The 72,089-nt window shown below is 37.8% G+C and overlaps 2 protein-coding genes and 1 pseudogene across 3 annotated transcripts; 1 reads left to right on the top strand and 2 right to left on the bottom strand.

Moving 5' to 3' along the window:
- Positions 1-12,052: 12,052 nt before the first annotated feature.
- On the bottom strand, positions 12,053-12,855 carry LOC145160347 (calmodulin-like protein 30 pseudogene; annotated as a pseudogene).
- Positions 12,856-32,671: 19,816 nt separating this feature from the next.
- Positions 32,672-35,789, top strand: LOC145160346 (pentatricopeptide repeat-containing protein At5g39350-like). The gene has a single exon (XM_079079496.1). It carries the CDS (start codon positions 32,782-32,784, stop codon positions 35,626-35,628), a length of 2,847 nt encoding a protein of 948 aa, XP_078935622.1. The 5' UTR covers positions 32,672-32,781; the 3' UTR covers positions 35,629-35,789.
- A 442-nt stretch (positions 35,790-36,231) lies between these two features.
- LOC145160345 (uncharacterized) lies at positions 36,232-43,956 on the bottom strand. 2 transcript variants are annotated; one of them, XM_079079494.1, is made up of 8 exons: positions 43,801-43,956; positions 39,085-43,625; positions 38,826-38,986; positions 38,612-38,741; positions 38,316-38,547; positions 37,984-38,232; positions 37,237-37,919; positions 36,232-37,148 (listed from the first exon to the last, which is right to left on the bottom strand). In XM_079079494.1, exons 2-8 carry the CDS (start codon positions 43,444-43,446, stop codon positions 36,501-36,503), a joined length of 6,465 nt encoding a protein of 2,154 aa, XP_078935620.1. In that variant the 5' UTR covers positions 43,447-43,625; positions 43,801-43,956; the 3' UTR covers positions 36,232-36,500. The 2 variants fall into 2 exon arrangements, with proteins under 2 accessions (XP_078935620.1, XP_078935621.1); XM_079079495.1 differs by having other exon boundaries at positions 39,085-43,621.
- Between the last annotated feature and the right edge of the window lie 28,133 nt (positions 43,957-72,089).

The raw sequence follows: 72,089 nt of genomic DNA, 5'->3' as shown, positions 1-72,089 counted from the left end.
AAATAAATATCAAACATAAAGTGTAATCATATAAACTAAATTTTAACATTAAAATAATATCTTTACTTCTACTTATAAAGTTATATTTTTTAACTTTTAACATATTATACTTAATTTATTAGTTTTAGTATATTGTTGGATGTAAACCATTATCATTTGAAAGATACAATTTTGGAACAATTTGTATAATATACTTAAATTATTAATTTGAATATAACATTACAGGGTTAACTTAAATATAAATTTTAGTTTAACTTAAACAACCTAAATAATATTTTGTAAATAGTTAAAAGTGATTAATCGTAGTGTCTTTCTAATAATGATTATAAGTTGGTTAATAAGGTTAAATAAATATCAAACCTAAAGTGTAATCATAAATATACTAAATTTCAATTTTAAAAAAATATCTTTACTTCTACTTATAAAGTTATGCCTTTAACTTTTAACATATTAGATTTAATATGTTGTTGTATGTAAACCATTATCAGTTTAAAGCTACAATTTTTGAACAGTTTGGACAAAATTCTTAAATTGTTAATTTAAATATAACATTACAATGTCAACTTAAATATAAATTTCATTTTCACTTAAAAAACCAAAGATTATTTTGTAAATAGTTAAAAGTGATAAATTGTAGTGATAAATGTAAAAACTAAATTGTAATCTCAATTTAACTAAAATATTTCCTAAAGATATTTTTATAATCTTTAAAAGTTTTTAAATAAGTAGCTTAAAATAATTACAATAAAAATAGTTAAAAATAACTCTAAATAAATTATTATATTGTTACCTTTAAAATCAAAAAACAATGTTTGATGTTTTAAATAATTATAATAATAGAAATTAAAATATTAAGCAAATAAATTTTAAAAAAATAATTAACAATAACAACAACTATAAATAACATTAAACAATATATTATATTTAATTTTATTCATGTATAACTCGCGGGTAGAAATTATTCAAATGATTGAGATTATGCAGTTATAATATATTATATATCATCATATAATTCAAAATAATCAATATATTATATCAATTTAGTATACGAATTATTATATCAAATTTAACAACAACGTTATTGCTATATTTTAATATATATATATATATATATATATATATATATATATATATATATATTTGTAAAGACTTCAACTATATAGATGTTTCTGCGCAGCGCGCGAGCATTCGCCTAGTACACTTATAAAGGATGCATTTTTCCTTTCACCACATTCATTTGAAACTCTCATGCATTTTTCTTTCACCACATTCATTTGAAACTCTCATGACTTTTCAATTTCTTTCTAATAATGATTATAAGTTGGTTAATAAGGTTAAATAAATATCAAACCTAAAGTGTAATCATATATAAACTAAATTTCAATATTAAAATAATATCTTTACTTCTACTTATAAAGTTATGTTTTTTAACTTCTAACATATGATACTTAATTTATTAATTTTAATATATTGTTGGATGTAAACCATTATCATTTTAAAGATACAATTTTGGAACAATTTGTATAAAATACTTAAATTATTAATTTAAATATAACATTATAGTGTCAACTTAAATATAAATTTTAGTTTAACTTAAAAAACCCAAAAAATATTTTGTAAATAGTTAAAAGTGATAAATTGTAGTGTCTTTCTAATAATGATTATAAGTTGGTTAATAAGGTTAAATAAATATTAAACCTAAAGTGTAATCATCAATAAACTAAATTTCAATTTTAAAATAATATTTTTACTTCTACTTATAAAGTTATGTCTTTAACTTTTAACATATTATACTTAATTTATTAGATTTAATATGTTGTTGTATGTAAACCATTATCAGTTTAAAGCTACAACTTGTGAACAGTTTGGACAAAATACGTAAATTGTTAATTTAAATACATTACAGTGTCACCTTAAATATAAATTTCAGTTCCACTTAAAAAAACAAAGAATATTTTGTAAATAGTTAAAACTGATAAATTGTAGTGATAAATGCAAAAACTAAATTGTAATCTCAATGTAACTAAAATATTTCTTAAAGATATTTTTATAATGGTTAAAAGTTTTCAAATAAGTAGCTTAAAATAACTTACAATAACAGCAGTTAAAAATAACGCTATATAAATGATTATATTGTTACCTTTAAAATCAAAAAACAATATTTGATGTTTTAAATAATTATAATGATATAAATTAATTTATTAGTTTTAATATATTGTTGGATGTAAACCATTATCATTTTAGAGATATAATTTTGGAACAATTTGTATAAAATACTTAAATTATTAATTTAAATATAACATTACAGGGTCAACTTAAATATAAATTTTAGTTTAACTTAAACAACCCAAAAAAATATTTTGTAAATAGTTAAAAGTCATAAATTGTAGTGTCTTTCTAATAATGATTATAAGTTAGTTAATAAGGTTAAATAAATATCAAACCTAAAGTGTAATCATAAATAAACTAAATTTCAATTTTAAAATAATATCTTTACTTCTACTTATAAAGTTATGTCTTTAACTTTTAACATATTATAATTAATTTATTAGATTTAAAATATTGTTGTATGTAAACCATTATCAGTTTAAAGATACAACTTTTGAACAGTTTGGACATGAAACAACGTGAACTTCCAACACAAATTTTTTTTTCATCTTTAAAACATAATTTCATTCATAATAAATATCAAAATCCAATGTAACACATGTCCTCCAAATAAAACAATCCCAATATCTCAAATACATAAAACTCCATCAATGTGTACAGATCATGCCGGCGCCTTCCCGCGATCCTCGCTGGTACCTGAAACACATATCACATAAACGGTAAGCATAAATGCTTAGTGAGTTCCCCAAAATACCACGTACATACAACTAGCCACTCGAGGCTATATCTCTACGAGACCTTCTGGTCAATGTGTCTCAGGGGCCTTCCGGTCCCACCCTTTGAGTAGACCTTCCGGTCCTACTCTGTTGACCTTTCGGTCCATACACTGTTCACCTTCCGGTCCATACCATGCTACTCATAACATACATAACATATACATATCACATAGAAACATATATCACATACTCGTCATAACACATAAGACCTTCTGGTCACACATAATTACCACTCTAGGTAAGGTATGGTGAGAAGACTCACCTCGTCTGATGTCTAGTAATTCACGTGCTCGGTATCCCCGCACTTGGAACAATGACCTAGCCCCCGCCTAATCACATAAAGTAATTATCTTAAATCAATAACGGTTCCCAAGGCTAGACAAATCCCTTCCTATGTTCTCTCAGAAGGCTAAAAGATCATTTTACCCCTCTAATGGTCCAAAAGTCCACATGTTGACTAAACCCTAAAAGTCAACGAAAGCCAGCCCTTTGGAGTACGCGGCGCGTACCAGCTCTGTACGCTGGGCGTACTCGAAGGCTTCACAGAATCGGGGAGCTCGACCCCCTACGCTGCGCGTACTGGGATTACGCCCAGCGTAAGTCCCAGTTTCACTATTTCCTCACTTAAGGTCTTAATCAGTTAAGACTTTGGCTCAAAATACAGAGCTGGACCTCCTACAGCCTCCTAATCCATAAAGTCGAAGACTTTATGCCTTTGCATGGCTGTAATGGTCATCATCACCCAAAACACATCACTTCCTTCACTAAAGAGCTCATATCTCATGCATGGCTCACTTCTAACGTCCAATATTGGATTTTTATGACTCTATAACATGAAATACACTAACAAGGGGCAGATCTCGGATTCTTGGGGCTCATTAACTCAAAAAGTCATCAACTTTGGGGACAAAAACCCTAAAACACCCCATACAAATACAAAAGAAAAGAGTAGGAAAGCTTGAAGCTTTATACCTCCAAGTGAAGCTTCCCACACTGCTAAGCTCAGATCAAAGTGCTTGAGCTCTCACTCCTTCCTCTCCAAAGCTTCCTTTCCACTTCTAATGTTCAAGAACACACCAACAAGCTCTCAAAGGCACTCTCTAGATATAAGAACAAGGATTAGGGTTTTTGGTGGACAAGTCTCTCGAAATGGTGGCCAACAAGGAGGCCATAATGTTCCTTATATAGGGCTCACCCCCCACAATTAGGGTTTTAATCTGAACCTAGTACGCCCGGCGTATACTATGGTACGCCCAGCGTACTGGGTAGACTCTGCGTCAATAACACGCTCATGAGTACGCGCAGCGTACTCCTCCTTACGCCCAGCATACTCAAAAGCCAATCCTTTCTTTTAAGGGCTAATTTTGACAACTTGGGGAAAGAAAAGGGTCAAAGGAATATACCTGAATTTCGGGATGTTACAAGATAAAATACTTAAATTGTTAATTTAAATACATTACAGTGTCAACTTAAATATAAATTTCAGTTCCACTTAAAAAAACCAAAGAATATTTTATAAATAGTTAAAAGTGATAAATTGTAGTGATAAATGCAAAAACTAAATTGTAATCTCAATGTAACTAAAATATTTCTTAAATATATTTTTATAATGGTTAAAAGTTTTCAAATAAGTAGCTTAAAATAATTTACAATAACAATATTTAAAAATAACTTTATATAAATGATTATATTGTTACCTTTAAAATCGAAAAACAGTGTTTTATGTTTTAAATAATTATAATGATAGAAATTAAAATATTAAGCAAATAAATTTTAAAAAATTAATTAACAATAAAAACAACTATAAATAACATTAAACCATATATTATATTTAATTTTATTCATGTGTAACTCGCGGGTAGAAGTCATTCAAACGATTGAGATTATGCAGTTATAATAGATGTATATATTATCATATAATTCAAAATAATCAATATATTATATCAATTTAGTATACAAATTATTATATCAAATTTAACAACGTTATTGTCATATTTAATATATATATATATATATATATATATATATATATATATATATATATATTCAAAATAATCTGCGCAACGTGCAGGCATTCGCCTAGTTCGATAACTAAATCTAGTAGAAAATGTGGGCGTTACATTTTATGATGGATGAACAAAAGAACACAACTTAAATATGAGGGAAATTTAGAAATCTAACCACAATCTAATGTTTATCTGAAAAAATAACCTAAAAATTTTGTTTTTAGCATAAATAACCACTTGGCCCGGAATGGGTATTTCGGACCAAGAAAAAACATTTTTTTCCTGACAAAAAAAAATACATTTCGGGCTGTCATTCCGGAATCCAGACTGAAATTTAAAAAAGAAGTCTGAAATCCGATGAATAATTCCAGAATTTCGTAAAAAAAATTGTTTTTTAATTAAATCTAACAAAAAGTTCAAAAAAAATCATAGGAAATGTGAACTATATATGATATTAGTGTATAAAATCAGACATTTTATTGCAAAGCGATAATATTATACACTTCGGAATAGACATTTCGGACATAAGTGTGGATATTTCTTTCAAAATAATTTGGAAAAAAACCAAAAAAAATGCTCCGAAATTTGAAGATCTGTAACACCCATGTTCCAGACTGGTTTAGCTTTATATTTATCAGGGGCTAAAGATGGAGTTTTGGGGGGAAAACTGTGTGCCACAACGTGGCGCAAGGATGCCCATGGTGTGGCATTGAATAAAGGAACGCGTAATTTATTGAATCGTCACGGCATGGCAGCTGTTCTAGCCCAATCTCATGATTCTTTTAGGGTTTCTTCCATCTTTAAACCTCTCTACCTTGAACCTAGGGTTCCTTATGAGCCTCCATCACCCTCAAGCTTCAGAAACCCTAACCTTAATTCATCCTTGTGAGTTGTGAGTCCATTTTGGCAATTTTGGTTGCTTTTAAAGGAAGAAGAGGCATTGGAAAGGATTGTGGTGCTTGTTAGCTAGAGTGAAGATCTCTTTTAGACATCTTTGGACCCTTTTAAGTTTCCAAGCTCCTTGCTTTATGCTTTTATGATGATAGATCTTAAGGTTTTGTCCCATTTTCTTCATGTGTGACCTAGTTGGAATGGAAGGATTCCATAAAGTTGGAAACTTTATGGATCCTATAGGTCCCTTTGAGATCATATATTGTAGATCTGATGTTTCATAGTGTATATTATCGTAAGCATGAGTTTGAAGCCTCTTTAACACTCTTGTTGACCTAAAATGGAGGAGACATACATTGGACATGCATGTCCATAAAGCAGCCACCTTTATGGCTCTTGGGGTAAAGTAAACCCTTCTGGAAAGTTTGGGCTTGTGTCTTTTATGATTAAGGACTTAATGGTTGAGTTGTATTTCTTGATGACCCTTAGAACCTAGGTTTTGAGATCTTGTCTTAATGGATAAAGTTGGAAACTTTATCCATCAAGGCGTTGGGAAGGAGTAGATCTGGGTTTTTGAGCCCTTGAAAATGAGTTAAAAGCAGCTTAACTCGAATAAGCCATTCAGACTGGTCCCTACAGCGTGGGACTAGGCTGCCACGGCGTGGCGACTAGGGATCACTCGATTGTTTCATCGTTTTGTGCCCACGGCATGGCCAAAGGAAGGCCACAAAGTGGAGGGTTGCTGATGGCATTTTAACTTCTTTGAATTGGTTCCGGACCGGGTTTAGACCCATAGGCCATGACATGGTCAAGCAAGGCCAGGACCTGGAGGTCAATTGAAATTGACTTTGTCTTTGACCATTAACTTTTTTACTTGAGTTGAATTTTGGTCAACTCTTAGTTTTGGAAGGTGGAATAAGGGTTTACCTTGTATGACTGTCTAGGTGGGGTATAACACCTGTATTTCGACAGTGAGAGCAGTTGGTTATCGTATGAGAGGTGAGTCTCTTCACTATACTTATGGGTCGAAGGCCCCAATGTCAGCCCAATGGATTATGTATGTATGATGCTAGTTGTCTTTGTGACTCTTGCATGTGTTTGTATGTATGTCGGGTGAGGCCTATTATGTAATATCGGGCGACATCTGATGCATGGCGGTGCCTGATGAATACCTGACGGGGCTCGATATCGGGCGAGGACCGATGAATACTGGACGGGGCTCGATACCCGGTAAGGCCCGATGAAAGCCAAGCGGGACCCTATATATGTATGGTATGTGGTATTTCGGGGAACTCGCTAAGCTTTGTGTTTATATTTTATGTTTATGTTTCAGGTACTTTCGGTTCCACAGGGAAGAGCTCGACATGATTGCATCATATCCACCGGTGTTCTGCATTTGTTGACTTGTTTTGTACTCTGATAACTATTTGATACTTTTCTATACTTTGAGGAGCTTTTTGAATGAATCAATGGTTGTTTTGGTTGACTTAAAAACAAAATTTTTACTTAGTAATTTTGGGGCATTACAATATCAAACCTGGAATGGAGCATTCTTTAAAAAAGTTGAAAAGTAGTCTGGAATGTGAACGGTAGTCCGGAATGAGGCGTTCGGGAGAAAGTGATTATTTTTCAAAAAGTGAAAAAATGGCTATTTTTCACACAAAAAAAACCACTTATAATGGTTAATTTGCTTAATTTCCCTAAATATGAGCTCATCTCGAAGTTAACACTATAGCCCTTCATTTATCAGCTAGCTTCCACTACAACCCTTCATATATCGATGTAACATCCCCCTATGGCACGTATCACAATATTGTCCGCTTTGGGCCACTCGGCGCGAAAATTTCCCAGGGGGTCACCCATCCCTGGATTGCTCTCGCCCGAGCACGCTTAACTGCAGAGTTCTTATAGGATCTGCTGCCCTCACGGCTTTAAAACGCGTTGTGTCAAAGAAGGTATCCACACCCCTTTATAAGAAAGTGCTTCGACCTTATTCATTTTCTACCCATGATCAAGCCTAACTTTTCCATCCCCCTTTTGATACTTCTCTCACTTCTCCATAAATGATTATGATAGTGACTCAGTACGTTATGTATCATTAAGGTTAACGGGAGGGCTGTTAGCCCAACCGATCTGCTCCACCTCAGCCTTCTCCACCTCTACCTCGTTTGTCGAAGATGATGCCAAACAGACAGAATGGAAGAAAGAAGAAGAGAGAAGGAGAAGATATTTGGGTGAGAGAGGAGATAGACTCTCCAGAAACATGCCGAGTTAGAGCACCGAGCTCGACATGCCGAGCTGAGGGCACGGTGTTTGCTGAGCTGACTCAGTTCTGCTTATCCCCACTCTGCATAGCCTAATTCATATCATAAAATCCAAAGCCACCACTTTTTTATCATAACAATATTCAACATTATGCCGATCAAAATTTGGAGCATTTTACATTTTCATATTCAATTAACTTTGACAAAACATGTTTCTTAATAAAAGATTGGTGTGACCCATGAGATTGTCTTCATCAAATCGCTCCTTTGGCAACGCTTGCTCAATGGTCTTCCTCATATAGCTCATCCGCATCATCAAAAGACATTAATTAAGATCCAAGTCATTAGTTGTTTCTTTGGACGTGTTTGGTAGTTGTTAGCCAGAAACTAGAAGTTGTAGCTTTTATTTGTATTGAAATGTTCGAAAAACTACATTAAAACTTTTTATAAGTATAAAATCACATTAAAACTAAAAGTTAAAATAATGATACTTGAAGTAACTTTTGTATTATGAGTTTTTTGTTTAAAATAAAAGCTTAAAGCTAGTACTATTGAAAGAAACATTTTTCTTTAATTCAAACGTTTTCTTAAAAGCTAAAAAGATAATAATTATGATACAATTCACTAGTTGTTTTTTTGGCTGTGTTTTGTAAAACTAGCTAGTAGCCGGTATTCGGTAACTAGTTAACTTTTATTTGTGTATAAATGTTCGGCAAGCTGCCTAAAAGATTTTAAAATGTAAAATTACTTTAAGGGCGTGTTTGGCAAACTAGCTAGAAGCTGGTAGATGAACGTTGCTAGCTAGAAGCTTGAACTTTTATTTATGCATAAGTGTTTATAAAAAATAGTTGTTAGCTTTTTAATATGTAAAATTTAGTTAGAAACTAGAGGCTAAAAGTTTATAAAAGCTATTTGAAGTAGCTTTTAGATTCGGAGTTTTTTGTTTAAATAAAAGCTAAAAGCTTCTGCTGCCAAACGATGGTTTTTTTCTTCCGAACTTTTTCATGAAAGCTATGTGTCAAAGACAACGTTATAACTAAAAGTTAAAAACTCACAAAAGCTTTATGTCAAACATAATCTTAAAACTAAAAGTTAAAAGCTCTCATAAGTTGTGTGAACTCAAACGTTTTCTTAAATTAAAAACTAGTATTGCCGAACAAAATTTTTTCTTAAATTCAAGCGTTTTCTTAAAAGCTAAAAATTAAAACCTCCTGAAAACTCTCAAAAGCCCTTTGCCGAACACACACTTTATTTAGCTTCCACTTGCAACAATCACATCTTCAAATGTCCTCTTAGAATTTGGTGATTCCATCATCGAGGCTTACATTAAGTTTTATCAGTCGCTTCCAAAACCTTAGTTTTGTATCATCCCTACACCAAGATATTGGCACCTTCGCACGAATAGACACCTCTTTCTAACCTTTACTAATATATGTTGTTTCTTTTGTTGATGGTGATGATTTGGTGGAGTGTTGTTTCCGTTACTAATGTCGATAAGATTGTGGTGGTGAGTGTCATACTCTTATTGGTGGGAGATGGGTTGGTGTAATATATAAGTTATACAAAAGAAACCTCCAAATTTTATATAGCAACCAAATGTTTGAATGAGGGTTATTATGGTCTTTTTAGTTCACACAACATTAAGGCTCATTTTAAATTTTTGATGACCTTTGTGTAAATAAAAAACACCAATGATTAAGATGGAAAATATTTCTATGTTGATTGCTATTTAACAACAATAACCAGTAAAAGTTTAAACATTTATACATAACTTGTTACTTGTTATTAACATAAGTAATTTGGTAATGGGCTTTAGTTCAATGAATGGTTGGTATACAATCTAGTTTTTCGTATATTGGTATTGGGCTTTAGTTCATTGAATGGTATACAATCTAGTTTTCCATATTACTTACATTACATAATATAGTAATTAAACGGTCTCATGATAGACATTTGGCAATGCTTATGTTAAAAAAGAAGTTAGTTTGATAACCTGGGTGGAATTACACCAAATCTTTCAAATGGGAAGTTCAAAAAACTTTATGGGTGTTGACAAAGACTTTCTCAAATCCGAGTTTGCATTGGAGGAAATTAAAGAGGAGGTTGGGTCGTGTGCGTCTGACAAATCCTCCAGATCCGATGGCCTCACTTTTAAATTTTTTTAAAAGAGTTTTGGGGGATCATTCACAAAGATCTTGTTAATGTTGTTAAATAATTTAAAGCTACGGGTGAGATAAGCAGAGATTACAACGCCTCTTTCATCTCACTTATTCCTAAAGTTAAAGATCTTGCTACCCTAAAAGAATATAGACCAAATAGCCTCATTGGTTGTTTCGTTAAAGTTTTTTCAAAACATCTTGTGAATCATTTAAAAAGGGTGATTGACAAAATTGTGAGTGGTGAACAATTTCCTTATGTTCAGGGTCGAAGCATTCTCGATGGCCCATTCATCATTAATAAGGTTTGTGGTTGGGCTAAAAAAAGCTTAGGTCAGAATCGATGTTTTTCAAGGTTGATCTTGACAAAGCTTTTGACATGTTAAATTGGGAATTCTTAGATGAGATCTTAACTCAAATGAACTTTGGCAATCTGTGGAGAAAGTGGATTAAAGGGAGTCTCAACTCTGGTAGAGCCTTAGGCCCCGTTTGATACGCATCTTTCCAGGTCCAAACAGATCTTTCTGGCTGAATGGACCGGAAAGACTGTTTGATTTGCACAAAAGAAGGGGTCTTTCCCGGTAAGATAGGTCTTTCCCAGAAAGCCCCAAAATCATATATTTCTGACTGAATGGGCTGGAAAGACAATTATACACCAAACCCCACCTCTTTCTTTCTTTATTGGATTATTAATTTTTTTAAATAACTTTTTTTAAATTTATTTTTTATTGAATTATTACTTTTTTTCATCATTCAGCACAGTTAATCAGATGTACAATCAAACAGCATGGTTTCTTTTCCAGTCAGAAAACTTTCCCAGACAGCACTTTACCGGACAGCACTTTCCCAGACAGAAACTATCAAACGGGACCTTAGTGTTGATAAATGATGCTCCAACTAGAGAATTTGTTATGAAGAGGGGTGTAAGACAAGGTGATCCATATATAGGAATGAGATTGTAGTATAGGTACTCCTTGACCTCGTTATCATCTTTAGTAATGACTTTTTGATTGAAGTTGATGATCATATCTATTGAGGCTTGTGGTTACACATGCTGGAGTTTTAGGTTGTGTTTGGCATCCTAGCTAAAAAGTTAGTTTGTAGTTTATAAGTTAGTTTATCAATAAGTTATCTCAAGTAGTTTGTCTAAAAAATAAAAAAAAATAAAAAAACTTATAAGTTACAATAAACTACTTTTATGGTTTTATCAAACACTAAACGGCAACAAGCTCAAAATATAAGTTGGTTTATGCATGTCAAAGAAAGCCTTAGTTGTTGGCGGGTAACTTCCAAGTTGTTGACAACTATTAGTTTGTTAGGCAAAATATAGTGGTGGTATAAAGCTTAGCATCTTATGTGGCAATCCCATATGATACGACATACCTGGCTGAGACCTCGACATGCACCATTTTGGTGCCATGAACGACACATTATTGTTGTTTTTCTCTTCCTCTTTCCTTCTTTTATTCCCTCCCTTCCCCCCTCCTTATCTCTATCTCTCTATTCATGCCATCACAATCACTCCTTGTACAATGGTGCCAATGGTAAATCCTAGGTGGAGCAACGGCATGTGGATGTCTTCGACATCATTCCGTTCAGCCTTATAGATTAGTTCTGCTAGTACTATATATTTGTAACTTTGAGAAATAATATAAAAGTTAAGTTTTTGTCAAGTAGATCTAATACAAAAAATCTACTCCTAATCGGCTAATCAACCTCTTTTCTTGGATTTTGGTTAATCAGATTTCAATTCTAACACACCACTAGAATTGGATGTCGTTAAAACTGATATTGTATTTGGTAGCAATCACATAATGTAGCAATTATTGGTGTTAGTTTCAAGAATAATCTAAATAAAATCACATGAAATGTTTTAGAATAATTTGCCTAATTACATTTATTAGCAGCATATGATAGAATTGCCGCAATCCTACCAAATGGTGGTAAAAGCTTGCACACTAATAATAAGTAGCTCAAATATTACTACTCATGTAAAAAGTGATTTGAACCAATAATTTGTATGGTAAAACATTTTAGAGATAAAATTTTATGCTAATTTCATGGTCCGAGTCATTAAACCCATGAATTCATCAACGTCAATCATCCCATCGCCGTCCGCATCCACCCCTTTCACCATTTTCCGGCAACCCTCTAAGCTACACCTCTCTCCTAGCTGCCTCAGCACCTGTAACAGCTCCTCCGCCGTTATTTTTCCGTTTCCGTCCAGATCAAACACCTTAAACGCACTCTTGATATCCCCCGTTTTGACTCCACCGTCGGACTTCTGCGCCTCCATAAACTCGTCAAAGTCAACAAACCCGTCGCCGTCGGTGTCTATGGCTTGAAACGCCTTGGTCACCTCCGATTTAGCGTTCTTGCCACCAAGTGCGCCGACGGCTGAACTGTACTCCTCCTTGGAAATCTTGCCGTCCTTGTTCTTGTCAAATTTATTGAACACCCGTCTCATCTCGCCGGCGTTTGGCTGGAAAACTGCCGGCGAACTGGATTTTGATGGCTGGAGTGGTTGTTTTGACGACGGTGGTGGTGGGGTTTTAGGAGATGATGATTTTCTTGAAACACCATATTTGAAATTGAAGAAACTCTTGCTTGACATTTTTTGAATTACAGGTTTTGATTTGATAAAATGAAGTATGGTTTGTTCTCCTTTTATACATCACTATAGACACAATTTATTTATAAATTAAATTATAATCATACGAATCTTAAAAAGTATTATAGTTTTATAAACTTGAACAATTTATTTGACTTGAAAACTTATATTCCGATTGAAACAAAATTGTTCAGGGATTTACAAGAATTTTATCCTTTGGTACACTTTTTTTCTTTCAAAAAGTTAAAATCAAATACAATTATTACAGATATTAATCTCACATATGATCCACATACAGTGAATATTTCCTTTTGTAAACACATAATGATTTATGGGTACATATTAATATTCGAATAAGTCGGCAAAAAGGAAGAATATTAATACAGCCTAACTTTCTCATCAATTTGCAAAAAGCCAAAAACAATTCGATGAATTAGATAACTTTAGTTTTGTGTAACTACATATTCTTAGCGATATGCATGATTATGTTTATTTAGAATCACAATCATGCTTTAAAAAGGTAATATAAAATATTAACTAAAAGATTGCCAGGTTGGATACAATCTGTTTTTCTGTCATCTTTTATATGTTCTTATTTTTTAGAAATGGCAAACAATCCCAAACTGGAAAAAATAAGTTATTAATTACTTGTTGATTGAATTTGAGTTAATATCTAATTGAGGCAATGTGGGTTATATTTAGTACCGAATTAAAGGCTTCTAATTATGATATCAAATGATCTAAATCTACTAAGTCAAACTCAACATCTTATCAAACCCAGCAAAAAAACATATAAAATAAGTTTCACAAAATCTTCAAATGTAATAATTACAATGTTCTGTTAATCCCATGAAAGGATATGAATTTTGAGAAATTCCATTTACATATAAAAGAAAATGAACGTTCTTTTCTTTTTGAATCTTTGGACCAAATTTCGTGGGCGGAAAGTGAAGAAGATTCGCTCATGGTATATTGCTTTGTACCAAAGAACCTCAGTTTGATGTTATCTTAATGGAATATTACCAAATGTTATATATAAGAGAATAAATAGACTTGCATGTGAAGTTATAAATTAACAAAAACGAATAATAGTTGAGATTCTTTCCATCATTTAGAATTTTTATGATCTTTGTCATATTTTAAACGCATTAGATTATATTTAAAATGTCACCTTCAGGTAAATGTGACAAACTTTATGTATCTAGTTTAACATAAGTGTCTCTATTAGTTTAACTTGATAATATACTTTACATGCGCAGATATCACGTGTTAAATATACAAAAAGGTTAAAATATCACCGATAGCACGTTTTGCCTATAATTTAAGCACATTATCGACATTCATAACCAAATATGGAGACAACGTACGTGTTTATAAGAGACGTATCCGAGTAAATAACGGATATGCACCTAACTTTAGTTTATTTACAGTTTATTTTCTCTTTTTATTGCTTAAACTTTTGGTAGAAAGACCTCTATTATAATTTTTGCATCCAATCAAAGGAGCTCAAGTGCTCTATCAGGGCCTCTTCTTCCCAATCAGTTTTCAAGGAAGCCAACATCAAACACAAAGTGAGCATTGGGCTACCAAAAGATCCATCTACAAGCTCCATAAACACATTTCCAGCAAGATTGTTAATAACAAATCAAATTCAATTTAACCTGGTATATAAAAATTTTAGATATACCGACCGTGGTTTCCACGGGTTATAATGATGATTTTCTTGAAACACCATATTTGAAATTGAAGAAACTCTTGCTTGACATTTTTTGAATTACAGGTTTTGATTTGATAAAATGAAGTATGGTTTGTTCTCCTTTTATACATCACTATAGACACAATTTATTTATAAATTAAATTATAATCATACGAATCTTAAAAAGTATTATAGTTTTATAAACTTGAACAATTTATTTGACTTGAAAACTTATATTCCAATCAAAGGAGCTCAAGTACTTGAAAACTTATATTCGACAAGATCTTGGTTTTTTTTACATTTATTATTTTTTTATCAATATAAAAATTTAGATATACCGACCGTGGTTTCCACGGGTTATAACCTAGTATATATATATATATATATATATATATATATATATATATATATATATATATATATATATATATATGATTGTATTTGATTATGTTTTAATTAAGCTTGGTATTAGGCCTTGCTAGCGGCCCAAGGCCCTCATCGTAATTTTTCTATATAATCCCCCTAATAAATAAAAATAATTTTACTACTTGTCATCCTCTTATTTATTATGTCATTTTGTGGTAAATTTAGATTAATTTATATTCATGTGTCATTTTATGGTTTTTTCTATTTTATTAAATTTTATATAATACTTAAATGTAATAAATGCAATAATAAATGTATATCCAATTCATTAATGCAACTTTTCCTTAAAATTTTTAAATTTCTAAATTGAATCTAATTATTTTAGTTGTTTATTTATTTAAATTATTAATTTAAAATTTAAAAGATAAATAAACACTTTAATTTTAATAATTAAATATTTCTCCTTTTTTTCTTATAAATTTAAATTTTCTAAACTGTTAAATCTTCATGTTTATTAATTTTTTTGAATAAACTCATATAATACATGAATCTCACAACTAGTGTTGTATAGCAAGAAATGAGAGATCAAAGAAAATATTTGTTATCATGGTAGAGGTGCACAAAATGAAACGGCTTTTTTAACCAATAAAAAAATAAATAGGTTTTTTTTCTAAATGTTCCGACTAAAAATTGGTGGTTTTGAAGTGGTTTTTTTTCTTAAATTTGGAAGATCGGTTTTTAACCGAAAAAAAAGTGTTTTGTTGCTGAGTAAACTTTGAGTAGAAACACTGATCATTTGGTGGAGAAAAATTTGAATAAAAAAAATAGCTTTTTTTACCAGTTTAATTGAAACCGGAAAAACTGGTTCTTTCATATCGAAACTTTTATTGACCTCGAGGCTTTTGTTACCTTAAACAATAGTATTTATGCTATTGGGCATGGTCAACATGTTATTACATGTTATCTCACCCAAAAGTTGTCACCTAACCATCCTAGTCATATATGGTGTTATGACACCAAGTGTGGAAATGGACAATACCAAATAACATGTTATAACACCCTCTAATTTCCATGTCATCCTTTTTATTTTCTTTTTTTGTTTGTTTGTTAAATAATTATAAAAAACAAATATAAATTAATAATACACACTATTTTAATAATAATAATAATAATAATGAAAAAAATATATTATATAAGTCCATGGTTCAAATGATATTTTTTTTGGAAATCAGATTTATAAGACAAATTTGACTATGTGTTTAATTCATAAGAATGTGGAACTTAGGGGGTCAAAACTGCCCAAACCGAAAACTTATTGTCTTCTGGTAAACCAGTTCGCACAAAGGGGGTCGTAAGAAGCCAACGTTCAAAAAAACGTTGTTTCCTTTCGTTACCACAACAACGCCTGTTAACATAACGCGCAAAAACGCAGATAAGGGGCGGTGTTCCAGGCTTGCAACGGCGTTTTTTGGTATGCCACATCAGGATAACGCCAGTAGGCGTTGCTCACACCGGCCAACCTTATATATGTTCGTGGTATGCTAGTATTCTAGTAACATAGTATCTTTTGTTGTTTTGATGAAATATAGTTTTGATTATATTATTGTTAATGAAATGATTTCTATTTATTGAAATAGAATATTTATGTGAATGTGATTCCGCTTAATGATATTTCTATATCAAACCTTTACTATGAGCAATGTTTTAAAAACCGGTTTGAACCAGTCGGTCGAACCGGTTGGACCGTGAACTGGGAAAGGGAGCGGTTGAACTATCACCGGTTTTATGTCTTTTTCTGAACCGGATCGAACCGGCCGGTTTTTACAAAAATTCGGTTGAACCGGTTCAATTAAACCGGTTGAATCGGTTAAATTGAATAAAAACACATGAAATTGAAACTTTTTGGATAATAAACTTTGATAGTTTTTTCATATCTATTAAGAGTTTTTTCTAAATAAAAGCACATGATAAATGTTATGAAGTTTTATGATGTGTTTATATTCATCTAAGACTTTATTTTTTTTTAATGCACGTGGATTAATGTAAAACTTGTGGTTATGGGTTATTTTAATGTATTTAGATTGATCTCCAATTTGTTTTCATGTGTATTTTAATGCTTGAACTTCTAGACATCAAATTCTTGATTTGTATATGTATGTATGTGTAGGAAAATACGAAAAAATATGAAAATTATAGAAACCGGTTTACTCAGCGGTCGAACCGGTTGAACCGGAAACCGGTCACCGTACCGGTTCAACTAAAAAACCGGTTTTTAAAACATTGACTATGAGAAAAAATTATATTATGGTAAAACGAAATCCATAACAGATTTAAATCCAACCTATATCTTTAACAAGCGGCTTTTTCGACTTAGACCATATAAACGCAAACATACTTCCAAATTCTATATAAAATGACTTTTTGACTCATTTGACTTCCAGTCTTGTGAGAAAGGTTTCAAATTCCATATAAAAAGACTTTTTGACTTATTTGACTTTCAGTCTTGTAACAAAATGGCATTTTACTAAGACCTTCCACATGGGTCATTTAAATATAATTTGCAATGCTACTGAGCAATAATTTTCTACCACCTAGAACTTCATCTTGTTATATATTGTTATATATGAAAGACTTGCAAATGCTTTTATAATGACCCACCAGTTTCTTCTTCTAAAAGCGGATGAATAATGATTAGTTGGTCCATCATTTGCAAGATCTTAATATTGCACCGGTGTGGGTGCTTTAAGGAAAGAAAATAAAACGAATAGAATCCAAATGTAGATTGTATTTTTTTTGTTTCCAAGATCAAAAGAATTAAAAGGATTTTAGTTGTTGCCACAGTTAAGAAGTTTATTATCAAAAATCTTCATATTTTCTCTTTCTTCTCAAATTTCACCTTTGTCCTTAAAATGACCCGGGATTCGGGAACACAAAGTTAGAGTGGGATGGCTTTAAAAGGGGTATTTTTGGATCAACAATAAAGATGGTCATAGTTTTCCAAATATGTTATTATCGAGTGTACATCTAAGAGATAGAGTCAAGAATAACATTTTAAATTTCCCATTTTATTTAGGTTATGATGTAAAATTGTGAACAACATTTTAAGATAAAGACTAAATTACACGGATCGTCTCTGTTGTTCGGGGTAACTTACGTGTTTGGTCCCTAACGTATTTTTTTTAACTCGGACCATTCTTATTATATGTTTTTTTTTGCATGTTTAGTCTATGCCATACCTAAAATAACTATGTTACCCTTACCAATTTCTTTTTAATTAATTATAAATTATTTAAAAAAATAACATGTCCCACCTCTTTTATCCCAAAAAATTCTTCTTCATTGTCTTTTAGAACATAACGTCATTGTCAATCATAGGAAAAGAAAAATTATTTGGTTATACCGGTGATAAAGTAGGTAAGATGACTTTGTGTGCTGGAACCTGGAGTGTCACCAGAGAAGACATAAAATCCCACAACCCCGTCAGTCACCGGAGAAGACATTGTGTGAAAGAGGAGAACGATTCAAGATTTGGGGGTGAAGTGTTTGCATTCACCGGGATTGAAAAGAAAGAAAATCCCATGAGATATAGGTATTCACCGGAGTAGATACCTTAAACAACACATCCGCCTCGTAACGGTTACAAATTTTTCTTTGTATTTATTCAACTAGACTCGATTGAGATAATCGACAACTTGTTTAGTACCTGGATGATATGTCGATTTTGATTTAAGTTTTGCACAATTTCTCAAATATGTTGCTAATGTTAATGAATTAATTAAAGTATCCCAATCTCTTAAAAATGAATTCTACTCAGCATCTGTCTTGTAACGTCCTCTGCAATTAGTAAATATACTTTGAGATATGTGACATCTACAAAGTATGTGAATGGCCGATGGAAATACTTTTTCACATGCATTCATCAATGATATCTCTTTTTCAATAACGATCACGCATGGACTATCATATATGTCGATTATGGCCTTAAGACAATTTAAAGCTCAAATGTAATTAGATTCTTTTTCTTTATCCATGAACCCAAAACCAATGGAAAATGTCGTATTGTGTTTGTTGAAGTAACACCAACAATCTCTAAAAAATACATGTTATACCTATTAATAAAAGAAAAATAATTAGTATAACAAAACATAAAAGGCATGTTATGCCTATTAATAAATACAAAACAATTAAAAATAAAATATTTGTACTTATTAGTCTTGTAGGTGGCATCCATCATCATAACCTGTGGAAATGCACGTCATATCTCCAATGATGTTGGGTGAACAAAGAATAGATCTTCCAAGACATTGGTTGTATAATTTGTGTAACGCCCGTGTTTCAGGGCTAAACATTAATAGATGATGTGATAGTCTAGGTCAACTATTGTAACTCTTTTTGAAGTAATAAAGATGAATTATTTGAGTATTATGTGAATTATGTTAATTTATGTGATTTATACTTAATTATAAAGATATAATTAATAAAGAATAAAAATAAGCGTCAAAATTAAAGTGTGAGATAAGCTCGATATCTTTACATAAAGTTGTAGTGGTCGAAACAAGGATTCCGGATATATAAAGAACACCGAAATCCGAGTTATAACGAAGAAGTTATGACCCGTTGAAGTTTTACGGCAAAACCGGCACGACACCGAGAAGCGTAAATAGTGAATTTACGATAGAGCGACTTTTGGCCTTAGTGATCTAAACAAAAGTCGTAGAATACGTTAAACCGAAAGCATGCATAAAAAGAACGCCCAAATCTGACTTCGAATTAGGAAGTTATGATTTTTCTAAGATTTGGCCTAGCAGTGCACGACCCGAAACTCGAATTTTAGATCGAGCGGTTTTTGGCCAACACAACCTAAATGAGAATTGAAGATCTCATTAATAGGAACTCAACGACAAAAAGACAGACGAAAACGGAATCCGTATGTAGAAGTTATGAATTTTACGCGGACATTTAACTGTGTAGTCACATTCTACTGTTAAATTTAAGATCGGTCGAGAATTAGCCAATGGAGTCAAAAGGAAAGTTGTAGATCTTATTTTTACCTACGCGTGTATATAAAGAACGTCAAAAACGGAGCTCGTATGCGAAAGTTACGAATTTTAGAAGTCGGAAGTGTGTTGTGCGAAAATGGGTGATGTGGCACAATCTTGGTCATTGCTTTCTCCCCAAGTCTTGCCACCAGATGGTGACATGTGGCACCAAGTTCAGGCATATTTCACCCTATAAATAGAACCTCTCACACCCTCATTTTCTTCACACCTTTCCCATTTTTTCTTCTCTCTACACTCTCTCTAAACCTCCCAAAAACTCCCCTAGCGCTAGAAGAAAGCCCCGTAGCGCTCGACAGCTCCGAGAAGAAGAGCTTTCGGCTCGAAAGTCCTGCCCCTGCAGAGCCCGACTTCTAGCCAAACCCCCTCGTAGGTAAGATACGCCTACCTAATTTTTAATATAGTTTTTATTTAAATATAGTAACGTTATTAGGACCTTATAATAATTATTTGAGCTATTATTAAGGGTTATATAAGTGTCGTTATAATATCTTTTTAACTACTCGCGGTACGGGGAATCTGGTTTAAAGGGTTGCATAGGGTTGTTGGATTTCAGAAGTGCTATATGACAAAATGGTCCTGCCCTCCGGTGTTTTATGTCTGGCCCTGTCTGTACATAGTGGTTGGAAAATATTGTTTAAACGCTTATATAATAGTAATAATAGCTAGACTATTAATTAGTCACGGTTAACGTTAGAATAAACCCTAGTGGTATTGATACTAGGTTTTGTCAAGGGAAAATTGTTTTGAGATAACGAAGTGTTGTCCGAGTACCGAGTCACCACCTTAACAAGTGAGTGCATAGTTACTTTCATCTTACACATAGATATGAAGTATTTTATATAAATTACGTGCTACGTGTGCATATTATCTGTATACTTGCTGTCTATGCTGGATGAACGATTTTATACATGTTTTAAATGATTTAAACTGTATATGTATTTTATATCTACAAAATGTGTTGGGTAAAACGGGTAGATGTAATAGTTGACGTGTGACAAAATAAAATAATGAGAGGCCTCGTTATAGATGTTATTGATGATCCATTCATCTAGCGGAGTATAGATGACGACCACCGACTATTCTAGACAGTCCAGTGGAACGCTAGCAGGCTCGCAACTTGTAGGTGTTTATTTGAACTATGTGCTCACCAGCAGTACTCCATCCCCCATATGGTTGCCATATTAGACATGAATTGTTGAGGAACCCCCGAAGCATGTGTTGTCACCCCGATGAAAGTCCTTAGACTAGGTCCCTTGTGTTAGATATTTTATGGACGTAAAGTGAGGATAACAGGAAGGGGTAATCGGGTTTGATTGGTTTGATAAAGTTAATAAACTTATTTATTGTGGGTTGAAAACCCTATGTGCTCACCAGGCTCCCAAGTCTGACCTACTCAGTTTCTTGTATTACAGGTAGTGGCGCATGAGCATAGATGTTTGGATGAGAGATAAGGGATTGTAGGTCTGTAAATATCAAATAATGTAGTAAGGCTTACATTGTATTGTTTATGCTTTTGATCTGTATCGAACATGACATCCCGAGGTTTTTAATAAAATACATTTATTCGGAAATGCTTTGATAAATCTTTATCATATTTTATTTTGGGAACAAATTCTGCAACACTTTTATTTAGAATGTTACTCTGATTTTTAAACAAAGCATAAACAAAATCGGTCTTTTCTGGCCGTGAAAATGGGGATGTCACAATTTGCACGATGGTTAAATATATATATCCTTTTGAATGCAAAAATCCGAAGACAACTTGCATTGGACTTCGGTCTCCAAGCTCATCCATTCGAAATTTGTAACACTCATTATAAACTGTTTTTATTGTAGAAACATCTTCGAATTTTGTCTCTTCAGTGCTGCTAGAATATCCCATGAGGGGACATTGTTTATGTAATGTCCGGTTCCTGGTACGTATTTAAATAAGAATTATTCATATTTTCTAAGGGACTCGACGATTTGGAGGCCCCAAACTCGTCGAGTAGGAATTGGATATGTTGGACGTGGGACTTGAAGTCTACTCAACGAATCGAGGAGCCTCGACTCAACGAGTAGGTCTGCCAGAGTGAAACCCTAATTTTTAGGGTTTGCACCCTATTTAAACACCTTAATACCCCCATTGCGGCCTCTCTCATCGCCTCCCTTAGTCCAGAAAACCCTGATTCAAAACCCTAGCCCATTTTGAGTGTTCTTGAGCCATTTTGTGTGTTTTTGGTGGTTTTGAAGCTTGAGAAGGAAAAAAAGGCTTGGGAGTTCAAGAGGAAGCAAGTAGATCCAAAGGTTGTGTTCCATTTCCAGCTTATTTGAGGTATAAAGTTTATACCTTGACCATTCTGATGGGTTTGAGCCATAAGAACTTTCCTATGTGCACATGCAAACCCTAATTGCTTGGATCTAGGTTTCTCTAATTGAACATGCATTGAATCCAAGACTTGCAATACTAGATCTAATGTAATATATTGAATCTAATCATATGAAATCAGATCTGAAAGAATACCTTGAATTACTTGCTTGATACTTCTTCTTCTTGGAGCTTAGAGTCACAATTGTCACTCCTCTAATGGCTTACAAACACCAACTAGCAAGAAGATGATCTTGAGAGAGAGGGAGGAGGGATAGAAATCGGCCCTAGGGTTCCTTGGCTTGCAAGAGTGTCGATTTCTCCACCCCAAGGGTCCTATTTATACTATGAGCTATTAGGGTTTCTCCTTTAACCCTAATTGAATGACTTAGGCCCTAAGCAATCCAAGATCCTTCTAGATACAAGGCTTGGACGAATTTAAGGTTCCCAAACCCTAAATTTCGTCCACCCCAATATCCATAAGGATATATAGCCCAAAATACAACTATCACACATTTGACAGTTTATGCCCTTTATTCAATTAACCTCTTTAAGTCACCAAATTAATTCTCAATTAATATATGACTTATATTAATCAAATAATATTATTATTCCTTCAATATATATTATTCTCATAATATATTAATAATATCTCTTCTCTCTTAACAAATCATCCTGTCAAGTTGCTATGGTGAAGGCAACCCAAAAGGACCATGCATAACCGGGTCAAGTACTTACCAAATATAGTTACAGCCTTAGACACTAATCCAACAGTCTCCCACTTGGATAAGTCTAGTAAATATATATGCAAACACAATCCGATTAGCAATCGTAGCTCTCAAAGACGCTGTCAACTCTGATCTTATCAGTATCCTGTCCTTTAGATAAGGGATCGTATAATCCTCTGTTCTAGATATTGTGCGGACAATTACATGGAACATGGTCATACTTATTGTCCTGCAATTTGTTTCTCGATCTCAGATTCATTTGACATAGAACTTAATCGAACACATCAATTTAGTTCTGACCGGGCCCGGCACATAAGTCAAATCAAATCATCGAGGGGCCCTGATATCGCTTTTACCCTCTTAGGATAAAAGGAACAGATAAACTTCGACTTATATGCATTTATATCCACTAATCAAATTACACACAACAATACGTTTTATAACATCAAGTTACTGATGCGTTTGCGCATTATCAATGCATAACCAATTAACAAACAATAAACCATATATCTAGGTTTTAAGACTATATGATATTACCATCTTGTGATCACTCGTGATAAATTCCATGAAGTGATTCCAACAAGTGCGGGTTTATTCCAATGCTCAAATCAAGTTCATAAGCACTCATGAACGTTGCAGCAAACCTTTGCAATGTCTAATACACTTTAGACAATCTACACACCAATTCATGACAGTCTTCATTCATACCTACTTCCAACATATGAACGACTGTGGACTATTCGAATAATTCGATTATTATCAAATAATTAATTACTCAGGAAGTCAAAACATGCAAAATGAAACAATAGTTAAACAATTAACATAAGACAGTAGCTTTACTTATAAATAATACTCTTTATTTAATCATCAAATGTCAATTACATTTATCTATTACACGTTTCCAAACTATCTAATCTAAACTAATATCGTCCTTTAGCCCAATGCTCCTAGCGTGCTGCAAATGCTTAACCCTGCTAAGTCCCTTCGTAAGCGGATCTGCTGGGTTATCCTCTGACGATACCCTCTTTACCACGAGGTGTCCTTCTTCTACTCGATGTCTAATAAAATGATATTTTCTGTCGATATGTTGAGATCTACCATGATCCCTCGGTTCCTTGGTCAAGGCAACCGCTCCTTCATTATCACAGAAAATTTCCATAGGCTCCTTTATGGTAGGCACAACTCCAAGATCACCAATGAAGTTCTTCAACCACATAGCCTCCTTTGACGCTTCGCTCGCTGCAATGTACTCTGATTCGCACGTTGAATCAGCTACTGTTTCTTGCTTGGAACTTTTCCAAGTCACCGCTCCCCCATTAAGGGTAAAGACCCAGCCCGACTGCGAACGGTAGTTGTCCCTGTCGGTCTGAAAGCTGGCGTCACTATACCCTCGTACCTTTAAGTCATCACTCCCTCCGAGGACTAAAAACCATTCCTTGGTCCTCCGAAGGTACTTAAGTATATTCTTGACTGCAATCCAATGAGCTCTACCTGGGTTCCCCTGATATCTACTGACCATGCTCAAAGGAAAGGCCACATCAGGGCGAGTACTAGTCATAGCGTACATGATTGAGCCAACTGCGGAAGCATAGGGTATTCGGCTCATCTCAGCTATCTCGGCTTCTGTACTTGGGCTTTGAGTCTTACTCAATTTGGCATTACTCTGTATCGGTAGTTCTCCCTTTTTCGAGTTTTCCATACTAAAACGTTTTAGTACCTTATCCAAGTAAGTATTCTGACTAAGTCCTATTAGTCTCTTACTTCGTTCTCTCACTATCCTTATTCCTAAAATATAGGAAGCCTCTCCGAGGTCCTTCATAGCGAAACACTTCCCGAACCAGGACTTAACCTCCTGCAGAGTCGGGACGTTGTTTCCTATGAGCAGTATGGCATCGACATACAAAACGAGAAAGCTAACTATACTCCCACTGGCCTTGACATATACACATGATTCATCTTCACTTCGTACAAATCCAAACTCTTTGACTTTCTCATCGAAGCAAATATTCCATCTGCGAGACACTTGCTTAAGCCCATAAATGGACTTCTCAAGCTTACACACTCTATTGGGATGCTTTGGATCGACAAAACCCTCTGGCTGAGCCATGTAAACATCCTCAACCAACTTCCCATTAAGGAAAGCGGTTTTTACATCCATTTTCCATATTTCATAGTCATGAAATGCAGCAATGGCTAGCATCACCCTAATAGACTTTATCTTCGCAACTGGTGAGAAGGTTTCGTCGTAGTCAACTCCAGGAGTCTGAGTGAAACCCTTCGCAACCAATCGCGCCTTATAAGTGTGCACGTTTCCATCCACGTCGGTCTTCTTCTTGAAGATTCACTTGCACCCGACCGTCTTACGACCTGGTACATTGTCAACCAAATTCCAAACTTGGTTGTCATACATGGACTGGATCTCGCTGTCCATCGCCTCTTTCCATTTCACAGACTCTGGGCCTGCCATGGCTTCCTCATAGCTATTAGGTTCATCTAGATTTATTAGTGTACCATAACTAATATACGTGTCCCCTTCGGTAGTAATATGAAAACCATAAAACTGGGGTTGAACTCTAACTCTTTCGGAACGTCTAAGAGGTAAGGACTCGTCAGTTGGTTTAACTGGAGTTTCCTCCTCGGGTTGAGCGCCAGTGTTAGAGGTTCCTTCATCGCTAGATTCTTGAATCTCTTCAAGATCGACTTGCCTCCCACTGTCTCCTTGGCTTATGAGTTCTCGCTCTCGGAAAACCCATCTCCTCGCAACGAAGACAACATTGTCACTCGGTCTATAGAAGAGATATCCAAAGGATTTCTGTGGGTAGCCGATGAATATACATCGCTCACTACGAGGTTCGAGCTTGTCGTGAGTTTCTCGTCTTACGAAAACTTCACAGCCCCAAACCTTGATATGTGCCAACGAGGGAGCTTTCCCTGTCCACATCTCGTGAGGTGTTTTGGCAACCTTCTTTGTGGGTACTAAATTAAGGATATGGGCGGCAGTCTCTAAGGCATACCCCCAGAATGAGATAGGTAGTGAAGCACGACTCATCATGGAACGAACCATGTCTAGCAAGGTTCAATTACGCCTCTCAGCTACACCATTCAATTGTGGTGTCCTAGGTGGCGTCAATTGTGAAACTATTCCACATTCCTTGAGGTAGTCGTGGAATTCAAGACTTAGGTACTCTCCACCTCGATCAGATCGAAGCATCTTGATTTTCCTGCCCAATTGATTCTCCACTTCTTGTTTAAACTCTTTGAACTTTTCAAAGGTTTCTGACTTGTGCTTGATTAAGTAGATATACCCATATCTGCTATAATCATATGTGAAAGTCACATAGAAGCGATTTGCATCCCTTGTGGTGGATCTAAAGGGTCCACATACATCTGTATGTATGAGATCCAATAAACCCTCACCCCTCGCACAAGTGCCAGTGAAGGGTGACTTGGTCATCTTTCCAAGTAAACAAGATTCGCACGTGTCATCTTCCCTAAGGTCGAACGACTCCAACACTCCATCCTTTTGGAGTTGGGCTATGCGCTTCTTGTTGACATGTCCAAGACGACAATGCCACAAGGATGCTTTATCCATACCATTGGAAGAATCCATACACAACACATCATTTCCTAGGTTATCTACAACCATAACAGTTTCATAAATTCCATTACAAGGCATTGCTTCAAAATATAAAACACCATTTAGATAAGCATAAATCGAACCATTCTCATTATTAAACGAATATCTAAATCCTTGTCTAAATAAACCATGAAAAGAAATGATGTTTCTTGCCATATCTGGCGAGTAGCAACAATTATTTAATTCTAAATTCAAACCATTCCTAAGCTCTAAAGAATACACTCCAATCTTGGTGACAGGCGACGTTCTTTTGTTTCCCATGATCAGATTTATTCTTCCAAGCTCCACATCCCTATTTTTTCCTAGTCCCTGCAAATCAGAACAAATGTGGTAACCACACCCTGTATCAAGAACCCAAGAAATAGCATGAGATGAATCATTAGATTTAATTGTGTAAATACCTGCGAAAGATGGCTTGATCTTCCCATCCTTTATGGCTTGCAGATATTCCGGGCAGCTTCTCTTCCAATGCCCTATTTTGTGGCAATGGTGGCACTCTGCCTCCTTTGGGTTTGGGTTGGGCTTAGCAGGATCAACCTTGGTCCCACTAGAAGAGGAACCATTTTGGGACTTTCCTTTGTGGTGGTTCTTTGAAAAAGCCTTCCTCTTCTTGCCCCTTCCCTGTCCAATAGCCAAAACAGGAGCAACAGGTGGATTGGGAGTTGGTGCAACAGACTTGTCCTTGAGGTTGCTCTCAGCAGTCCTCAGGATCCCTTGGAGTTTGCTTAGGGTGACCTCTTCCTTGTTCATGTGGTAGGTCATCCTAAATTGGTTGTAGCATGAGGGCAAGGAGTGAAGAACAATGTCGATAGCCAAATCTTCCCCAAAGTTGACATTCAACTTGCGAAGACGATCAACATACCTTTGCATCTTTTGCAAGTGCACAGTAAGAGACTCTCCACTTCCCATTTTAGCAGTAATCATATTCGTTATGATTTCATAGCGCTCTTGCCTCGCGCTGTGGTGATACCTCTCCATCAAGTCTAGATGCATCTCATAAGGATACATGTCCTCATAGGACTTTTGGAATTCTGAGTTCATTGTGGCTATCATGATGCAATGGACCTTCGTTGCATCACGCTCATGGTTCTCAAAGACAGCCATTTCTTCAGGAGTAGCAGTTTCTGGATTGATCTTTTCGAGCTTCTCATCGAGAACATACTCTTTGTCCTCGTAACGCGCGATTGTGCGAATGTATCTTATCCATTCGCTAAAGTTCGTTCCATCGAATGTCACTTTTTGACAAAGGCTCATTAGAGGAAATGAGCTAGTAGCTGCGTTGTTTGCGTTAGACATCTACAAATAGAAAGAACAAAGTTTGATTAGATTAAGTCCCTAGTTAACACCCAAAATGAAAAATTAGGGCTAGGACCCAACAACGTTATTTACACATTAGAAAAGGGATGCCGTAATCCAATATGCAAATAATTTGGAGGTAAGTGAATGACGATTCACTAATTCTTCACCATAAAAACATAAGCTTTAAGTTTTTAAATGTATTGAGAATTCCTAGATTTCTTTGAGATCCATTGAACCTTTCAATGGCATGTTTAAATCTCGATATGCCCCTCTCGTTTGTGACTGGGATGCCGAGGATCACAAAGTGGGTGTGAATAACCATGCAAATGTACATGGTGCCCTCACTGTTACAGTTACCTATTCAATGTGCTGGTTAACCACACACACTCCATTGAACTATAACGAACGATGAGTCATCCTTTGTCACCTTTGCTTAGAACCCAATTAATGTGTCGGTTAACCACACGCGCTCCATTAATGTCTTAGCGAGGGTACAAAGTGTAATTTCATGGGATTGCATCAATTCACTTTTCCTAAAGTAACTAAGATTGGGAATTTTATAAAACATGTTTAGTTACTTTATATTGATTCATTATACTTATTAATGAGAGGAGGTTTGCCCTATCCTACCCGTTCGGCTAACGACCATCCACCAGTCAAGCAAGCGGTGGGTGTGAATGTACACCCATTAAGCGCCATTTTATAGGCAGCAACCTTATACCCACCTTATAGACCGGCTTCGTGAATGAGGCCTACTAACGGTAAGACTAGCATTGTAAATCATATATATATATATATATATATATATATATATATATATATATATATATATATATATATATTAAGCTTGTAATAATATAATAGTATAGGGTTGAATTTTAAACTTGTAAAATTCTAGGGATTGAAATTTAAAATTATCCAAATTAAACTTTTAATCACAAAATTTAAAATTTCAAAGCTTGAGGACAAGTCTTGAACTTTTTCAAAGCATAAGGATCAAATAGCAAATAATATAAATCATCTAATTAGATTATCTCAATTTGATCTTATTTAATGTTACTTGCAAAACAATTTACCAATTCAATTCAAATAATCAACAATTATCATATAAGGAAATTATTATTCAACTAATTGGTAATTATCTTTTGTTAGGTCAAGAATATACTCATATATATGATTAAAATCGGATTTTAATGACCCAAAACAGTTAAGGCAAGTATCCTCAAGTAAAACAGCAAGAAATCCCGAAACTTCCTCCTTCTGACGCTCGAACTCGCCGAGTACCTCTATGGACTCGCCGAGTTGGAGCTACTCGCCGAGTACAGCAGTCAGAATCACAAAATCGAATTTTTCAAGCAACAAGCAATCAACCAATGCATCAATTCAATAGAAATCAATCAAAGCTCTGATACCACTGATGGGTTTGAGCCATAAGAACTTTCCTATGTGCACATGCAAACCCTAATTGCTTGGATCTAGGTTTCTCTAATTGAACATGCATTGAATCCAAGACTTGCAATACTAGATCTAATGTAATATATTGAATCTAATCATATGAAATCAGATCTGAAAGAATACCTTGAATTACTTGCTTGATACTTCTTCTTCTTGGAGCTTAGAGTCACAATTGTCACTCCTCTAATGGCTTACAAACACCAACTAGCAAGAAGATGATCTTGAGAGAGAAGGAGGAGGGATAGAAATCGGCCCTAGGGTTCCTTGGCTTGCAAGAGTGTCGATTTCTCCACCCCAAGGGTCCTATTTATACTATGAGCTATTAGGGTTTCTCCTTTAACCCTAATTGAATGACTTAGGCCCTAAGCAATCCAAGATCCTTCTAGATACAAGGCTTGGACGAATTTAAGGTTCCCAAACCCTAAATTTCGTCCACCCCAATATCCATAAGGATACATAGCCCAAAATACAACTATCACACATTTGACAGTTTATGCCCTTTATTCAATTAACCTCTTTAAGTCACCAAATTAATTCTCAATTAATATATGACTTATATTAATCAAATAATATTATTATTCCTTAAATATATATTATTCTCATAATATATTAATAATATCTCTTCTCTCTTAACAAATCATCCTGTCAAGTTGCTATGGTGAAGGCAACCCAAAAGGACCATGCATAACCGAGTCAAGTACTTACCAAATATAGTTACAGCCTTAGACACTAATCCAACACATTCATCTATTAGATTTCTTCTTGGAGTAGTTTAGGGCTTTAAGGAGCCATTTTTGGAACCATTCATGGATGCAAGCATGTTTTGGGGTATTGACTTCAGATCCAGAGCCTTTGAGGGACTCCATGGCATAAAGGTGCCAACTTTATGGCCATGGGAGTCCCATGCATCCTAGGAACCACTTTTTAGGGCTTTTTGAGCTAAATAACCCATGCATGCATGTAAAGTTAGAAACGTTACGTGTTATATCGACCCTAGGAGGCCAGATCTATGTTTTGGATGCGTTAAGCCCGACTGAAATCGACTGTATAGTTTTGGATCATGGGGGACTCGGCGATTCGTTCTTAGGACTCATCGAGTCGGGTCGTGGTTCCCCCAACCTTCTCTGTTACTTAGCAACTTGTCGAGTCTAGAAGATGACTCATCCAGTTAGACGTGTTTTGGACTTAAAGGTCAAGAACTCGACGAGTCCAAGGATGAACTCGTTGATTCAGTGAGCAAATGTTCTGACTGTATGAAGGAGAACTCGACGAGTCCAAGGAAGGACTCGACGAGTTCAAATGGAAAGTCCCGATTTTGTCATAAGGAGAAACTCGACAAGTTAGAGGGTAACTCGACGAGTCAGATCGCGAATTCGAGATTCTCTGAATTATGGAACTCGACGAGTTGATGGAGCAACTCGGCGAGTTGAGTCAACCAGGATGTTGACTTTGACCAGAGTTTTGACTTTGACTTTGACCATTACCCAAGATTGACCCTTAAAGGGGATATGAATATGAAGGAGTAATTAAAGGAGACTGATATGTGTAGGAGTTTGAAGAGAGTTGATCCCAGCACCGAGGACAGTTCAGTTACTGCACTACATTGAGGTGAGTTACCTTCCAGTAGAAGTGGGTCTAAGGCCACAATGTCGACCCACTAGTAGGAGTTGTTTGTTAGATGATTGTCTTTATGCTAATTATCTGGTATGCCATTATTTGTTATGCTTGTATGCTAGGATGCTCTGTGATACATGTTAGTAGTAGTAGGGGTGAAATAGTCCCCGGATACCGGTTGAAAGATACCGAAGGGGTCGTCAGAACCCATGCATGCGTAGCAGTATGTTCACGTTATGTTATTATGTGGTAGTGATAGGGGTGAAATAGTCCTCGGTTACCGGTTGAAAGATATCGAAGGGGAGGTCAGCTTCCGGTTACCGGTTGAAAGATACCGAAGGGAAGTCCAGTTTCCGGTTATGCCAGTCAGATATCGGTTTAAAGATATCGAGGGATAGGCATTATGTGTTTATGGTATGTGGTATGATGAGGGAACTCACTAAGCTTTGTGCTTACTGTTTACAGTTTTTGTTTCAGGTCCTTCTTCATCGAAGGGAAAGGAGTCGGCGCGGTAGCAGCACATCACACCACTATCTTCCACACTATGATGTTCTTGGGATTGTACTCTGACATTGTTATTTGATTATGACATGCTTTTGAGAATTATGATCTATGGATTTGATTAAATGAAATAACTTGATGATGTTTTCTCTAAAATGTTTTATGATTCGTTATATTAAAAATGAAATTTTTTGTCATGATTTTTGGGATGTTACAGTTTATCTTCATTTCTTCAACCATTTTTGATTCATTTGGGGTTAATTGCCTTGCATATGGGTTGCCCTCCATATAAATTGCAGGTTTATGATTATGTTCATCATTTTTAACATTTAACCTCCAAACATCATCCGAATTATAGTAACAAGCAAAAATTTCGAATGGACAATTTGTTTTTCTGGACCCTATATTTTTGGTGGACATCTTCGGACCTCTAGGTACACCACCCCGATCACACATAAAAATAATTTTTGAAACATATCCACTTCCTTTTTTCTTTGTTCTTTTAATAACAACACATATCCAAGAGACCGTGTCGTTTCTTGCACTCACTCTATTAAATTTTTACGATTGCTAAACACCTAACAAATATAAATATATACTTGGTCGGTTTTAAAAAATTTCACTACAAATATAGCATATAACAACTTACGAATAAACTAAAATTATTCATCAAAAATACATACCAGATTAGTTTGAAAACTTACCATAAGAATGACGATCGACAATTTCGTGAATTTGTTATGAATGGAACAAATGTTGAATTGAATTGAATCGAACGAACCGTTTATATAACGTATAAAGTTAAAGTTATATCAAATCAGTTTCTTTATTATTAAAGAAAAAGATAAAAATTATTCTAATCAAATCAAAACATTTGGCTTTAAATCATTTATCTACGGACACTTACTTTGGTTTTTTTTCACTTTTATGTTATGTACAGAATATTAATAGACGAGTAATGAGTTTAAATTTTTTTTAATAATAATAATAATAAGTTTTAAGTTTTTTTAAATAATAAGAATAATATAATAAAAAAAACAACAAAAAAATGTCAAATCAAAAAGATAAATGGTTTGATTATTTGATTAGATTGAATTCAGGGGTAAAAAAGAAAAAAGGTACTTCGAATCATCTAATTAAAAAAAATAAGTCCGAACCAAAAGGTTATCCATTTGGCAATCGGCCAATTCCATTAGTTATAGAAAACTATAAACGTAGCTTTATTTGAATCGGCGGGATGCCGAGAAGCTGGACTCTGTAACAACATGCACCAATACCATACTTCCTCCGGCAAACTTCCAGCTCTTTTTGCCGCCTGCACACAACTTACCCACTTGAAGCTTTTGAAATCTCACCTTATCGTCCATGGTTTCTTTAAACAAGAGGCAGTTGAGGGAAAGTTTCTTACACGATGCTTTGATCTGGATGATCCCCATTCAGCTCTATCAACCCTCTCCGGATTCAACCCGAGTTTGTTCTTGCAGAATTTGACTATCCGGTGCTTACATGATCATAAATTGTACCAAAATGTTCTTTCTGTGTATAAATTTTGCCAGACTTCTTGCTGCCCATCGGATAATTTTACCTTCCCCTTTGTCCTCAAGGCATGTTCGGCCGTAAACGCTGTTCGGAATGGTAAGGAGATTCACTGCGTTATTGTGAGAACTGGGTTCGATCAAAATGTAGTTGTGCAGACAGCTTTAGTGGATTTTTATGCAAAAAATGGTGATATCAGTATTGCGCGCAAGTTGCATGATGAAATTACTCAACCAGATTTGGTCTCATGGAACGCATTGCTTTCTGGGTATTCTTTTCATGGACTTAATCACGAAGTTATCCATGTCTTTAACCGGATCAGACTTACAGATTTGAACCCTAATGTGAGCACTTTCGCTAGCTTAATTCCAGTGTGCTCTCGTTTGGGGGATTTAAGGATAGGAAAATCACTCCATGGGCACGTTTTAAAATGTGGGTACTTTACACATGATTTCTTGATTCCTGCTTTCATTTCAATGTATGGAAACAATCAAGATTTATCCATTGCTAGAGGTATATTTGATTATACATCAAAAAAGAATGTTACTATGTGGAATGCCATGATCTCTGCCTACACACAAAACCAGAAATCTCATGATGCAATTGAGCTATTCAGAGAAATGACTCGTGATCATATCACACCTGATATGGTCACTTTCGTGTCTATAATCCCCTCTTCTGGGACTGATTATGGTGAGTCTCTTCATTCATATGTTATCAAATTAGGGTTACAAAACCAACCAGCTATTGCCACCACCATTTTGTCAATGTATGCAAAGTTTGGTCATCTGAATTCAGCTAAATTCCTCTTCAATCATATGAACTACAGAAACCTTTTGTCCTGGAATGCTATGGTTTCTGGGTATGTTTATAATGAGTGTTGGAATATGAGTTTAGCTGCATTTTGTGAAATGCAGGCTCATGGTGTTCATCCAGATGCAGTCTCTATAATAAACATTCTTTCTGCTTGTTCTGGTATGGAAGCAACTCGTTTAGGTCAATCTGCTCATGCTTTTAGTCTTAAAAGTGGGATTGATTCAAATCTCAACTTATCTAACACACTACTTGCTTTTTATACTGATTGTCACAAAATGAGCTATTCCTTTTGTGTATTTGAAAGAATGGGTATAAGAGATAACGTTTCATGGAATACACTAATATCCGGATGTGTACACAATGGAGAAGATGAAAATGCAATTCTCCTTCTTCACCAAATGCAGAAAAAAAGTGTGAAATTTGATTTAGTCACCTTGATAAGTGTACTCCCTTGTTTCAAGAATCTTGAAAATTTGGTTCAAGGTATGGCTGTTCATGGCTGTGCTATAAAACTTGGTTATGCATCTGATGTTTCTTTAGCCAATGCACTTATCAGCATGTACATGAACTGTGGAGAACTCGATACAGGAAAGTTGATCTTTGATGAGATACCCAATAAGGATGTGATTTCATGGAATGCTCTGATAACTGGTTATCATCTTCACATGGTACATAAAGAGGGGATTTTGATGTTTGCTGGAATGATGAAGGATGGGCAAAACCCTAATCAGGTAACCTTATTAAATTCGTTGCCAATGTGTTATACACGTATGCAAGTGAAGTCAATTCATGCTTATGCAACTAGGAGATGGAGTATCATGCTTGAAACCCTGTTCATGGCTTCTCTCATATCTGTATATGGTCGATTTGGTGATGTAAGATCATGCAACTTTTTGTTTCAAATGGGGGAAAAAAGGGATATTTTAATCTGGAATGCTATTTTAGCTGCTCATGTGGAATCAAATCATGCCATGATGGCTGTCTCTTTGTTCTCCAGTTTGCTTCGAGTGAAAATACGACCTGATTATATAACTATTTTGAGCTTAACTTCAGCTTGTGCTCAGATAAACCATACCAACCTTACAAACTGTGTAATGGGGTATGTTTTAAAAAAGGGGATCGACAAGTATGTAGCTGTAAGCAATGCGTTTATCGACTTGCATGCTAAATCTGGGAACATATCGTATGCAGAGAAGGTGTTTGATGAAATGCTTGTTAGAGATATCATCTCTTGGAATACCATGATTCATGGATACGGGTTACATGGTAATGGTGAAGCTGCATTTGCTTTATTCATACAAATGAGAGATTTGGGTTTCAAACCTGATGAAGCAACATACATTAATATCTTGTCAGCTTGCAGTCATGCTGGATTAGTTGATGAAGGATGGATGGTGTTTAAATCGATGCTAAAAGATGATGAAATTTCACCACGGATGGATCACTATGGATGTATGGTGGATTTGTTGGGTAGAACAGGAGAAGTGAAGAAGGCTTATGATGTTGTGAGGAGTTTGCCATTTGAGGCTTCTGTAAGCATGTTGGAGTCTTTATTGGGTTCTTGTTTGAATCATGGAGAGATTGAAATTGGGGAGGAAATAGGGGGGCTGATTCTCGAAAGGGATCCAGAGAATTCGGGAGTGTATGTGATGCTTTATAACGTGTATGCAGGAAGTGGGAGGTGGAGCGAGGCTAATAAAATTAGGTCTTGTATGGAAGCAAAGAATTTGAGGAAGTTGCCAGGATTTAGTTTAGTGTAATTGATGTTAGAAGTAGTACTACACCCAATAGAGAGTTTCAAGTACTTGAGGACAATGATCGTGGTATATAGGATGTTGTTATGCTGTAGTGATAGTTAGATCTGTATCTTGGCTGATAGGATGTTATAAATATAAATGGCTAATAGAAAAAGGTAAAACAAGTCGTATTTTCCAATAGTAACAAGCTATATATCGGTTATTTTAAAATAGTGATGAGCTCTAAATAAAACTTGCATATTATACTATTTTCCATATGGCTCATATGATGCTATAGAAAGAAACAATATACATATGATGCTATAATGCACAAATAGATGAAAATATATTGTTACTTCATGCACTTATAACCAATCTCAGTACAAAAACTGTACTGTTGTTTTTTGCATTTATAACCATCTATGGAATTATATTGCTATTTATTGCATCTCTAAAAGTATATTGCTATTTCTTCATTTTATATACATAGATACTTGCGGATTACATCCAAGTACATAAAAACCATTACAAGTAACTACTTTAGAGCTATATTAGATGCAACTGAAAGCAATGTACTTTCATTATATCATCTTTACTTTCAAAAATCGGTCCTAATAACAGACACAATGAGAAAAGGAGGTTTTATTTCAATGATCTTCAACATAATTCCAATACATCAAACACCCACAAACAACTATCTATATCAAGGTTCCGATTTTACACCACAATAATAACCAAAACCAAAACCCAAACCCCCAATTCTTCCTAGCTTTCCAACTTTTAAGAACACCAATAGTTGTTGTACTACCAACTTCTACTACATAAACCCAACTTATCTATCAATCAAACTCCTCTCACAAAAAAAAAAAACAAAAAAACCTCCAATCAACATATTCTCATCCAACTGTCGAAGACGACCCACCCGAAGCAGCCGGTTGTTTGGCCACATAAATCTGTTTCACTTTTGTTGAAGGCGGAAAGCTTTTGTCCGGCCCCATGGACTGGTACCTTCCATGGAATGTACCAGTCCTACGATGGGGAGACCACTGTGGTCCTAGTCCTGGTCCAGGTCCCCCCATCGATTTGTGTTTAGGAGACACCCCGCCTCCTCCACCACCCCTTTGATACCCATAACCATGATGATGATGATGATGATGATGATGATTATTGTTATTATACTGTTGAGAAGAAGACAAATTCTTATTACCCTGTTGTTGATTCTTGAAAGCATTTGTAGTCTCACCGCCCCCACTGCCTACATCAACAGTCTTTGTGGTGGTTCCGGTCACCGGAGCAGCAGATGTGGTGGAAATGGACGGCCCAGATGAGTCCACCACCAACCCAAGTTCATCAGGGAACGATGGAGTTGAGGTTTGAGGTTCCGAAAATCTATTGGGAGGAAACGTTGACTGGTCAACAGGATGTCCTACATGGCTGCTGAACTGTGAAGGCCCAGTCATAGCTTCCGGTGGCTGTTGTTGTAACGGTAGTGACATTGGAACTGCATGAGGTACGTGGGACCACCGCTGCATATCTGGTGCAGCCTGTTTTTTACATATTTAATCGAATTTTGTCACTTTGAAACATAAAAAAACAATGAATAAAAATTTTGAAAGATTAATAAAATTTTACCTGAAATGGAGGGACATCGAACATTGTCAAAGGGGAACCCATGGGCAATAACGGAGAGCCAGGGGCTAGATGTCGTTGCCCAGAAACCATCATGTCTTCTTCACCTCTAGAAACAGAAACAGAAGATGTTGTCGGATCATGCTTCCAGTCTGGTTGTTTCCCAGATGGAATATACGTGGCACCCATAAAGCTCAACCCGACCTGCCCGAACTGCCCGACTGGAGCGTAATGGTTGTACACCACCATATGTGGTGGGGCTTGCACGCCCGGGGAACCGATGAAGGGACCCGTGAATCCAGCTGGTGGTCCGTAAAACGAGTCCATTCCGGAATGGTTTTGCCAGGGTGGTGGCATGTGTCTTGGATTTGATCCGGAATTTGTAGTTTTTTGGGATTGGGGTTGGGTCCCACCGGATTCGTCATGTGGGCCAAAAGCAAAAACGGGCCCAGTCATCATGGGATGAGGATGATGTGGAGGCTGATGATGATGGTTCATCTCGTAGAATGGAAAGTGAGAAGGTGTGGGACCATGGAAATGAGAAAGCATTTGGGCAGTTGATGAGCTTTGAGGACTAGGTAAAGGTGGCCATAGAGATGATATTGGTGGAGTTTCAACAGAGAGATCAGCAGGAAGTGATACACTTAGAGATTCTTCAGGTTTAGATTGGCTTCCAGATTGTTGATCTGCAAACCACATTTTAAATTAATATCTAAAATAATAAATAATAAATAATAAACTCGACAATACCACTTGAAACTGAGACGGGTCCGGTTTCGGGTCCCACCCCATTGCCAACAATCTCATCTCTATCAATGGCAGCAACAGCAACAGCTTCAACTTCAGCCTCAGAATCTTCTTTTTTAAAGAATATATTGCAATCATTTTCAGTTTTTGAAATGTTTTGAGTCATGTCAGGACGAAAAGACCCTGGAGCCCCAATCACATGCGACACGACACGGCTACTAGGAGGGAGTATTGTTGGTGAGGTAACTGCCCCTGTTAATTATAGCTTAGCTTTATTAATTTGAGATATAATATAATTATAATGTTTAAAATTTTAAAATAAAAAATAAGCTTACCAAACTGAATTTTTTCACCAGCAAGCAGAGAGTTGATTGGGCTTGAAGATGATGAAATTGATTTTCCTTTTGTCAAGATTGATGAGCATGGTAAGATGGGTTCAGTAGTATTGGTATTGGTATTGGTATTGGCATTGGTATTGGTATGATCACCTATAGATGTTACATGTGTTGTATTGAACCTTGCAGGCTTCATAGCCTCATCAAGTTGAGTTTGAGTCAATGGAATAACCTGTATGTTGTATTAAAATTAGTTCAACATTTCACATGAAATTAAAAAATTAAAAACTTTTCACCTGCGGATCCATTCGTGCATTACCCCAGTCACCCAAAGATGTTTGAACATCATCAACAGCCTTATTTTCAGTCTCAAACATGCGACTTGAACTACTATCTTCCACAATACCAGATCCTCTTTGTGGAGTCCTATAAAGTAATGTATATAGTTAACTAAATTTATTATAACAAATAATTTAAATACTATTTTCCATTTCATATAAGAAAATATACTTGTTAGTATCCACAGCAGGAGTGCCAATTGGAGCCAATGGTTGAGATTGAGAAGACACTGTTGAAAAGTCAGCGGAAGGTTCCTTCTTTGATACTTCACCAACCAATGAAACAGAGATTTTATTTGGGCCTTGAACAGAAGGACGTGTCTTTCGTGGTTGCTGATAATTTTTTTTTTTTTTAAAATGTTAATTGTCAAACACTCAAACTAAACATAAAGAGAACAAAATTGAGTGTAGAATAAATAAAAAGTAAAAACCTTTGCGACACGTGATTTTGCCTTGATTTCTTTTTCTCTCTGTTCACGTCGATCATTCAACATCTGTCGTTTTGATCTGACCTCAATGAAGTCATCTTCATCACTTGGACATTCGATCCCTGGTTGCTTAAACACACGTACAACACCGCTTTGCAATGGTGCATCAGATCCATCAACCTCTTCTTCTAGAATGTTCATGTTCCTCTTTAAGTTACCACCTTCAGTTGACTGGGTCTTGGGTGGTGTTAATCTTGCAGTTTCTTTCATCTCATGAGAACCCGACACATCAGGTACAACCCGCTTCAATGACTTAACAGGCACCATGTGACGCCTATACCCGCTTCTAGAAGCTCCCATATGTTTGAACTTGTCATCAAAATTAGAAGATCCAATGCCAGGTGTCTGTTTTCTATCGGAATTTTCACGGACTCGAAACTCGGTTCGTTGAATTGGGCGTCGGTTTTTCCGATATTCGTTAGCTGGAGAAGGGTCGTAACCATGAAAAGATCTTGACCCGGAATTTCTCGGAGGGTATGTTGGTCTTTTACCCTTGTTAGGACCTGGAGCCTTTGACAAGGGCACATCTTTTTGAGAAGATTTGTTATTATCAGGAGTGCCATGTAGCTTCTCTTCGGTTTGTGTAACTGGTTTGGATGCAATTCCAGTCAACCCCCTTGACCAATTCTCATGATTGTCTTTTTTCATGGTTTCTTGAGAGAACTGGTTAGGTAAAGTTCCGGAATTTGAAGTCTGATTCAAGTTGAAATGGGTTTGGTGAATGTTTGATTGAACAAGTGAAATGGGCTGTGAAGTTATTGGAAGAATACCCTGTGAAACAGGAGATGTGTATCTTAGTTGACCAAATTGGAAAAGAGGAAGTTGTGATTGGTGGTGTAGGTGGCCCATTGATGAACCAACAGGTGGATGAAGATGAAGAGGCATCTGTATGGATCCAATTTGTATGGCTGGAACAGGAGATGGTATTAAAGAAGGCCCAGAAAACAACCCAAACTGGAGTTTGACTGGTAAATCTGTCTGAATAGGTACAGAAGGTAATGCATGTGTAGTGGTGGAAGAATCTGATGTGGCATTTTGAGGCTGAACAACTGATTCATTAATCACTGAATTGACTGAATCAACTGCATCTTGTTTTTCTTCTGGTGTCTCAATTGTATTCACATCGGTTTCATCACCTGGGATTCTAACTTCAACACCTTCATTGAATCCCAAGACTAAATTTTCCATCACATTATTCGTGCTTTTCTCTTCAAGACCCATGTGCTGAAATTCCTGTGTCAGGTTTATATTCTCATCATTTCCTTCATGAACTTCATCTTCTTCACCATACCCATCATCATCTTCATCATACTCTTCTTGTTCCTGCATCTCATCTTGATTCTCAAGGCTCCATTCCTCATCATCATCACCTGCTGCCATTGTAGTCACTTCTCTAACTTCTCCAGGTTCATCATTCACATCATGTTCAGGGGTCTCATTTCCATCACCTCCAGTTGGGATAACAGAGGAATCATCCAGCTCATCATGAGAGAGATGTGTTGGGGAGCTAGGGGGACTTGAGACTGAAAGAGATGATTGTGAGTCACATCTTAGTGTGTCATTCTTGTCTAACTTCTGTGCCATGATTTCTTGTTGAACATCAACAAGATCAGATTGTTCAAGCTTGTCTTGAACGCCACCATAATTACCCCCTGTTCTTGCAGTTGATTCCAGAGAACTTGAAGGAGCAGAAAGTTCATTCTCCCCTCTCACTGAAGATTTAGGAATAGATGATAAGGATGGAGGGGGAAGAACACGAGGCTGCTTCATGGAATATCTTGACCTCCCATATGGATAAAGCTTATCTGACTCTGAATTATTCATATACAACCTATTTCCACGAGAATGCCCCTGTCCATGTCCCCAGACTTCACCAACATTGTCATAAAATTCTGACTCGATATCTCTGGTTCTTCCATAAGAATCTCCATCCCCGAAAGAATTCCATCTGTGATCATGAGGGAATCCATCAGTATCAGGATCTTGAATTCCTCCTCTGAAAGGAGACCTTGATGACATGTATCCACCTCCTGAATAAAAGTCTTTTCTGGGAAAAGATCTCCCACCAATGGGTGCTTCTCGCCTGGGACTATGATGACCATTCTCTTGATCGTTGAGTAAGAAAGATGAGTTGCTTCCAACTTCAAATGCATCACGTTTCCATGGATTAACAGGCTTTCCTCTTTCCACAAAGCTAGATGAAACTTCTCTAGAAAACTGAGGCCTGTCAAAGGGTCTGTCTATTGCAGATGAATCAGAGCTTGCTGAAGTTGTAATTCTCTCCACCATTCTCTGACTAACTTCCCAGTTATCAAGATCTGAATCCATCGATGCATCACTGTCTTTTCCACCAACTGGAACTTCATCATCTCCACCACTCTTTCCAACCTCAGCTTCCCTCTTTGCGATTTTAGCTTCCAATTCTAGAAGCTTCTGTTTGGCAGCTTGTTTCCTTCTCTCTTCCTCAAGAAGCATCCTTCTTTTCTCTTCTTCACGAGCAACCCTTTGCTCTTCAGCTTTCTGAATGGCTTCTAACCTCTCTTGTTCTGCTCTCCATGCAGCTTCACGAGCTTCTTCTTCCATTCTTCTTCGCCTTTCTTCTTCCTCTATGATTACCCTTCGTTTCTCTTCATCTTCTCTTCGTGCTTGCTCTATAGCTCTTTCTTGTTCTTCAACAACCCTCTGTCGTTCCATCTCTTGCATCTTTTGAACTCTTTCAAGTTCAGCCTCAAAAGACTCCCTAACAGGATCATGAAAATCTGTCTGTTTAATCACCTCCTTCTTTCTTTTAACCACTCCAACTAGGTTTCCAGTAAATGGGTCTCTTTCATCATAAACACTGGAACTGAAGTCTTTTTGATAAGGGTCATCTAGGTAATTTCGCTCACTCTTTGAAAAAGAAGACTTCTCCCTACCATAATTCGACCCTGCAGCATTCTGGTATCTAGGGGATTCTACAGAGTGATTCCAGTGGCGTTGTCCCCCTTGTCTCCCTTGCCCTGTATCCCTTCTCACATAGTTTCCTGAAACCACACCATGGTGAGCATTGTCTCCCAAAGCTGAATTGTATTTACTGTTGTTATAACTATCTGGCACATTGACATTGTTTCTGTTACTTATAACTTGGGGAACAGTAGATCTATCTTCATGAATAGAAGAACTCCTCCAAGAGTTGCTTTCCCTGTCTTCCCTACTATGCATATTTGTCTCTCTCCGGTAAGACTCAGGTTTAAGGACCTCAGAAGTGGGACCCTTTGCTATGTTACCCATGTGCTGACCACGCCTTTCGGATAGATTATTAGGTGGCTTATGTGGCAAAATGCTGCTCCTAGGCACATCAAAATCTTTATCCCAATAAGTTTCACTTTTGGGAAACTCCTGATCTCTGCCACTCCTTCCTGCAAACCCATAACCTGTATCTCGCTCATCATCAGCCCAATCAGACCTTGGATTCAACCGTATAAGTGGTAGAGGGTCCTCTTGCTTCTGAGCATGATCCGGGCGTGTATTGTTTGATCTTGGACTCTGCCCACCATTTTCATTCATGCCATTTGCAATGCGATGGGAAGATTGGATATGAGCAGGTGAACTGAAACGAGAACTGTTTCTTAGATCATTGGATGACTCCTCACTAACTAATTGTTTCAGCTTTTGGAAAGATCCTTCCTTCTGTTTTTGTGCAGGTCCTGATGAGGAAGGCAAAGCAGCCCGTAAAGATGGAAAATCTTCTCCTCTCAACACCATAGCTTTCTCTAGAGTAGGCATGTTTGGATAATGAGCTGATGATGTATCTCCATGGCCAAGTCCACCACCAAACCTAGCTGAAGGAGGCATATATGTGCCACTTCCCTTGGTAGCTGCTGCACCTTCAGTATAATTCACACTCTCTGAAACCAGAGTATCACCACCAACTTCCTTCTCCTGCAAAGCAACATTTCCAGGTTTGGTCCAGCCCATACCTGAAGAAGTTGGTCTTGAACCACTACCTGAACCAGCACCACCAGCCACCCCTCCCCCTGCCCCTGATGAATCAATTTTCTCATATTCTTTTCTCAGTGAAGGCAAGTTCAAGGGGGGTGGAACAGATAACTTCGGGACAGCCTTCTGCAGAGGACGGTTTCTTGATAGAACAACCATCCCACCACCGGTACTAGCATGCCCACCAGGTCGGGCACGGTTTGTCCCAATACCCGGTCCATAAGAGCCACTATGAGGTGGATAATTATGATGAGAAGGCTGCCCATATAACTTATTCAAATTTACAGACACAAACTTGGATCCAGAACCGCCATGGTTGTTGGCCATAATCGAAGAATCCAACCCGCAAACCTTGTTCTCAATCCGCAACAACGCATCAAAACCCTAGCCCTAGGTTTCTCTCTCCTCCACAAATATCAGGTGTGTACACACGCAGGCTCTGTTCAGCAGATCTCACAGTGAACGCGAATAGAAAAATCAAACCTTCGAACGCCCTCTCAGCCTATCTGAGAATGAATAAAAACACTGTGATCGAGACGAAAATTGATAGAATATACTTAATAAATGCACACGATATATAGATCAATCAGTGAGTCCTGTCCATGATTAGGGCTTCAAATGTTGTGAAATTTGATCGGGAAACACGATCAAGTTGATAGAGTATAAGATGGAATAAGTTACCTCCGACGATGTAATACGACGGATGGCGATGGTGATTTGCGCCGGTGGTAGATAAAAAGACGTCACAGAAGCCCTACAACCGCTCTAGTCAGGGCGAGGGCGAAGGAGAGTTGATTTTTTGTTTTAAGATTTGGGGAGAGGAGATGAAAGTGTACAATTTGATGGAAACCTATTTTGGTCGGTGTGTTTTTTAGTTTTACAGAAAGTTACATAAATAATCCCTTCACATATCATCTATTAACAATCTAAGTACCTCAATCTTTGAAAACTAAAAGGCAGTCCTTTAAGTAAGCTTACATACCAAAAGAGTTTCTTCGTTGACAAACATAAGCAAAAACGGTGTTAAAGTCCTTCATTTGCAACCGACTTCACACGATTAGGGGAAATTTTGTAGTTTTTACTTGTTTTTTTTATGTCTTCTCTTGTTTTATCTTGTATTTTATTCGTTATAAAGTGCCAACCTACCACTTTAGAACCTCTCTCCATAAGTAAGGGCTTAAGTTATCAAATCTTCATGGGAAAAAAAAGTCTATAGTCATCAAAGAGATACATGGTGATTTATCTTTCATACAAGTTGTAAAAGCATTGTTTTATGCCTTCACCAAGGAATATATTATCCTCTAAGTTTATCAAAATTGCGGAAAGGTATTGTAGTTATGTCTAGAAGACATTGCACACCAACATTAATGTCATATATGCAATAATTAGAATTAAGTGTGAAAACTACACACAAGTACGGACACAGTGTTGGTGATTTTACATCACTAATATTATTTAAGTGTAATAGGATTAATTTGTTGATCAATGTCATCTTGATAAATATTAAACAAGTTAGGATGGTGTGGAGTGCACATTTGTTTAAATTTGTCTTGATTGAAAGTACATTCTTATTTATGGGAGAAACCCCTTAACGAACGGGGGTCTGGGGGCAGCGCCCCTGGGAGCGGGGTCCAAGGGGCGACAGCCCCTGGCGGGATCGAGCTGACATGTCAGCGCGAAAAATTTTTATATATGTTATGTTACTGTATTAAAAATGTATCAGAAATCCGGATTTTAGGTAAATGCATCCGGTTTTGTGATCCATATTCTAGACCCGGATTTAAGTTGGTTTATGACCGCTTTTGTACAGGTTTATGACATAAAACTGTCATGTGGCAATTTAAGACAGGAAGTTTTTCTTGTTATATGATCATTTCGAAATCAGTTTTGGTACTCTTCTTCTTCATAACATCTTAAACATTCTCTCTTCTGTTTCTCTCATTTTCTGAGTCTTATCCGATTAAAGATTGGAAGTAAGAAGAATTATATTAAATCAAAGTAATAGTTAGGGTTGACAATTGTAACATATTTGACGTAATAAAAAAGAATTATATTAATATTATGTGTTTCATGATTATTATAATATAATAAAATAGGAAAAATCAGTTGAATCGTCCGTAAATCGTAAAAATAAGTTCGCCAAAACATATATATATATATATATATATATATATATATATATATATATATATATATATTATTTAGAAAGTACACGCCTTCCCGATCCCGAAAATATAAATTTCGTAGAAATCCGACTCCGTATGAATTAGATATGATTTTTATAAGATATAAAAGTCAACCGCGCACAACGAATGTATGACGTAAAAATCTACAAAAAGAATTGTTGAATTTTAGGTAAAACCACCAAAAAAAAATCGTAGTACTCATTAAAATAAGAATTTTGAGAAAAAATTGTCAAAAACGGAGTCCGTACGAGAGAGTTATGATTTTAGCAAAATCATTTAATTTTATAAAAATATGGGCGAAAAATAAAGTCAAAATTAGCCGACTAAGTCTAAACGAAAGTTGTAGATGTCGTCAATAGCTACGCGTGGATATAAAGAACGTCAAAAACGGAATTCGCATGAACGGGTTATAATTTACAATAGCATATTTACGTATTAAAATAAAGTATAAATCATATATACGTATACATATATATACTTATGTATATATCATTAGAAATGTATGATGCGGTCGTTATAAGACTAGTGTTGAGTACTTTCGACATTAGTTTGGTACAAATATCGTTAAATCTATTTAAAATAGTAGTATAAAGGGGTGTTTAGTCGTTTAAATAACTATAAGATCATTAACTAACTATAGATGTCAGTTTTTGAAAATTCAATTAGTATAAATAAGTGGCTCTAGGCTCTCATATTTCTTGCACCATTATCTCGATTCAAAAGTCTTTCTCTTCTTATCCCCCGAGCATTTCGGTCCCTCGTGATTCGACTTCTCTTTCTGTAGTTTTAGTATAGTAAGGTGAGCACTGAAGTGCTACAAGAATCTTTTTAGAAAGATTAAGCGATGAAGTTCTGCGCCTGCAGAGCCGGCTCCTAACTAAAACCCCCTTGTAAGTGAGTTATGCTTACTCTTCTTTAAGTATAACTTATATTTAAGTTCATTATCGTTATTATGAACATATAATCAATATATGTGGAAAGTATAAATTATAAAAAAGTGTTATTATAATATCTTTTAACTACTCGCGGTACGGAGAATCTGGTTCGACAGGCCGCATAGGGTTGTTGGATTTCAGAAGTGCTTAAATGTCAAAATGGTCCTGCCCTCCGGTGTTTCATGTCTGGCCGTGTGTACATAGTGGTTGAAAAGTATTGTTTAACACTTATAAAACAATAACGCTCGTAGACCTTGAGCTAATTAGTTGTAATAAATATTAGACAAAAACTTATAAATAATAATGTTAGGTTTCGTCGAAGGAAAAAGACGATTGTTAGAAGCGAAACGTTGTCCAAATTTCGAGTCATCACTTTAACAAGTGAATGCATAGTTACTTTCATCTTACACATAGATATGAAGTATTTAGTATAAATTACTTGCTATGTGTGCATATTATCCGTGTTCCTGATATCTATGCTAGATGAACGATTTATACATGTTTACGTGATTTAAACTGTATACGTATTTTTATACTTATAAATATATATTGGGTAGCGACGGGTGATGAGAGATAGGTGATGATAGATAGGTGATGATAAATAGGTGATGTGAGATGAGAGGATATACCATAACCTTGACCGGTGATGTGGCGATGTAGTCATCTACCAGAGTATAGAGGGCAACCACATACTATTCTAGACAATCATGTGGAAACAACAGCAAACACATAACCTGTAGGTGATGAATTACGAGTTCAGGCGATGTTGTAACTATGTATTCATGCGATGATACTCTAACTCTTACTATGAATTACGAGTTCAGGCGATGTTGTAACTACGTATTCATGCGATGATACTCTAACCCTTACTATGAATTACGAGTTCAGGAGATGTTGTAACTACGTATTCATGCGATGATACCCTAGCCCTTACTTGACACGTATTGATGGAGTAATCCCTGAATCGGTTATGTCTATGCGATGTAGGCGATGATCTTTAGGAAAAGTCCTTAGGAACAAACATATAAGGAAATGGGATGTAAGGAGATGAGAGGTAAATATGATGTAGGAGATGACCCTTAGGATAAATCTGTAGGGAATATTAAATGAAGAAAATGGGGATGGGTAATCGGGTTAATTGTTTGACATGAATTATGTGAAGAAACTAATTAACTATATTTTGTGGGTTGAAAACCCTATATACTCACCAGCTTTCCCAACCTGACCCACTCAGTTTATTTGTATCACAGGTATCGATACAAATATACATTACACTGAGAGATTAAAGGAGATGTAAATCATTAATATAAATGAATGTAATGTATGTTTATGCTTATGTTTCTGTATTGACGATGACATCCTAATGTTTTAATATAAAAAAATACATTTCTTCGGAAATGCTTTGATAATATCTTTATCATATTTCTGGGAAAAAAATCTGCAATATTATTCTTCAAAATGGTTACTCTGATTTTAAATAAAAATTTTAAAATGACCGTGAATTTAGGGATGTCACAGTTGGTATCTGAGCATTAGTTTAAGCGAACTAGGAATTTTAGGAAATTTCTAGACTTCAATTTAGAATGTTAAGCGATGATTGTGAGATGAGTGTCTGCTATATTTAGGATGTATGCCTGAATAGACACGAGCACTAGCTTATTTTAGGAAAGATGCCTAAAATGCTTTTATATGTTAAATGATTCATGCTATAGCTATAAAGATGCCTTATATGCTATTATTTGATAGGATCTATGGTCTATTGCTGACCGGATCTGGAAATTTTATGTGCTCAGATTTCTAAACGTTTAATTACGGTATTAGAACTGGCATGTACCTTTTCGGTGTAACATCCGTCTCTCGAGGTATTGATTAATTATGCAAATTAATATTGGTTTTGGACTAAGGTTTGGGCAATGGCCCTTGTTGGAATGGACCCTAGAATATTGGGCCAAGGAGTGGTCTACCCATAAGCAGTACGCGGGGCGTAACCCGGCGTACGCGGGGCGTAGTAATCACATTGGATGCGCGGGACTCGGGGGCGTACGCGCAGCGTACCATGAGGTACGCCCAGCGTACGCGGGTAGATGCCAAACCCTAATTTTTAGGGTTTAAAACATATATAAACCCCATTATAGCCACCCCTTTGGCTTCCTCACCTGTCCCTCACTCTCAGAAAACCCTAGTTCGTCCCTTACTCCATTTCTTTGTGTGCTTGACCTTTTGGAGTTTATTTTGGTGACGAAGGGCTTAGAAGAAGTGAAGCAAGGTTGAAGGAAGAAGCACTTGAGTATCTTGAGCTCAAGGATCTGGAACAAGTTCACCTTTGGGCACTCAAGGGAGGTATAAAGCTCCTATCTTTCCTTATTGAATCATAAATCTAGAGTTTTGGAAGATTTGGACCTTTTTAGGTCCAAAGATTGGATCTTGATCATGCAACTTCGACTTTGAGCTTAGGGTTGCCACCCTTGAAGCTCAATGTGTTCCTTTAGCTGTAAAGTTGCAAGCTTTGAGGTTTTTATGAAGCCATGCAAGAGATCTAGCCATTTCCATGATGGTTCTTTGTCACTTTTTAGTGTTGGGCTCATTTGCTGGCTTGCAAGCCACCAAGTGATCGACTTTATGGGCTAGGACGAAGTATTGGACTCAGATCTGTAGTTTGGATGTTCTGTCTTAAGAGATTAAGTCGTTTTGGAAAGGATGGCTTAACAGGAGAGTACGTTGGGCGTACACGCCAATACGCGCAGCGTACAAGCCATTCAAGCAGTACGCGCAGCGTACAGATGGGTACGCTCAGCGTACGCTCAATCAGTGGGTTATAAGTTATTGGGACTCGGTTTGGGCCTAGATTTGCTCATAGCAATAGTTGGGTCGTGATGGGCCTTCAGAAGCCAGTAAGGGCCCAAGAATTGGTTTGGGCTTGGAAGGAAAGCCCATATGAAGAGTTGGGCCCAATTTAGAAAATTGGGCCATTTGGGGACTTATTGGGCCTAGTGAGGATTAGAAAGGAGTGGGCCTAGGTCATGGCCCAAATTAAATTAAAGGGGTAAAATAGTCATTTTACCTACAGTAGAATCCTCATTTCTGACTAAGTGTTTATTTGGTCATGATAGTCGGAGAGCAGCCGGAACAGCAGTCAGGGATTCCTCACCGCAAGATTTCATAGTCAGCCTTACGAGGTGAGTTTCCTTCCAGTAGGAACGGGTCTACGGCCACAATGCCGGCCCGTTTAAGTTGTAGAGTATGTCGGGGTGAGCCCTATGCAGTTTATATGATTCCGGACCTCGGTCCGATGTCGGGGCGGTCCCGAGAAGTAGTTATGTATGCCTGATGTCTTTGTGATTCATACATGTTTATGTGTTATGTGTTCCGGGGTAAGCCCGATGCCAGGGCAACCCTGATGTATGTTAATTATTATGCCATGAATTATATGTTCCGGGGCAAGCCCGATGTATGCTAGTTTATATGTTATGATTATGTGTTACGGGCTTCGGTCCGATGTCGGGGAAATCCCGATGCAGATTATATCTTTATGATATATGTTATGTTGTGTATGTGCCGGGGTAAGCCCGATGCCCGATGCGGTCGGATGCCGGGGTGAGCTCGATGCCGGACAGGAGTTCTGCCGGGTAAGCCGATGTCGGGATTCGTCCCGATGCAGTTGGGAGTACTCCTAAAGTTATGTTATTTGTTATACGTGATTTGTATGGTATGTGGTGGTTTGGGGGTGTAACATCCCGAAACTTAGGTACATCTCTTAAACCCTTCTTCTTTTCCAAGTTGTCAAGTTTGGCCCTTAAAAGAAATATTAAGGCAAATGAGTACGTTGGGCGTACTGAAGAGTACGTTGCGCGTACTCATGCGCTTAAGTTGGACGCGGACTCGCCTAGGTACGCTGGGCGTACCCAGGGTTACGCTGGGCGTACCCAGGGTTACGCTGGGCGTAGCGGGCCCAGATGCAAACCCTAATTTGTGGCTTGTACACTATAAAAGGAATGTTAAGGCCTTATCCTCAGCCACCATTTCAGAGAGTGAAACCCTAATAGAGAGCTACCCTTCGTTCCTAGCTTGTGTGTGTGTTCTAAGCTTCAAAGTGCCATTTCAAGGTGGTGAAGGAGAAGAGGAGGCCATTTTAGGAGCTAGAAGTTGGTGGACAAGAGTAGATCCGAGTTCTACAGAGGTTCGAGCTTCTTTCTGAGGTAAAAAGCTCAAAGTTTTCCTTGTCATTTGTGATTTGTTCTTCTTAGACCAATTTCTAGGGTTTTTGTCCCAAAGGTGGAGACTTTATGAGTAAATGGTCTCCATAAGCCTAGATCTGCCCCATTTCAGTGTATATTGTGTCATAGATCCATAAAAATCCAATCTTGGACGTGAAGATTAAGTCATGCATGAGATAAGGGCTTAATGAGGAAAGAGGAAAGGTGTTTAGAGTGATTAGTGACCTTTACAGCCATGCAAAGGCTTAAAGGTTTCGACTTTATGGATTAAGAGGTATTAGAATGGCCAGATCTGAAATATGATCTTATGTCTTAACCATTTAAGACCAAAATCATGAGGAGTGTGAAACTGGGACTTACGCTGGGCGTAATCCCAGTATGCGCAGCGTAGGGGGTCGAGCTCCCCGATTCTGTGAAGCCTTCGAGTACGCCCAGCGTACAGAGCTGGTACGCGCAGCGTACTCCGTAGGGTTGACTTTCGTTGACTTTTAGGGTTTAGCCAACATTTGGACCTTTGGGCCATTGAGGGGTAAAATGGTCTTTTACCCTTATGAGAGAATATAGGGAGGGACTAGTCTAGCCTTTGAGAGCCGTTTTAATTAGAGATAATTATTTTGTGTGATTAGGCGGAGGCTAGATCAGTATCTCGAGTTCGAGTTTATCCGAGTTACCCGAGGTGAGTCTTCTCACTATACATTACCTAGAGTGGTATCTATGTGCAGACCGGAGGGTCTTATTAGTTATGTGTATGTTTGAGTTTATGTGCATTGTGATATATGTATGCTATGTGTTATATAGACCGGACCAGAGGGTCCAACGATTTAGACCAGACCAGAGGGTCCAACGATTTAGACCGGACTGGAGGGTCCAACGAGCTACGAGACTGAAGGGTCCCGCTGAGACACATTGATCGGAAGGTCATACCGAGTTATAGCCTCGAGTGGCTTATGTGCTGTATGTGGTATTTTGGGGAACTCACTAAGCATTTATGTTTACCGTGTTATGTGATATGTGTTTCAGGTACCAGCGAGGATCGCGGGAAGGCGCCGGCATGATTTGTACACACTGGCAGAGGATTATGTTTTGAGATTATGGGATATATTTTATTATGATGGCATTGGATCATGGGATTCTGGGAATATTATATATGTTTTTATTATGTTGAAAAATGAAAATTTGTTTTTAAAATTTACGTTGTTACAAGTTGGTATCGGAGCCTTGGTTTGAGAGATTCGGATGCACCTCTGGGTTTATCTGAACTCAAACTGAGGATTTGAGAGAATTTTTCATAAAAGAAACAATTTTTCAAAAAGAGTAAAAGATTTTTGAGAAAAGCAGAACGGAGCGGTGTGTACAATCAACCAGCGCCCGAAGGGTGATTTCCCAAAATACCCTTACAGTATGTGTTATGAGATATTATGTGATATGTTATGCATGCTAGAGTAGGCTAGGTATTCATGGTTAAGACTAGACTGGGCCTGATTTGTGATGCCTTAGCCTAGGAGTTACTGCTACTATGAGATACTTCGAGAGTGAGTAGGTAGCAGCGAGGAGCTTATGAGTGGTCTACCGGAGAGTAGCCTGAGTTAGTGAGATATAGAGTACTTGTGATCTGGCATCCTAGGAGGAGGACTTGGGGTGAATACCGATGCGTTGTGGAAGGTAATATAGGGCCCGTACTACTGGAAACACCGGATCGGTGAGCAGTCCAAGTAAGAATCCTTAGGGTACTAAAGAACAAGTAGGGTTGAGTATCGAGTGCGAGTATACTCGAGTGAATCTCTGATTTCTTTTGTGTTGTATTTCAGAGACATCATGGTTGGGACGCGCCACCACCCAGGAGGCAGTGGTACCAGTGATGAGGAGATCCGTAGGTTGATTCACGAGGAGGTGGCCGCAGCCATACGGGCGGAGATTCCTGAGATGTTTGGGTCTATCAAGACCACTTTGATTGAGACGTTTGACGAGCGGTATGCTTCTCTTACCGAGGTTGCTGTTGCTGCAGCCACCGCAGCCGTCGCCGCTGCCAGGCCACAGGTGGGGTGACTCGTTGCTGTACCGAGAGTTCAGCAACACGAAGCCACCAGAGTTTGATGGGACTCAGGATCCGATAGTCGCGATGAGGTGGATCTCTGACATTGAGGGATGCTTCTACACCTGTTTTTGTCCGGAGCATCTGAGGGTACGGTTCGCGCTGAACCAGCTTCGCTTGGGAGCAAAGGACTGGTGGAAGTTTGTTACGGCAGACTTCACTCCTGCAGAGATTACAGCGGTGACCTGGGAGAGGTTCACCACCATGTTCCGAGATGAGTATGTTCCCCCGGTGGAGAGGGAACGATTGGCACAGGAGTTCTTGTCCCTCAAACAGGGAACTGAGTCGGTGACAGTGATTATGAGGATGTTTCATGAGAGGGCGTTGTTTTGCCATGAGCACGTGTCGACCGAGCAGGCACGTATGAGACGATATCTAAGCATACTGAGGAGAGACATTCGTGAGCTACCGAGGTCCGGCCAGCGAAGGCCGAGGCACCGAAGGCTCGTGGGAGAGCCTTCCAGTTGACAGCGGAGGAGGTTCGCGCAGCGCCCAATGTCGTGGCCGGTATGTATTCTTTTACTTACTTATACTGAGTTTGAGATATTGTGCTTATTTTGTGGTATGCATAGGTACTTTTCTTGTGAGTTTTGTACCTGCTTTGGTGTTATTTGCCTCGGGTGCGAGTCGATCTTTAGTGTCATTAGCGTTTAGCCATCACATCAGTACCCGACGAGAGGCGTTGAGTCGACCTCTACGAGTTTCTATAGCTGACGAGCGAGCGGTATATGCTACTGATGTGATTCGAGGATGTGTACTCGAGATTTTCGGTGTTGAGTTCCCGATAGATCTGGTACCGATTGCGATGGGTGATGTCTGTGTCATCGTGGGCATGGACCGGTTGAGCCGATTTGAGCTGTTATAGACTGTGAGCGATAGTTGGTGACCATACGAGACCCTAGTGGGGAAGTACTTACGGTGTATGGCGAGGGTACCCGATCTGGGTCAGCATTTTGTTCGGCCGCCAGAGCGAAACAGAGTCTACAACAGGGTTGTAGAGGGTTTGTAGCCTATGTGATGGATACACGAGTTGCCGCAGAGAGGCCGAGTTCTATCGGTGAGGTACCGATAGTGCGAGAGTTTCCTGATGTTTTCCCCGAGGAGTTGTCGGGTGTGCCTCCCGAGAGGCAGGTGGAGTTTCGCATCGATTTGATTCCGGGGGCAACACCTATTGCCAAGGCACCCTATCGCCTTGCGCCACCGGAGATGCAGCAGTTATCCTCGCAGCTTCAGGAGCTGTTGAGGAAGGGATTCATCCGACCGAGTAGCTCGCCGTGGGGAGCGCCGATCCTTTTTGTCAAGAAAAAGGATGGTTCACACCGGATGTGCATTGATTACCGGGAGTTGAACAAATTAACGGTCAAGAACCGTTATCCATTGCCAAGGATTGACGATCTGTTCGATCAATTGCAGGGTGCGTCTTGGTTTTCCAAGATAGGCTTGAGGTGTGGATATCACCAGATGAGGGTGCATGATGAGGATATCCAGAAGACAGCTTTCAGGACTCGTTATGGGCATTATGAGTTCGTGGTGATGCCTTTTGGGCTCACCAATGCACTAGCGGCGTTCATGGACCTCATGAACCGAGTATGCAGGCCGATGTTAGATCGATCGGTGATTGTGTTCATCGACGACATTCTAGTGTATTCGAGGACCAGAGAGCAGCATGAGGAGCACCTGAGGGAGATCCTTGGAGTATTGAGATCGGAGAGGCTTTATGCCAAATTCTCCAAGTGTGATTTCTGGTTACGAGAAGTCCAGTTCCTGGGACATCTCGTTAATCAGAATGGGATATTGGTCGATCCGGCCAAGATTGAGGCTGTCATGAGTTGGGAGGTGCCGAGATCCCCCACCGAGATCAGGAGTTTTCTGGGGTTGGCCGGCTACTATCGGAGATTTATTCGGGATTTATCCAAGATTGTCGTTCCCCTCACCAGATTGACCCGGAAGGGCGCTGCTTTTGCTTGGGGTCCAGAGCAGCAGACCTCGTTTGAGACTCTTCGCCAGAGGTTATGCGAAGCCCCGGTGTTAGATCTTCCGGAGGGAATGGAGGATTTCGTGGTGTATTGTGATGCGTCTATATCGGGGTTGGGTGCAGTGCTTATGCAGAGAGGGCACGTGGTAGCATACGCATCGAGGCAGCTGAAGCCTCATGAGACGAGGTATCCCACCCACAATTTGGAGTTGGGGGCGGTGGTGTTCGCCCTCAAGATATTGCGCAATTATTTGTATGGGGTTCGGTGTACCATATACACGGACCACAAGAGTTTGAAGTATCTGATGGATCAGCCCAACCTGAACATGCGTCAGAGGAGATGGTTGGATGTGGTAAAGGATTATGACTGTGAAATCCTGTACCACCCGGGCAAGGCTAACGTAGTAGCCGACGCTCTGAGCCGTAGGACGGAGAGTGCCCCGATTCGAGAAATATGTATGAGGATGACGGTGATGACTCTGGTGTTGGATACTATTCCAGAGGCCCAGGCAGAGGCTGTGAGATCGGAGAACCGTAAAAGGGAGCGGGTGATTGGACAGGTGTCCGAGTTTGTGACCGATAGTCGAGGGCTCTTGACCTTTCGTGGTCGGATTTGGCTGCCGTTTACGGGTGGGGCACGTAGCACCTTGATGGAGGAGGCGCATCGAGATTCTCGATCCATCCCGGGGCCACAAAGATGTATTTGGATTTGAAGAAAGACTATTGGTGGCCCTGTATGAAGAGGGAGGTTGCGTGGTTCGTTGAGAGGTGCTTGACCTGTCGCTGGGTTAAGGCCGAGCACCAGCGTCCGCATGGCAAGTTGCAGCCACTTGAGGTTCCCCAATGGAAGTGGGAACAGATTTCCATGGATTTTATCACTAAGTTGCCAAGGACCGCGAGGGGTGTCGATGCAATTTGGGTGATCGTCGACCGGCTGACGAAGAGCGCTCACTTTCTTGCTATCAGTGAGAGCTCTTCCGCTGAGAGGCTGGCAGAGTTGTATGTGAGAGAGGTGGTATCGCGACATGGAGTGTTGATCTCAATTGTGTCCGACCGAGATGTACGTTTCACTTCCAGATTCTGGAAGAAGTTCCATGAGGAGTTGGGCATGAGACTGCATTTTAGTACAGCCTACCACCCACAAACGGACGGACAGAGTGAGCGGACGATCCAAACACTTGAGGACATGCTCCGAGCATGTGTGTTGGACTTCGGTGGAAGTTGGGAAACGTACTTGCCGTTGGCTGAGTTTTCCTATAACAACAGCCACCATTCGAGTATTGGTATGCCTCCCTTCGAGTTGTTGTATGGGAGGAGATGTCGGACTCCCATTTGCTGGGGAGAGGTAGGGCAGCGCGTGATGGGTAGCACTGAGATAATGCTTCAGACGACTGAGCAGATACAGCAGGTCAGGCAGAGGTTATTGACAACTCAGAGTCGCCAGAAGAATTATGCGGATAGGCGACGATCCGAGCTTGAGTTTCAGGTAGGAGACTTCGTACTCCTGAAGGTGTCTCCTTGGAAAGGAGTGATCCGATTCAGGAAGAGGGGCAAGCTGGGGCCCCGGTACATTGGTCCGTTCAGGGTGACTGCGAGGGTGGGCAGGGTAGCGTATCGTTTGGAGCTACCTGCGGAGTTGAGCCGGATTCATGATACATTCCACGTGTCTCAGCTGAGGAAGTGTATAGCCGACGAGACGACAGTGGTACCGCTAGAGGACATTCAGGTGGATGCGAGCCTGAATTATGTTGAGAGGCCAATCGCGATTGTGGATCGAAAGATCAAGGTTCTGAGGAACAAGGAGGTGCCCCTGGTTCAGGTCCAGTGGCAACATCGGAGAGGGTCCGAGCTGACTTGGGAGCCGGAGTCACAGATGCGGGAGCAGCATCCGGAGTTTTTTACGGCATGAGACTTCGAGGGCGAAGTCTGGTTCTACTGGGGGAGAATTGTAACATCCCGAAATTCAGGTACATCTCTTAAACCCTTCTTCTTTTCCAAGTTGTCAAGTTTGGCCCTTAAAAGAAATATTAAGGCAAATGAGTACGCTGCGCGTACTCATGCGCTTAAGTTGGATGCAGACTCGCCTAGGTACGTTGTGCGTACCCAAGGTTACGCTGGGCGTAGCGGGCCCAGATGCAAACCCTAATTTGTGGCTTGTACACTATAAAAGGAATGTTAAGGCCTTATCCTCAGCCATCATTTCAGAGAGTGAAACCCTAATAGAGAGCTACCCTTCGTTCCTAGCTTGTGTGTGTGTGTTCTAAGCTTCAAAGTGCCATTTCAAGGTGGTGAAGGAGAAGAGGAGGCCATTTTAGGAGCTAGAAGTTGGTGGACAAGAGTAGATCCGAGTTCTATAGAGGTTGGAGCTTCTTTCTGAGGTAAAAAGCTCAAAGCTTTCCTTGTCATTTGTGATTTGTGCTTCTTAGACCAATTTCTAGGGTTTTTGTCCCAAAGGTGGAGACTTTATGAGTAAATGGTCTCCATAAGCCTAGATCTGCCCCATTTCAGTGTATATTGTGTCATAGATCCATAAAAATCCAATCTTGGACGTGAAGATTAAGTCATGCATGAGATAAGGGCTTAATGAGGAAAGAGGAAAGGTGTTTAGAGTGATTAGTGACCTTTACAGCCATGCAAAGGCTTAAAGGTTTCGACTTTATGGATTAAGAGGTATTAGAATGGCCAGATCTGAAATATGATCTTATGTCTTAACCATTTAAGACCAAAATCATGAGGAGTGTGAAACTGGGACTTACGCTGGGCGTAATCCCAGTACGCGCAGCGTAGGGGGTCGAGCTCCCCGATTCTGTGAAGCCTTCGAGTACGCCCAGCGTACAGAGCTGGTACGCGTCGCGTACTTCGTAGGGTTGACTTTCGTTGACTTATAGGGTTTAGCCAACATTTGGACCTTTGGGCCATTGAGGGGTAAAATGGTCTTTTACCCTTCTGAGAGAATATAGGGAGGGACTAGTCTAGCCTTTGAGAGCCATTTTAATTAGAGATAATTATTTTGTGTGATTAGGCGGAGGCTAGATCAGTATTTCGAGTTCGAGTTTATCCGAGTTACCCGAGGTGAGTCTTCTCACTATACATTACCTAGAGTGGTATCTATGTGCAGACCGGAGGGTCTTATTAGTTATGTGTATGTTTGAGTTTATGTGCATTGTGATATATGTATGCTATGTGTTATATAGACCGGACCAGAGGGTCCAACGATTTAGACCGGACCAGAGGGTCCAACGATTTAAACCGGACCGGAGGGTCCAACGAGCTAGACCGGACCGGAGGGTCCAACGAGCTACGGGACTGGAGGGTCCCGCTGAGACACATTAATCGGAAGGTCATACCGAGTTATAGCCTCGAGTGGCTTATGTGTTGTATGTGGTATTTTGGGGAACTCACTAAGCATTTATGTTTACCGTGTTATGTGATATGTGTTTCAGGTACCAGCGAGGATCGCGGGAAGGCGCCGGCATGATTTGTACACACTGGCAGAGGATTATGTTGTGAGATTATGGGATATGTTTTATTATGATGACATTGGATCATGGGATTCTAGGAATATTATATATGTTTTTATTATGTTGAAAAATGAAAATTTGTTTTTAAAATTTACGTTGTTACAGGGGGAGTTCACTAAGCTTCGTGCTTACAGTTTCATTTTTGGTTTCAGGTACTTCAGCTAGCAAGGGAAAGGGCTCGGGATGATGGCATGGCACACACCACAGTTTTCTTAGCCTGGGAGTGTACTCTGATATTTTATATGATATTGTGATATGATAACCAATTTTATGAGATTTGAGATACACGTTTTATGATTCTATACTTTGGCGATGATATTTATGTTTGTTAAATGATTTTGAAGACGAAATTTTTGGCTAGTATTTTTGGGATGTTTCATTCGGAGTGATAAGGAGATTTATACGTCTACCGTAAATAAAGCTTTCCGATCTTAATTCTCGTCACTACACATCGAACGTCTGATTTGGTGTATAGATCGACATGGTGAGAACTCGAAGCGGATTGGGAAACGGTAACCCGTAGCCTGAGCCACGAGTGATTGAGCATGCACCAGAGGTAGCACCTACACCCGAGCCAATCAAATGGCAAGAGTACAAGCAATGATACAAATGATGTTGGATCTTCCGATGGAAGAGACAAGGCCTCTACTTCAATAGAATTGGGATGAACCTACCGTGCATGTTGAGCAGCCTGAACTGAACATAGAACAGTCGGGGGAAGGAAACTACAGCCGTATTGTGAGTCAAGTTGAACCACAAGTGGTTAGGATAAATAATCAGGATGTAGGAATTGAAAGGAACTGATGCAAGTATAAAGACTTTACGACTTGAAAACCATCAACTTTTACTGGGAAAAAAGATCCGATCGGAGTTATGGACTGGATCTGTGAAATGGAGCTAGCTTTCATAACATGTGGTTGCAAGGGCAAGCTACAAACTACTTACGATGTGCGTCAGTTTAGGGGTGGGGTCGTTCGTTGGTGGTACACTTTGGGAAAGATCATAAGCCCCAATGAGCCACTACAACTGACATGGGCAGAATTCTTGGTACACTTTAAACGCAAGTTCTGCTCAGCCCAAAACATGCTAGAGTTGGAGAACCAGTTTATGACTTTGAAAAAGGGCAATATGTCCATTGATGAGTATACCAATGCCTTCACAGACAAGTTGGAGTTTGCTTTGCGCATCGTCTCTGACGAGTTGACAAAAATTGATAGGTATACAAAGGGACTACCATGGGAGTACACTGTGCCAGTACGCCAGGCACCTACTCTTGAGGCGACCATCTGGATTGCTAAGTCTGTTGAACAAATGATCAAAGGAAGAACTGCCAACAAGGTTGAAGTTGGCATGAAAAAGAAGTTTGAGGGGTCTTCAAATCCGATAAGAGAAATATGTTCCCAAAATATGACCCCAAAAACAAGAGGTATGGGGATAACAATGAAGAAAAGTGGTGTGATAAGTGCAGAAGGAAGCACATTGGGAGATGCTCTAAAGAGATGGCCTGCTTTAAATGCGGGAAGACTGGTCACTATGCCAACGAATACACGACCAAAAGAGAAGTCTACTTTAAGTGTGGTGAAGAAGGACACTTCAAGCAAGACTTCCCAAAGAGGGAAGGAGCTACAAAGCTAAACGTACCGCCGAAGCCAAATGCAAGAGCATTCCAGCTGATCCTTGATGAAGCAGGAAACGACGCAAGGGATTAGGAGTAAGGATCTATAAAGTAGCTAGATAGTATCATGTGGTGTAGCCTAATATAAGAGGCATGGTGTAGGGTAAACTTAAATATCTATGTAATCGTTCAAGACATAATATGAACCTTGGTTATGTTATTTGATGTGTTAAGTTGCTATATGATTTTTCTTGTGTGGTGACTTGGAGAACTGCGAGACAATACTTGGGACGAGTATGAGTAGGTGTGAAAGGTAGTAGATGCCTATACTACCGGAAGCACAGGACTCACACTTTGATCCGGGAAAGTCACAAGGTTACCAAGGCGCTAGTAATTGATTACGTTTTGTTCATGTCTGTAGTTACCATCGTTTCGGTAATGACTAAGAGGATGATTATTATTCTGACCCTAGTGGTTATATCAAATCAAGTTCAGCTAAGATAAGTATTGTACATGGTTCAAAGAACCAAGTTCGATGTAGCATCCGACTTAAGCCAAAAGATTGAAGGAAAGATAATCGAAGCAATCAATAGAAGTATCGCGATCGTCGTTAAAGTAAGAAGCTTGTAGCTAGAAGTGCTACATGCTAGAATGTGATTATATCACATTAGAACATGAAGGAAGGTATCTTCCATTATGGAATCTAACTTAAAAAGACCTGAGTCTAAGCGTTACATCATACGATGAGAGGTCATTAGAAAATTGCCCATCGGTCTGTTACGGTAATCGAAGTAAAAACCTTATCTTAAGTTAAGTATGTTTAAGAAGAAGCAGGAGTCTCTAATAAGGACCGAGTTTGTAACTCGAAGGTTACGATTGAAATTCCAACATAGGATAAAGAGCGGGTGCAAGATTGCGCACCGTCAGCAGTCAAGGACTCCTAAGTGTTGTTTGTTTTTCTGAAGCCAAAATGTCTGCAGTCTGCGGACCACATCTGCAAGCCTCTGCAGCAGAAGAGGTGGACCAAACGTCTGCAGTCTGCAATAAGAAGACTGTTTGTTTTTTAACGTCTGCAGGCTGCTAAAATAAACTAAATTTTAAATAAAATTATTTTACAAACTTAAAATGATTTTTCAACACCAAAATTTTAATAATAATAGTCATACAACACTGAAAATAAAATTCATGCAACTAAATTAGTCATACAATAATAAAAAATTTGGTTTTACAATAACAATTTCATTTAAAACAATTTAATCTATATTGTGCATCAACTGCTCATCAATTTCATCCCGTAACTGAGTCATATCTTCAGGGTCTGCTGCAGTACCATGTGTTGGAATCCCGTCTTCATCATCATCAACGGCCACATTGTTATTTCGAAAGGAGACATTGGGTTCATCGTATCGTGCGAAATACTCATCACTCAGTCATTCTCTCATTATAAAATTATGAAGCGCGAAACATGTCATGACAATGTTTCTTTGTGTAACAAACGAGAATGGTTCCATCCTCGTTAGTATAGGGAAGCATGCTTTCAAAACACCAAAAGCACGCTTAATGACATTCCGAAGTTTTGCATGTCCATGGTTAAATTTTTCTTTATTTGTCAATGCACATCTTTGACGAAAATCTCCAAGCCAATACCTCACATTACGATAAGGGGCCATAAATCCTCAAGTGTGGGCATACGCGGCATTACAAAGATAATATTTGTCTGTAAAAAATGCAAAACACCAATTAATTTTCAAACTAAGATAAAAATATTTAAAAAAACAAAAACTTACCTGGTGGTGGAAACGGGAATGATGCTTGTGGATCGGCTACTGCTTCTGGTAATGTTCTAGAGTCATGCGCTACCCCTTCCCACCCGGCCACAACAAATGTAAAAATCATATTGAAGTCACAAATTGCCAATACGTTTTGGTAGCAATCTCCTTTTCCCCTACTTCTATATAAGTCTTGTTTCTTAGCAGGGACAACAACATGTATCAAAGTGCCATCAAGTGCACCAACCGCCCCTTTGAAAACCCGTCGTAGCCTCCTATTATGTCCTGGAATGTTTGGATTCGGATTAAAAGAATTTGGTACTATAACATCTTGTGCGAAAAGCATCATTTTTTCCAACACTTCATAAAAAATATTTATGAATTGTTTGCTTCAAGTGTTGAAATCTCCGCTTGATAATCACGTAACATTGATTATGGTCGATCATCATAAAAAACATAGCCATCTTTTCCTCAACTGATACATGTTTGTTGTGACATCCGCCTAAAATGGATTCGGGTCAACCCAACCCAATTGGAAATTTAATAAACCCTACTCAAGATTACTTGACGCTAATAGGATCAAAACCCATACAATACGATATAACTTGACGTTAATAGCAACATAGTATTGTACAACGTTATAACTATAATCAAAGTAAATTATGATACCATATTAAAATCAAATCAAAGTATAATGCTCTAATTAAATTAAAAGAATCAAACTTGAATTCTCTAATTAAACTTCAAATCAAAGTAGATTGTTATAATCAAATAATAACCTATCTTTTATAAAACTCCATTTTTATAAACTTTACATTAAATTTTATAAAACTCTATTTTTTATAAACTTTACTTTAAATTTTATAAAACTCTTATATTAATTATGTAAAAGATGCTTGTGTTAGTGGGAAATTATGAAGACCACCAAAAGCAAAAAGATTATTCCCATGGTCTCCCACTCACACCTCCCATCTACTTTCCTTTCCTTTTTCTCCCAACATATTATTCTCTTCACCACTTAAATCTTCTCTATTCTTTCTCTCACTCTCAATCTCGAAATTTCCTCCAAGAATACTCATATTCCATCCAAGAACAATCTATTATACTCAAATCTTCATCCCTCTTGAAGCATTCATCAAGGTATGTTGTTAAAAGTTTCAAATTCATACAAGAAACAAATTAAAACCACCAAAATATCTAAAACTCATTTTTTGCATAAACCTGATTTTTCTCAGAATACCATCAATAAAATAAGAAGTTCTGGAAATTTTCAGAAAATAACTTATTTTTATTGAATTATCATAATTATTGCAATAAAGTAGGGCAATAATTCACATAAAATACTTGTTGCATTCAATAAATTCTGAGAAAATTCTGGGATGACCTGTATACTGATTAAACATGATATATGAAGTTTCATGCATTTATATTACTGTTTACTATTATTTATGATTTTATTGACTAATTAATAATGAAATATATAAAAAATACTTCCCATAGCCACAAATATCTGAAACTTATACACTGGGCTCTACATCATGTTATAAAACTATGGTTAATTTTACAGATTTTTTGAGAATCATTTACTACTATTTTTCCCGAATTTTGTGTTGTTTAATCATTAAAATATTAAATAAATACTAAAACAGTTCAGAAAAATATACAAATTTTACAGTAATTCATATTGTATGAAATAATGATTTCCTAATAATTTCCTAATTTTTCAATACTGTTTACTATTTAAAACTATTTTCCTAAGTATTTAAGCATGTAAAAATGCATTTTAATGATTATTTCATATAAATAATTGTTAAAATCTGTAAATAATTATAATTGGGCAAGTTATTATTTTAATAAGAAATTATTAAATCTGGCCTAAATTGAAAATATAAATTAACTATGCAAAGTAAGTAATTCAATTTAAAATTCATTTAACAAATAAATACCTTAATATTATAATCAAAATGAATTATTGTTAATTCATCTAATATAAGAATATGTGTCTAATTATTTGTATTAATACTCCATTCTCGTTTAGCAGTTCCTAAACCAAAACTATTAATTATATTAGGTTCTACGCCATTTTGACCCGAATCGTCTATCGTACGACACACGCATTTCGTTTTGGGACTAATGTGAGTAATCTACCCCATATTTTATAATTTTCAATACTTTTGGGGTGTATCATGTGGTTCTAATATGTTCCAACTTCATTTTATTGTTTTTATCACAATTGAGACATTGTTGGGATATTTATACGTGAGTCATTAATTGTATAACTATTGTTTGTTTACGCTACATGTACTTGTAGTGCATTATCATTTTTAGTCTAATCTCCATGACTATGCCCGTATTCTTGAGGTACGTTATGGACAATAATAGCGCTATTGGGTTGACCACCCCGCCTTGGGATGCTAAGGTGATTGATCACACGTGGTTGAGTGTGTATGATGATTAGATGCTCCATCCTATATATATTTATATATATACATATGTATATATATAGGGTGAGGACTTATTGTTGTTGTTATCAATTGTTAATCAATTTTTGATTTATAAACCGTTATCTCAAATACAATTGTTTGGCGACTTCAAAAGAAAACAGATTTCAAATTATAAATGTTTCAACTTCACAATTTTCTCTACTAAAATTTGATTACTCACCAACTCTCGTAGTTGACCTGTTTTTACCCATGATGCAGATTTGAAGAATGAAGAATGATGAAAAATAGGTTGTGCCTTAGAAATCCACAAGACAATTTAAATTTGATGTAATAAATGTGGTTTGCATTTGTATTTGTACTTGTATGTTGTGGATCTTGTTTGCATACTTAGTACTTAATTGAATCTAATCACATTATAACCTAGTTGTCATGAGACTTTGAACAATATATCATGCCTTGATCGATTCCGACAAGGATCGGGGTGTGACAGATTGGTATCAGAGCCCTTGACTATAGGGAATTAGGTTAATTGCCTTGACCTAGTCTATAGCCTCTAGGGTCCTCTCGTGTGCTAGTTTATAAAATGCACACACAACTGTATGCAATTCGCACTTAGAAAATCCTAGGAATACCTTTGTGTGTTAATTGCTCCCTTATGTGCATACGTATTACTCCTGACACTTATATGTGTGCATACACTTGTGAATATTCTCCACTTTCTCTGAAAATCACACACATACTCAAGTTGTTTAACAAAATGTATATACATATATGTATTCCTTAGAGCTCATAGGAAATTCAAAGTCATCCACTCTAGTTGGGTAGGATCATAGTAATGGATGCGTAGTAACTGGAAGGGGGAGGTGCCGGTAGCCCGAAAGTCCTGACTAGGTAAGCATTCGTATACATCCCAATCAACCGAGGGACCAGTTTGCTTATCTGGGGACCAAAGGCGAGAGTTCCCAAACCTATAGGCCAAAGCGCGTCATTCACATTACTTTTGAGCCATCAAAATACCCGACCTTATCAAACGTATCCGAAAGGATACACTCCAAAATGGCCAACTCATTGGACTATTAAGTTCCCTAATGGGCCTAGAAGTGGGAAAGAAATATGAAAACTTAGTTTTGTGGGGGCCCACGCAAGTGCTACATGTTTCACATTTAGTAACCATGGAAAGCCCAAAAGGTGCCCAACACTCCTAACCATGGCCCAACAAGTGTTTTACAATTATTTTACCCAACAATGTCTAAAAACTTTATTTCCATAATCAATTTACAAATAACTCACAAGTCCATATGCGTGTTTCTCGTAGATGGCATTACGACCCCCATGCGCTGCTCGCAACAACAGAAGGCTAGCTGCCCTGGTCGCCAAGGAGGTAGCAAACGTCATCCCAACAATTGCAACCCAACTTCATTCTCTTCAGCCACAAGCTCCAGCAACAACTCCTCGTTGCTCGTTCAAGCACTTTTGTAACTGCAATCCGCCTTACTTCAAAGGCACCGATGGTGCCACCGCACTCCTCACATGGATTGAAGAAATGGAGAGTACTTTCATCCATAGCGAGTGTCCTGAGGACCTGATGGTCCGTCATGCTACAGGGTGCCTCCTAGGTCATGCTCTCACATGGTGGAACCTAGAAAAACGGGCAAAGGGAGAGGCTGTTGCCTTGGGAATGACCTGGTCAAAACTAAAAGAACGCATGATAGAGAAGTTCTGCCCTGACAGCGAATTGCAAACTCTCGAGGATGAATTCTGGAATCTGAAACAGGAGGGAGGCGACAACGCGACCTACACCAATAGATTCCATGATCTCTCGAGACTCCTACCTCACATGGTTCAACCTATGAAAACTGCAATACGCCGCTACATCAAAGGGTTACCACGCCAGATCCATGATTCGATGACCAGCAGCAGGCCATCTACCCTAGAATCCGCCATTGAATTAGCATGTCAACTCAACGAGGACAATGTGAACGATGGTGTCCTCCCACGCAAGGGTTCAAAGATGTTAACTGAAAAGTCGACCCCTGAGACCCCCCTAATTGTCAAGTCCGAGTCCTCCCACCGACATGACAAAAAGAAGCGGAAAAGTCATCACCACAACCATGCTGTTATTACCCCTGCTACTCCTATCACCCAAGTCACCCCACCAGCCCAACCAAATAAAAAGTCGTATACCGGACCTCACCCCCTCTGTAACCACTGTAACTATCACCATATGACCACCAGCCCGTGTCGCCTCTGTACGAATTGTGGTCGCTATGGCCACTTGGCGGACACATGTCGTGCACCAAAAACTCAGCGACCACTCTATCTACCCTCAAATCAGCAAACACAAACCCGGTATCCAACTGGAACATGCTTCAACTGTGGTGACCCCACCCATTTCAAAAACATGTGTCCTAGGTTAGTCAATATCATCAACACCCAAGCCCAGGCAAATCCAACAATGCAGGTTCCAGCTCCCAAAGGCCGAGCCTTTGTCATTACCGCAACCCAAGCAAAGACCGATAACAAGGTCGTAAATGGTACATTTCTCATAAATAACTGCTATGCGTCAGTACTTTTTGATTCAGGTGCCGATAAAAGTTTTGTGTCTTTGGAATTTGAGCCCATACTTCACACACCTCGCACGATTCTTAATGAGTACTTTACCGTAGAAGTCGCCGATGGAAAATACGTTTCACTCAATGCAGTCATCCAAGATTGCACTTTCGATTTTTCCGGTCATAAATTTTCTGTCAATTTAGTTCCTATGGAACTTGGTAGCTTCGACATCATCGTAGGAATGGATTGGCTATCCCAAAACCATGCTGAAATAGTATGTTACGATAAGTTCATTCGTATTCCTCTCGCCGACGGTCAAAGTCTTCGTATTTATGGCGAGACTCATTCGAAAAAGCTTAGTCTTATGTCATGTACTCAAGCTCGATCATATCTACGAAAAGAATACATGGCTTTCTTAGCCCATGTGGTGGAAACAAAGGTCAAAGAAAAGAAGATTGAAGATATTCCGATAGTACGAGACTTTCCCGACATCTTTCCCGATGACGTATCTGGACTCCCTCCAGTACGTGAGCTAGAGTTCCGTATCGATCTTGTTCCTGAGGCTACTCCCATAGCCAAGTCTCCATATCGGTTGGCTCCAACCGAGATGCAAGAATTGGCAAGTCAGCTCCAAGAACTAACCGATAAGGGATTTATCCGCCCTAGTACTTCACCCTGGGGAGCCCTGGTTCTCTTCATCAAAAAGAAAGATGGTTCGTTTCGTATGTGTATCGATTATCGGGAGTTAAATAAATTAGCCATCAAGAACCGATATCCGTTACCTCGGATCGACGACCTTTTTGATCAGCTTCAAGGAGCTTCATGCTTCTCAAAAATTGACCTTCGCTCGGGTTATCACCAACTTCGAGTACGGGACGAAGACATCCCCAAAACCGCTTTCCGAACCCGCTATGGTCATTACGAGTTCACCGTTATGCCTTTCGGCCTAACAAATGCCCCTGCCGTATTCATGGACTTGATGAATCGGGTATTTAAACCTTATCTCGACCGTTTTGTTATCGTCTTTATTGATGACATCCTCATTTACTCCAAGACAAGGGCAGAGCATGAAAGACACCTTCGCCTAACTCTCCAAACGTTGCAAGGAAATCGGCTCTACGCTAAATTTTCGAAATGCGATTTTTGGTTAAATGAGGTACAATTCCTTGGTCATATTGTAAGTGACAAGGGTATTTTAGTCGATCCCGCAAAAGTTAAAGCATTCCAGAATTGGAAAGCCCCCCGTACCCCCAAGGAAATTCGGTCCTTCCTTGGTTTAGCCGGCTATTACCGGCGTTTCATTTCAAATTTCTCAAAGATTGCTTTACCGCTTACTTCTCTCACTTGCAAGGGTACACCATTTGATTGGGGACCCAAGCAGGAATACGCTTTCCAAACCCTTAAAAAAAGTTTGTGTGACGCTCCGATTCTTACACTCCCTGAAGGATCCGAAGATTTCGTGGTATTCTGCGATGCCTCCAATCTCGGTCTAGGTTGTGTTTTGATGCAAAGGGGAAAGGTTATAGCTTACGCATCACGACAACTCAAAATCCACGAAAGGAATTATACGACTCATGATTTGGAGCTCGGTGCCGTGATTTTCGCTCTTAAAATTTGGAGGCATTACCTTTACGGCACTAAATGCATAATTTTCACCGACCACAAGAGCTTGCAACATATTCTTAATCAAAAGGAACTCAATATGAGGCAAAGACGATGGGTCGAGCTCCTAAATGATTACGAGTGTGAAATACGCTATCATCCGGGCAAGGCAAACGTCGTAGCCGACGCGTTAAGCCGAAAAGAACATGCCCATGCGTTTCATCTAATATGTTCTCCTATCTTGTCCAATCTCAGGGACCGAATTCGAGGAGCCCAACACTCGGCAATTACCGAAAATGACATGTCCACGGGAATTGATGGGGAGTTGGAAACCAAATCTGATGGTATTTTCTATTATCAAGATCGCATCTGGATCCCAGATCGTGACAATCTTCGCATATTCCTGATGGAAGAAATCCATAAAACCCGATATTCCATTCATCCGGGCACTAACAAGATGTATCATGGCCTGAGAACCAATTATTGGTGGTCGGGAATGAAAAAGGATATTGCTTTATTCGTGGCCAAATGTCTTACATGTTCCAGGGTCAAAGTAGAACATCAACGACCCTCTGGACTATTGGTCCAACCAGAAATCCCCAGGTGGAAATGGGAAGCGATCGCCATGGATTTCGTAACCAAACTTCCCCGTACCACAAAAGTACACGACAGCATTTGGATAATCATTGACCGTTTGACCAAATCCGCTCATTTCCTTCCCATCCGGGAAAATTTCAAAGTGTAAAAACTTGCTCGGATTTACATCAACGAGATAGTTAGTCGGCATGGCATTCCTCTCAGCATCATTTCAGATCGTGATGGGAGATTTCTCTCTCGGTTTTGGCAATCACTTCAAACAGCCATGGGAACCCGCCTCGATCTCAGTACCGCCTATCATCCTCAGACCGATGGTCAATCTGAGAGGACAATTCAAACACTCGAAGATATGTTGAGGGCGTGTGTCTTGGATTTCGGAGGAAACTGGGACTCTCATTTACCGTTGGTGGAATTCTCCTATAATAACAGTTATCATTCTAGCATCAAGATGCCACCATTTGAGGCATTGTATGGCCGTAAATGCCGATCTCCTATTTGCTGGCATGAAATCGGTGAGTCCCACGTGATTCGCGCAACAGTGGATTCTCCAATCGTTGGTCCTGAGCTTATCCAGGAAACAACCGACAAAATCACTTAGATTCGCGATAACCTTCTCGCAGCTCGTAGCCGACAAAAGAGTTATGCCGACAAGCGACGCAAACCGCTTGAATTTACCGTAGGTGACATGGTCATGTTAAAAGTGTCCCCATGGAAAGGTGTGGTTCGATTTGGACGCAAGGGTAAATTGGCACCACGCTACGTAGGCCCGTTTAAGATCATAAAAAGGATCGGACCAGTAGTCTACGAGTTGGATCTACCAACAGAGCTTAAGAAAGTTCACCCGGTATTTCATATAGCCAACCTCAAGAAGTGTTTAGCAGACGAGAACCTTCATGTTCCTCTCGAGGATATCCAAATCGACGAGACAATGCAATTTATCGAGAAACCCTTGGAAATTGCTGACCGAAAGGAAAAGCAACTCAAAAGAAGTCGTATTCCCCTGGTTAAGGTCAGGTGGCAGTCGGCACGTGGACCTGAGTATACATGGGAGCGTGAGGATCATATGCGTACCAAATACCTACAACTTTTCTCTTAAGGTACTCTCTTCTTAAATTTCGGGACGAAATTTCCTAAAGTAGGGGAGACTGTGACATCCGCCTAAAATGGATTCGGGTCAACCCAACCCAATTGGAAATTTAATAAACCCTACTCAAGATTACTTGACGCTAATAGGATCAAAACCCATACAATACGATATAACTTGACGTTAATAGCAACATAGTATTGTACAACGTTATAACTATAATCAAAGTAAATTATGATACCATATTAAAATCAAATCAAAGTATAATGCTCTAATTAAATTAAAAGAATCAAACTTGAATTCTCTAATTAAACTTCAAATCAAAGTAGATTGTTATAATCAAATAATAACCTATCTTTTATAAAACTCCATTTTTATAAACTTTACATTAAATTTTATAAAACTCTATTTTTTATAAACTTTACTTTAAATTTTATAAAACTCTTATATTAATTATGTAAAAGATGCTTGTGTTAGTGGGAAATTATGAAGACCACCAAAAGCAAAAAGATTATTCCCATGGTCTCCCACTCACACCTCCCATCTACTTTCCTTTCCTTTTTCTCCCAACATATTATTCTCTTCACCACTTAAATCTTCTCTATTCTTTCTCTCACTCTCAATCTCGAAATTTCCTCCAAGAATACTCATATTCCATCCAAGAACAATCTATTATACTCAAATCTTCATCCCTCTTGAAGCATTCATCAAGGTATGTTGTTAAAAGTTTCAAATTCATACAAGAAACAAATTAAAACCACCAAAATATCTAAAACTCATTTTTTGCATAAACCTGATTTTTCTCAGAATACCATCAATAAAATAAGAAGTTCTGGAAATTTTCAGAAAATAACTTATTTTTATTGAATTATCATAATTATTGCAATAAAGTAGGGCAATAATTCACATAAAATACTTGTTGCATTCAATAAATTCTGAGAAAATTCTGGGATGACCTGTATACTGATTAAACATGATATATGAAGTTTCATGCATTTATATTACTGTTTACTATTATTTATGATTTTATTGACTAATTAATAATGAAATATATAAAAAATACTTCCCATAGCCACAAATATCTGAAACTTATACACTGGGCTCTACATCATGTTATAAAACTATGGTTAATTTTACAGATTTTTTGAGAATCATTTACTACTATTTTTCCCGAATTTTGTGTTGTTTAATCATTAAAATATTAAATAAATACTAAAACAGTTCAGAAAAATATACAAATTTTACAGTAATTCATATTGTATGAAATAATGATTTCCTAATAATTTCCTAATTTTTCAATACTGTTTACTATTTAAAACTATTTTCCTAAGTATTTAAGCATGTAAAAATGCATTTTAATGATTATTTCATATAAATAATTGTTAAAATCTGTAAATAATTATAATTGGGCAAGTTATTATTTTAATAAGAAATTATTAAATCTGGCCTAAATTGAAAATATAAATTAACTATGCAAAGTAAGTAATTCAATTTAAAATTCATTTAACAAATAAATACCTTAATATTATAATCAAAATGAATTATTGTTAATTCATCTAATATAAGAATATGTGTCTAATTATTTGTATTAATACTCCATTCTCGTTTAGCAGTTCCTAAACCAAAACTATTAATTATATTAGGTTCTACGCCATTTTGACCCGAATCGTCTATCGTACGACACACGCATTTCGTTTTGGGACTAATGTGAGTAATCTACCCCATATTTTATAATTTTCAATACTTTTGGGGTGTATCATGTGGTTCTAATATGTTCCAACTTCATTTTATTGTTTTTATCACAATTGAGACATTGTTGGGATATTTATACGTGAGTCATTAATTGTATAACTATTGTTTGTTTACGCTACATGTACTTGTAGTGCATTATCATTTTTAGTCTAATCTCCATGACTATGCCCGTATTCTTGAGGTACGTTATGGACAATAATAGCGCTATTGGGTTGACCACCCCGCCTTGGGATGCTAAGGTGATTGATCACACGTGGTTGAGTGTGTATGATGATTAGATGCTCCATCCTATATATATTTATATATATACATATGTATATATATAGGGTGAGGACTTATTGTTGTTGTTATCAATTGTTAATCAATTTTTGATTTATAAACCGTTATCTCAAATACAATTGTTTGGCGACTTCAAAAGAAAACAGATTTCAAATTATAAATGTTTCAACTTCACAATTTTCTCTACTAAAATTTGATTACTCACCAACTCTCGTAGTTGACCTGTTTTTACCCATGATGCAGATTTGAAGAATGAAGAATGATGAAAAATAGGTTGTGCCTTAGAAATCCACAAGACAATTTAAATTTGATGTAATAAATGTGGTTTGCATTTGTATTTGTACTTGTATGT

This window comes from Lactuca virosa, chromosome 2, assembly GCF_052849685.1.
Source record: "Lactuca virosa cultivar CGN04683 chromosome 2, Lactuca_virosa_CGN04683_v6, whole genome shotgun sequence".
In the NCBI taxonomy this organism is placed as follows: domain Eukaryota; kingdom Viridiplantae; phylum Streptophyta; class Magnoliopsida; order Asterales; family Asteraceae; genus Lactuca; species Lactuca virosa.
Note: the sequence above shows the minus strand (reverse complement) of the source record. Positions and strands in the feature narration are given on the sequence as shown.

Excerpts from the sequence above, each read along its gene's own strand:
- LOC145160345 (XM_079079494.1), bottom strand. The coding sequence starts at position 43,446 with ATGGCCAACAACCATGGCGGTTCTGGATCCAAGTTTGTGTCTGTAAAT. Across the intron at positions 38,987-39,084 it reads CAAAATCACGTGTCGCAAAG|CAACCACGAAAGACACGTCC; the intron begins GTTTTTACTTTT and ends AAAAATTATCAG. Across the intron at positions 38,233-38,315 it reads TGGTGAAAAAATTCAGTTTG|GGGCAGTTACCTCACCAACA; the intron begins GTAAGCTTATTT and ends TATAATTAACAG.
- LOC145160346 (XM_079079496.1), top strand. The coding sequence starts at position 32,782 with ATGCACCAATACCATACTTCCTCCGGCAAACTTCCAGCTCTTTTTGCC.